Here is a 72089-nt window from a genome sequence, read left to right on the forward strand (position 1 = left end):
AATAAAACTAGAGTTATTATTTGATTTGAGTGAAAGTGACAGTGCTCCCTGTATGCCACCCACCGCCCGACATTTGCAAAAAAAAAACAAGATGGCGGATCGACGCGATCTCGAATGCAAATGGCGCTCAAACGTGCCGCCGCACATTTAAATGTCACCGGTCGGCATTGTGCCTAAATAGCCGGTCCCTTTAATAAGTATACATACATGAATAATATTAGAGAAACGAAGTTTGTATGTTTTTTTTGATGCTGTAGTTGAATCTTGACTTTATTTACATCCTTTCGTTTTTCGTTTGCTTTTTCAACGTTTTAACAAAATTTAACAAACATCATTCTCCTAGAGTCAGACCAAGATAAGTTGGCAGCAATTTTGAAAGCCCAGACGGTGCAAGTGTCAAGTAAACGTCATAATCTCTCTGCTTTGCCTAAAGGTTGACTGGTAGAGAATGCCTCATGGCATTGAGTTCGACTTTTGTACTATAATAAGGTTTTCTTTTGTGCAATACGGATACCTTCGATACACTCGAAAAATATATCAATAATACGACCTAGATGCCTCGCCACTAAGACAAGTTGTGGTAGGTCATTGGACCATAACCTGCGTACGCTTCTAATCTGCAAAATAAAAGATGGCCGCCGCGGGGGGCGCTTTTAATTGTCGGCCAGTACATCAGAGATCAGAGGCACTGGCTGGTAAGGTCGGCAGGTGAAGAAGCCTTGGGTTCTGTGCTAAAATATTGGCAATTAAATTTACGTTTCTGATCTTAATTTTCGCTTACGAGTATGATTTGACGTTGCTGTTTGCAGTTCTTGGGTTGGAGAGCTTTCTGTTGAGATACAGTGGATGATGATGACCTCGCAAGGGGACCCAATTTTTAAATAATGTTTAGTTTTATTTTATTTAGTATTCGTTTCATAGTTAAATTTAAACTACTTATTACAATAATATATAGTTATTCGTCTGTATTTTGTTTATTTGATTTAGTGAATAGTTAATGTACTTTGTAGGTATATTTTGTTACACTAGGGCCACAGCAGGCACATTGCATGTGAATGGTCCATGTGTTAGATTTCCCCGACTATAGATAATTAGTTAATTACTGATTATAAATTAAGAACTATAGAAATTCAGACCTAAATATTCGCGCAACAGTGTAAGAATAGGTAGCTTAGTTGCTTGAGTGTAATCTCACCCGAGGTGGTGAGATTTTCCAATTATGTATAAAAATAGCAATTTCTTTAACAAAGTGGGTTCAAAGTGTTCAAACCCCGGCCGGCGAGTTTTTCGGAAGATATGTATGAAATATCATTTGTTATTTAACAGTCACTTTTCGGTGAAGGAAAACATCGTGAGGAAACCGGACTAATACCAATAAGGTCTTCTTACCCTGGGTTGAAAGGTCAGTTGCTTTTTTAAAAACTAGTGCCTACTCCAATTACCTACCCTAAGCTCTAATGAAGCAAAAAGCCGTGATAACGAGAGGATGATGATGAGTAATTTCTTGACATATCAATAAATAAAAATAAATATCAGAGGGCCTACCGCGAACCACGTTCGACGTGTTGCCTCCCTGTCACACTTACGTACGAATTTACAAGTGCGACAGAGAGGCAACACGTCGAACGTGGTTCGCGATAGGCCCTCTGTACTTTGCAGTCTGGGTGACACTAAACTTGAGCCTGCAAGCATTTAGGTGTGATAAATCACCCGCTTTATTTTACAGCCACATGCTGTTGCTGACGCTTCATTTCATGCACCATGTTATTACCCGTAGTAATAGTAGCGTGCTTTACGATTGTCGCGTGTGTGGTAGCTGCCTGGCTGCGCCCGAGGGCGTACTGGCGACAACATTTATTGTCTAACGGTGGATCTTATGTCGTCGCAACAAGGTTTATCATTGTCAGTGCACGATGGTACAACAGACCATACAGTTCACTGAATATTCCTAGACCTTATCACAAGGTCTTAAGGCTTACTAAAAGGCAATTTTGTGTCTTCGGCTGTACTGTACCACAGGTAACCGTGTACGACAAGATTTGCCGTGGGCTGATATTAAGTATGCAAAAGCAACGGGAGTCCTGGTACGACTGTTGCTTTGATGGTAAGCTTGATAACTTGTCTATAGACTGTCTAAGCTCCGAAATATAGCTACCTACACTATAAAGATGTGCCATATGAGTTCAAAGTTGTTTACAACTTATCCTGTTTGAGTCACTCGCTACGCTCAAGATTCTAACTCGTGTAAGACTCCCTACGCTCGTGAGTAGTAAACACTAATTTTACTCCAATGATGCAACGACTTTTTATTTCGGTTTTCACGGCAAATTAGTTTCTAATTGTTATCTGGATCCTATCCAGACAAAGACAAGGAGTACAAGTGACTAAGCAGGCGACGTGATCAAAATTATCTGATCACTTAATCTATTGTCGACATTTGGTCACCTTTGGTATGCTTAAATCAAGTGATCATTATGCATTTTACAGCCCGCGTGGGCAACGTGCCTATCGTTAACGCTCCGTAGTGAACGAAACGCAACTGTCACTGTCGCACTAATACGGAAGAGTGATAGAGAGAGATGACTACGCTACGCTACGGAGCGTTAACGATTGTAACGTTGGCTACGCGGCCAGTTGTATAAGGTTAATAATAATAATAACATATTCTTTATTGTGCACCACATAATGAAAAGGGAATACTGACAGAAAAAAACACACATTACAATAGGTAACAACAGACGGTCTTATCGCTCAAAAGCGATCTCTTCCAGATAACCTTTGGGTAGCAGGAAACCAATAACTTACAACAATGAACGGGTAGTGCTGATACGAGATTAGAACAATACTAATAGAAACAGCATCACATATTAAGCATGAATATATATGTAGAAGAATTATACTAAATAAAATATATATATGACATACATACATATGATACATACACTTAAATAAATAAAGGCAAATTAAGGCAGCGAGAGGTAATGATATTTTAAAAGGTTAATGAAGTCAGAGCGTGTTCAGAGCTATAACCGCCAAAATCGAAGTTCGTCAATTGCGGGCTTTTACCTCTGTCACTCTAATTACGTCTTAGTGAGAGTAAAAGAGAAAGATCCCCGCAATTTGCGAATTTTGGTTTTCGAGGTAGGCCCCCAGATCATTTTAACCCTGAGAGTCAGCGGGGGAAGAGGCCTCGTCCGTTGAGAATCTTTTGCTACTGACTGTACTCAGTTGTATAGTAGGTACCTAAGTACCTAAGCGATATTTATTCTCGATTCCATATAAAGCTCAAATCTTAATTATAAGTCCTGGATTCCAATTTTATGGCTCCGCTCCACACTATTTATTAAAATCGCCACTTTATCGTAAGAAGCGTTGATTTAGAGATCAGTCTGGTGCCGTGGGAATGTCGCCGATGCAAATTCCGTGCGAGGATGAACGTCAGCCATCTTGGTTTTCGTTTTCTCAAATCTCTCTTGATTTAATACTTGCAAAACAACCTTAATATAAAGTAATACTTAAGGTTTGTATTCGTAGTACATTGATATAAGCTTTTATGAAATTGGTGAGTTTAGGTTGCGTTCAGTGATTTACGTTTTGGGATTGTATTAGTTAAAATTGTGATGCGTGAATTCGGTGAAGTGCGTAAAATTTTTGATTCATAAATCGAGACAATTGAAGACGAGTAATTTATACTTATTATGTTGTTAAATATTAGGCTGGCTTGGTGCAACTGCAATGGATCAAATTATGATGGCGATTAGAACACAGTAGACTCGGTAAAGATGTAGAAATGTTCGAGAATCGAACGTTTTTAGCGCTTTCTAGCATTATTATGACCTCTCTAAACGTCACCGATAAGTAATCGGCAATCGCATTTGTTATTTTAGATAAAAGCCATTAGAAAATATTGCATGACGTATAACCAAGGGTCACAATTTAGGTATGGTGTCTTATCCAACCTCGACATTGGCAGAATCATCAACACCTTGATGGAGCCATAACACGAAAAATTTATTGATTGATTGATATAATAACCTACAATAGGGGCAATAGCTAAGTACTTAATTTCGCGATATACATAGGTAATCTGTGCTTTCCAAGACGGATTCTGGAATTTGAACTTTGAAAATAAAACTTACGTTTTTACTGATTATGTTTCTTTATTTCGTGCTCTATAATCTTCACAGCTTCTCTATAGATCGTCCAAGCAATGTTATGAAGGGCGTTGCGGGCGTCATTCACCGGTAATCGATCACTGTATTTCAAGATGGATGCCAGTTCCTCATCCAAAAGACTGGAGAGGACATCCAGACAGCGCGTGCTACATACCGCATAGCTCAACTCTTTTAAGCATAGAGGCCTCTGTGACAATAAGTGGTCGTAGATGGAGGGATACTCCCAAAGAGCCATGATAACTGGCGCGCTAACTAAGGAATACGACCGATTAGTGAAGAAGTCCTTTATGTCGAAATACAATTGCCAAATCAGAGCGAGATGCCCGCCGAGTATGTACGCGTTTCGCTCCATCTCTTCGCCTCGGCGGGCGAGTTTCATGGCCGCCTGGCAGCCTTTTCCGAGGATGCTGCCGGACTGGAGCATGGTTCGGAGCACCCACTCGTCCTTCCCTTGCCCGAGGTAAGAGTTGCTGCCGAGCTTCTCCAAGTTGTATTCGCTCTCCCAGTCGTAGGGTTTGAGCTCGTGGCCCACTGGTAAATCAAAAAACCGATATCAAAACCAGTTTTAGTACCTACATTGTACTAGTAGGTAACATTAATTACTGATTAAATATCGTCCGCGTACTTAAGAGGCAGTTATTAAGCTGAATATCCCTAACAATCCCAATATCAATCTTTTAAAGATATTAAGGTGAACAGTTTTTGAAAAATTATACCGCTTTTTAAGATCACAATACGTTTGCTAAAATTTTATGATCACTTGAGGATTTTTTCTAGTGACTTCATCGATTCGAATCCTGATTTATGACTTTCGCTCGATAGAAAAACATCACGAACATAGGTCTAAAACGCACAAAAAAAATTGCTACAATTTATGCGAAAAAGCTAAACTTATGAAAAAGGCTTCTAAAACGTTTTATTTTGAGGGAACTCATTGATTACGTTTTTTTGTTCAAACTTACATACAACATAAAAATTCTAAAACATGATATCCACGGTCCCGAGCACGCACATCCGTCTCGCTCACGCATACGTTTAGTGAGAGTGCGAGAAGAACCCAAAGCTAATGTTGTAATTTGTGGCCACTCATCAATTTGAAGATAATCAGCAAATAAGTAAAATAGTTTTCGGACAGCAACTGGTCTGACCGTGCTTGCAGCATTGAACGTTTGGCTGATTAGATTAATAAATACACTAAATATTGGCCTCGTGAGTTCTAGACCTCGCGAACCCCCATATGTGAAAAAATCCTATAAAATAAATGGCCAAAAAATCTATATAATTATACGAACCTGCTCTCTAAATTTCGCAAGATTCGGTTGAGAAATGCACCTCGTAGAATAGAATCTTCATCAAACTAAGCAACGTTTGTGTAGTGAGTCTTAACAAGATTCGTAAAATAATACCATTAGGCTTAGAAGGCATAGGATGATTGTCCGCCCCATGTTCACCCAGGAACTCCCCTTCGATCTGGTCCCGCAGGCCACTGGAGACAAGTTCGAACACGTCGTTGTTGCCCACGTCACCGTAATTTAGCAGGGTTCTGGCCAGTATGACGTCTCCTGAAACACGCTCGATCAATCAATTAATCTTTGAGTCTTATGGCTCAATCGATATGGTCGATGATTCCACCAACTTTAAGGTTTAGAAAGGCACGCGCTTTATGAAGACAAATGGCCGGTGAATATCCACGGTGCAGTTCACTCAGATGAGAATTGAATGATATGGGCCTACCTACAACCAGGACAAAACAGCAAAGTATTATTAAAAACTAACTGTACAAGTTATCGTTTATTATGGGTTTACCTAAGACGTTCACAAAAGGGGAGGTAACTAAATAATGTGAGGAGAAAATTGATGCTAATCGGACGGGGAATTTTAGGGGGGAGGATATCATATCAAAAATATGACCACATTCACATAGTGGTTTCGGACATGCATTTTTTAAGCGAACGGGGGTACAAACACAGACGTGAATCCGTAGGAGGCGAATCATTGTTGCAGTAATGATTTTCGGCATTGACTTCCACCGCCTTCAGTGAGACATGAACTCACGGCCACTGAAGTATCAATCCAGAGGCCGTGAGTTCAAGTCTCGCCGAAGTCAGTAATTTTTTCACAAATTTATTCTAAGCTTAATAGCTTTGTTCGCAGATGTTTCTGCTTTTTTAAAATTAATTGACTTCCACCACCATATCACCACGGTTTATGTGGAATATTTGGTTGGAATCTGCAAAAATGCTAAGCGGTCTCTAGTAGGGTAGTGAAACATGTTCCCACGTTATGGTGCTTAATCATTAAAGTAGATAACGGCCGAATTTGAACCTTACGTTGGAGAATCGGACAAGAAACTCCATTCAATTCAAAGTGAGTATTTTAGCCGTAAGTACTGTGCTTGGGCCAAATGGTCACGAAAGCGTCTTAAACGATGTGATAAATTAGTAGATGAGTCCCGAATTTCTGTGTAACGCCACGAGCATTACCTAATAAGAGAAGAATTTTGTTCCCGTTGAGTAGCTGCTGGTAATTATCTCCGAGTTTCTTCTTCTCCTGCAAGTTGACAATGGATTGGTGGATCCTGTGGCTGGTGCATTGCATCTCGAGGATCTTAGCCAGGGCACGTTGGGAGTGCAGTATTCCTGGGTAACAGTACTAAATAGTAAGCAACAAATATGATTCTAAATAACCGTTTTGATCACATTAAATAAAAATATTAACCGCGAAAAAATGAAATAAAAACTCTTGTAGGGTAAAACAGTACCATGTACATCTAACATTTACTGTTGACATGCTGTACCCCTACTGTAAATTTATTCGACAGCGAAACGTGACGTACGCGTTTGCGTTAAATGTCATTTTGTATGGGATATTGAGTTTCTAAAACGTCCCGCTTGGCGCGCTGTTTCTAAATCCCATACAAAATGAGACTTAACGCAAACGCGTACGTCACGTTTCTCTATCGAAAAAATTTACACTAGGGGTACTGTTGATGTATTTCCATGTACTTGACAATATTCTTATCTTACCTGAATCATATTGATTCTTGGTGAAACTTTTAGTGTCGAATCCGGCCATCTTGGAGACGAGGAGGATTATTAGTCCACGTTGTAACTTCCTCTTGGAGCTGGTCAATTGTTTTTTGACGGACTTTAGAAGAGGATTTGTTTCGACCTGAAGATAGAATGATGATGTGAATGATGCTTTTAGGTACATACCTATATTAAGTATTTTTATAATTTTATGTGCCTGAAGACATTAAAAATAGCACAGCATCGTCGTGTGATACTTAACTGATGGATGTAGAGGCACGTTAACTGATGTATGTAGAGGCACTGTAAATATTTATGAAGATCTTGATGCTTTGATAATATTTATTTATACTCTTTTACATATGTGGTGCAATTGATTGGAGTACGGGTACCTGGGGTCATTCTACTCTCATTCCCCTGGCTATACCTATTCGCAAATACCCAGGATATTTCGCTTAGTTGTTTTGGTTGGAGATGAAACTTGGCACGAGTTACAGTCACGAAAAATGAGATGCTGATTAAGCGGAGTTTCCTGGGAATTTGCTATTAGGTATGGCCAGGGGAATGAGATTTATTGGTCTTTGAAGTTATAATTTCTGTCTGTAAAATAGAAGACGTAAGTACAGTCTCTAGTAGGTACTTTTGGCCACGCAGTACATCGAAGTATCTAGTATCAGTTTGAAATATTACCTAATGCTGACAAGGTAAAAAGTTATCGACTAAAAGAGCCCGGCCAACACGCTGGGACGAACAACTGTTATCCCAGGTTCTTCATCAAGCTGAAGGCAAGTGAATCAATTTAACATTTTATCGAAGCCATGATTCTCAGCTGTGAGGAACATAAAGAGACGTTAAGGATTGTTTACAGTTGTTGGTTACCAGTTTTTGCAAATGATTGGCGGTACCAGCTAGGTCGTCTTGGAGCCAGCGAGGGTCGAAGGAGGTGGGACCGCCTACGGTCTTCTCAGCCCGGGACACGACATGGCACCATTCTTGAGTCGTAGCTCCATCCTTAGCGTATCTACACCAATAATAAAGAAAAATAAATTGTTATTCAAAGAAATTAGAGCGAATGTAAGTTTTACATACAAAACTTCTAAGGGCTGTGTTTCCTTTGTAACTATTTGCAACAAAAACTAGTACCAGACAAGACATAGATACTATATATGTTACGTAAATGTTCATGCCAAGTTTCATGTAATTTAAGCATGTCGTTTTAAAATGATTGTAACTTCGATTATATGGGAGCGGCTTTTTGGCGGTGGGTTTGTAAAATGTACATGTACATAACTCACTTAAGTAGCTTACTTTTGAGAACCCGTGTAGCGAGACCAAATACCATCCTTTTTCAAATTGCACAACTTTCTGGTAAACATTTAGTTATTTGAATAATTCGGTAGAACTACACTAAGACAAATATTAAATTAAATTTAGGTAAGCCTCCATTGATTTCATAAATCAATGTAAGAGATACTAAATTGTGGTGGTTGATGGATACCACGGCAGAATAATTTTCAAGTACTTACCTACATACATTTCGAGTGTATTGTTTTCATTATTAGAATGAGATAAAAAAAACTTATACATATTTACAGCTCTACGGTGGTCTTCACATTGGTTGCAGTGCGAATTGCACAGGCACGCCGCTCCGGTTTGCGAGCGGGACATCGCCATACACGTGCATAGCGCTGTCTCGCTCACACGCCGGAGCAGCGTGCGGCTTTTCATCAGTGTAATAACCGCGCACTGATGTACAATACCTCGCATTACTCGCAGTTATACATTTGCAAATTTATAATTCACATTGTTCAGTAACGACAGTAACAAGGCGTGTTTCAGAAAAAATACCAATAGTTAGGTAAGGTACACGTTTTTTTTCGACACTAAAATTAATGATTAGACAAAAGGAAGGTCATGTAGATCTGAAAGATACATAAGACTATTCCGTTCTATTTAACTTCTATTTTTATAGGTACTTAGGTCTTGAAATAAACATTTCTAAAACAAAAATCATGTCAAATTACAGAAAATCAAACATCACTTTAGATAATGAATTACTACAATATGTGGAACAATATATATATCTTGTCAAAAAAGTGCAGAGCCCCTAGTGTAAATTTATTCGATAGCGAAACGTGACGTACGCGTTTGCGTTAAGTGTCATTTTGTATGGGATTTTGAGTTTCCAAAACGTCTCGCTTGGTGCGCTGTTTCTAATCCCCATATAAAATGAGACTAAACGCAAACGCGTACGTCACGTTTCACTATCGAATAAGTTTACACTAGGGGTACAGGTCGTTTTTCAAGACATGCGTCGCTTAATGACATAATCCGTCGATCTCTTGCCACCATGAATGTGCCTGCTCTTCTTGAGCCGACTGGCATTATCAGGGATGTTGGCAAGAGGCCTGATGGGGTGTTCTTAGTTCCTTGGAGCTTGGGACGAATGTTAGTTTCGGATGCTGCCTGCGCAGACACACCGTCCCACCTCCAACGGACTAATGTAAAAGCGGGCGCAGCGGCGGAAAGCGCCGAAATTTTGAAATATAATAAATATAAGAGCCTCGGTAGAGAATACCATTTTGTACCATTTGAGTTGAAACTCTAGGTCCATGGGGTCCCAGCGCGCCCAAGTTATTTGGAAAAATCGCGAAACGTCTGGTTGACGTAACTGGTGACCGAAGAGCTGGCGGCTTCCTCGCACAACGTATCAGTATTGCGATACAACGAGGAAATGACGCCAGGATCCTTACTTTTACCTTAGACCTCATTATGTTACTAAGTTAATTAGTATTTTGAACTCCCACGTTATCCTTATTAAGTATCATTTGTATTCGCTTTGTTCACATATCTTCTTCCTCGCGTTGTCCCGGCATTTTGCCACGGCTCATGGGAGCCTGGGGTCCGCTTGACAACTAATCCCAAGATTTGGCGTAGGCACTAATTTTTACGAAAGCGACTGCCATCTGCCCTTCCAACCCAGAGGGTAAACTAGGCCTTGTTGGGATTAGTCCGGTTTCCTCACGATGTTTTCCTTCACCGAAAAGCGACTGGTAAATATCAAATGATATTTCGTACATAAGTTCCGAAAAACTCATTGGTACGAGCCGGGGTTTGAACCCGCGACCTCCGGATTGCAAGTCGCACGCTCTTACCGCTAGGCCACCAGCGCTTCCACACATCGCTTTGTTCACATATGTGGTTGCAATAGTGCGTAATCTTAGTTTAGTATTATATCACTACCTGTGAGTTCCTATAATTGGCTTCCTGTATCTACTATATTTTTCTATGTTAATGTCACAGCTGTTGGATCTCCAAATAAATAATAATAAATAATAATAATACATTGCTTCAAGGGCCTATTTTAGATATAAGCTAGTTATAGTAATCATCTGTATATATCTATTATGTATATTATTATTGTATATAAAGAGCTATTAGATTTTAGGAAAGCAAATTGGATTCAACAGAAATAACAATGAACTAGAAGTAGAGAGGAGAGTATCAAGATTACTTGAAATAAGTACTGGAGTTTTAAGGAAGTGTTTAAAAGTAAAATGCCAATAAATCTGAAAAGGAAACTTATGAACACATGTAGGTATAATTTATGCAAGTCAAACTTGGAAATTCACCAAAAAATTCCAGAATCTAATAATTACATGTCAAAGAGGTTGGAACGTAGCATGTTAAACTTGAAAAAAAAAACAAAAGATACACACAAGGATAAGAACAGCGATTAAAATTATAGATGTTCTCAACCAAGCTCAAAAGTTGAAATGGCGATGGGTCGGACATGTGGCACGACTTAAAGACCGCAGATAGACGAAAATCGTCACACTGTGGAAAGGCCGTCAAGGCAAGCGACGCACTGGAAGACCAAACTCACGCTAGGACGAGGACATCATAAAAATTGCTGGACCAAACTGGCATCAAACCGCACAAGACCGATCAAAATGGCAAAGTTTGGAAGAGGCCTTCACCTGAGAGGGGATCCTGTTACATACAAATTATTTACTTAGAAAATATTTATAAGTATAAGCAAGTAACAATTCCAAAACTAGTATATAAGCCAAAAACTAAAATTGATTTGCTAACCATCATAAAGTAAGAAATCCCTATTTGCCTATTTGTACTAATTTAGCGGGAAACAAAAGGCTTTTTATTTAATTTATTATAAATAAATAAATATTTTATCCCGTTCTGTCAGTCCCCCCACCACTCATGCCTAATCCCTACTAAATACTACATAGATTCATGATATGCTATGATTGCTATGGGACTATTCCCATAGCAATTTACTATAAGTCTGTAGATGTGGTGAGAATTATAAATGCGGGCGAAGTCGCGGGCAGAAGCAAGTACGCAATAAATACATTGTACACGCGTACATTGTAGGTATTTAATCAGGCGCACAGCGGGAGGCACTCGCAGCCCGGTGGGCCTAATGCCGCGCGGATGATACTCATGCACTAAAAATAACCTTACCTCAGGTACAGTGCACACGTTGCACAGTACCTAACCTAAGTATGGTCTGGCATACCAATGTAGTCAGAAACAGTAAGTACATACATTGACGTATAACTTATCGTAAAGGATGGGCCTTGGCCTTGGGGCTGGGGCATGTGCACCGGATGTAATCCTCTAGAATACCTCGACGTGTCTTGCTTGGTGCAGTTGCGTATGCTAAAAGGAACGTTGGAAGACCGATGCTGCGCTTTAAAGACTGTGTTAAGCGAGACATGTCAGCATTTGAAATCGACCACCATGCCTGGGAAACTTTAGCTGAAGACCGTGATGGATGGCGCAAGCGTGTTGTGGAGGGGAGAAAGCTATGCGACCAAGCCTGGTTTACTAAGTTAGATAGCAGAAGGTGTCGCAGAAAGCAAATCGGGACTGGAACCTCAGGTGGCATGAGCTTTCTCTGCCAAAAATGTGGGAGGTCGTGTCGCTCACGCATCGGCCTCCACAGTCACCAAACCCGTTGTCTAAACAGCAATGCTTAAATCGTCTGCAATAGACGCAAAGGCCTGTGATGAGGATGGGCCTTACGGGCAATAAGAATGGGGCCAATTATGCAGTCTAACGCCACAACGCGATTGGTTGGTGAGTTCGCATCACGCGCGCGATTGGTCGCACATCTAGTTGCGTTACACTGCACGATTGGCTCGAATTCAATGAGTGACATTACTGTCGAGCATCTACGGGAGATTGCGCTACACCACAACACCAGACCTCCGGAGAGGTGGGCTCGGGACTTGCCCCGAGCCCTCCTACACCAGTAGCAAAGCAACCACAACACACATACACACCTCGAATGACGCCTCACCAGCACGCCGCACACGCCAACTTCACCGCGGCCCCGAAACCTGGCCCCGCTCAAACGGTATCACCAGGCTAGGGGTCGTGGGGTTGGGTAACGATCAGTAGCGAAGAGCTGGCCATCACTAGCAACACACACGTCCACAAAATGACCCGCTACAGCCGTCGCAGCCTAACGGCGGACACGGCCACTCATACCTCCCGTTAGGGTATCGAAAGACATCCAGTCAAGTCACCACTAAACTAGCACCATTCTAAGTGCCCGTAAGACCCGTCCTTAGATATATGTCCAATGAGTACATATCAATAAATGTTATATAGGATAATTTCTAATACCTCGAGTTCCATACTAGCATATCCATGGCATGGCTTTATACATATACTTGTATGAGTTGTATGGCATTGATAAGTTATAAAAAAACCGGGCAAGTGCGAGTCGGACTCGCGCACGAAGGGTTCCGTACCATTATTTATAAAAACGGCAAAAATTTATGTTTGTTGTATGGGAGCCCCCCTTAAATATTCATTTTATTCTGTTTTTAGTATTTATTGTTATAGCGGCAACAGAAATACATCATCTGTGAAAATTTCAACTGTCTAGCTATCACGGTTCATGAGATACAGCCTGGTGACAGTGGTGACAGACGGACGTACAGATGGACAGTGAAGTCTCAGTAATAGGGTCCCGTTTGACCCTTTGGGTACGGAACCCTACAAAAAGGTTCAATAAAATAATTTTCAATTTATTAGAAGGAAATGGAACTGCGGATGAAGAGCATAAAATTATGGGTCCCGACTCTTAGTAAAAGATTTCGACGAATTGAGAACAGCCTCTTTCTTTTGTTTTTTAAGCTGGAGCTATTTATAATAAATTACATGCATACTCGTAGATATAACTCATAACATTGTATGTGAAAAGTTTCATGACAATCCAACGCGTACTTTTAAAATATTTTTTAAGAAAAAAAACTACTTTAATGAGGGAGACCGGTGAAAGAACGATTGTTGTTGATTTTGGATTTCATACAATGAAATTAAAAAGACAGCGTCCTACGCCTAATTATGTAGAAAAGGAGGTAACATGGTTCTTTTTGTCACTGGCCACCTTGATACATTTCAGATTTGCCCTATGGTTGACTGCTAAGATACCCGCAATAGGGTATTCGACTGTATTTAAGATAAATTATTTCACACCATGCATGAAATAAGTACCAGATAATTATTAAAAAAACTAAATAGGATAGAAATATAAAAATGTGCCTTGAAAACCTCACTGCTTGACAAACATACAAAGAGAACAAATTGCCAAACTTGAGCTATGCATCGTTGTAGAGTTCCGTTCTGTTCATCATCAGCAGTTCCACTTAATCAAATGTCACTTCTCTAAATGTAAATACTTGATTTGTTGATGAAAATACTAAGATAACTATATGCCTTTAACATTTGAGGAGTTCCCTAGATTCCTCATGGACTCCATCGTCAGAACTCGAACTTGACAAAAAATTGTCTTGAAAATCTAATTTGCTTAACAAACACAGCGAAGAGGACAAATCGCCAAACGTGTACTATGCGACGTTGAAGAGTTCCATTCTGATCATCATCAGCAGTTCCACTTCATCAAATGTCACTTTTTTAAATGTAAATGCTTGATTTCTTAAAGAAAATACAAAAATCACTATATGTATGCCTTTCACATTTGAAAAGTTCCCTCGATTCCTCATGGATGATGGGATCAGAACTGAGTTTTGTCAAAAACGGGACCAATCTGTATATATATAAATTTAAACAAAAAAATAATTTTCAAAATCGGTTCAGAAATGATGGAGGTATAGAGTAACAAACATTAAAAAAAAAAAAAAAACATACAACCGAATTGATAACCTCCTCCTTTTGAAATCTTGAAGTCGGATAATGAGAACGAAACTACGTTTGCATGGGAAGGTGTAACTCTGACGAGCTTGCTACGGACTCTTCAATTTCCTTACTTATAAAAGCGAATCAGTACAAACCATACTTAACTCGACTATCTTTAACTAAGTCCTTTAGGCGATCAAGAACATTAATTTCCATCGAATAAAGGATTCTTAATTATATAATACACATCAATGTGTGCTTTTACGTGAGCGAGTTATCAACACCGCCAACCCAAGCGAAAAAAAACCTTAAATCTTTGAAACTAGTACCAAGTTAAAGCCCTTTTCCCTTAAAAAGCAAAACTGGTAATTATACAGCGTGTTATTAAACTCTTGCTTTAATGATAGCTTGCAACGACTCGAATTTGAATTCTTAAAAACGGTTATATCCGGTGCAATTTTAGTTTAACTGCGTAAAAACACTTTTATTTCGGTTTATACAAAGTAGAGTAAGTAATTTGAAAGAATCAATTATGGCGATTGAAAATCTCCGTTTGTTTTACAGAAGAAGTCTTATTTATTTCATGTGATAGTCAGTAAACAAGCTGACGAGCCGCCTGATGGGAAGCGGTCATCGCACGCAATGGACATAAGCAACATCGCGAGGAACTTATGCGTTGCCTAGTCTTGAGAACACTGGCCCGCTTCCTGAAGAACCACATGTCGGTTCGCAAAGGAAATACCGCAGGAGGCAACTCATTCCACATTTTGGGAAGAAACGAGCGAGATGGCTGCTTATCTTGGTGTGTTATGTATCGAAGTGGGAGTGAGCTTTGCTCCTTTGGCGGAAAGTGCGACGATGGAAGCGACTACTTTACTCAACTCGGAGAGTACCTATCAATTGCAGCTCCTTTCGCAGTCTCCCTAGACAACTCAGCATCAGTTCATTCCACAGCTGGAGCCTTTACCTAAAGAAAATGTGTGTTAAACTGCAAAGAGTTGATTTAGGTACCTAATACTTAAGGTTCACCTGCTGGTGAATAAGGTTTGCTATAATGTTGAACCTGTCAGGAGAGAGAATGCAGTTGCACATTTCCAATGTCTGTTTTTTTCGAGTTCTTTGCCATTTTCACATTTTGAAAAATCACATTATTTAAATGTTTACCTTCGCCTTGTTGCGAGTGAACTCACTTTTCTATCTTTTACGCTTATTGCGAAATAATGAAAAAATTACGCCTAATTGGTACGATACGCCTCAATAGGATGTGCACGCTGCTGATTATTTCTATGCTTAACCTAAGTTTTTATTGATGTTGTTTATCAACGTTTGATATCTTGGCTTGGTCCAGAAGGTGTGGACACTTGCCACAACAGAGGCAGAGTCACCAACAACCGAATTATGGAGGGAGGTAAGGAGGAAACTCTCCTATGGGAGAACAGTTGCAAAAGTTTACAGTTGTCAGCTATAAATTACAATTCCAAATCTCTCCAGAGTGGCGCTAAAGTAGCCATGAACTTAGTCGTTATTAATGAAGTGAAGTGCGCTGTTAGTGATTTGATTTTTTTATCAAATTTCCAAGTAGTAAGTAGTATGGTATGGGTACCTAAGTTATGTTCTGCTTAGTAGATCACTAAAAGCAAACAGGACCTTGTCAAAATTACTATTCCATGTTGGTAGGCCCCTATTCTCTATTATTTATTTCGTTTAAAAAAGATAATTTGAAAATTGGAACGTTCGATTTACGACGCGCAGGCCAGTAGGCGCGCGCCACGCCCTGTTATTATCCGTGGTCGGCGTGTTCGGTTTTAAACGGTTCGAATTTCGAACACATAGAAATTAAAAAGCTATTACATGGGGTGGGGGAGGGAGAGATTCGGGAGCTTGTTTATGTTAGTTACATTTTCGACGGATAGGTGAATGATTTATCACAAATAAGGTAATATAAGATCGTACAAGATAGTTGATAGGTAATATGGAACGGTCCCACCATACTGGGATCTTCGGAAGATCCCAGGTTTTTCGAGCGATGGGCAAGGTCGAGTGGCTACTTTAGAGAGGTCAAAACTAAGAGTAAATAAGTTTTTGGCAAAAATTTAATTTTTGGTACAAGCTTTTATCGCTGACTGTACTTTTCTTTCCACAAGTAACTAATACTCATCGAGACAATTTTAAAAAACCCAAACGCAAATAGGTTACGTTGTTTTATCACAGAGTTCCTATGGCCACCTCCTGTCTCCATCATCAGATCATCTCGATGGTACCATAATATTGCATTGTCACCCGACTTACATATGTATGCAAATTTTCAGCTTCATCGGAAACCGGGAACTGGGTCAAATTTAACTTGCAAGATTTGATTACAAACAGACAACGGACAGGTGAAAGTAAATAAACGCTTGTAATACTTAATAAAAGCTTGTAAAAAAACAGAACATTCTATTGTTGCTACTTCAATAAAAAAAGATCGTATCGATTCTGTGATAAGTCGTGATAAGGAAAAATCTATGTTTGAAATAGTTATTTGTACAACAAGAGAGCAAAGTTTGATATTTCTTCGAGTGCTTGTTTTGAGTCCCGTGCAAGCGAAAGATTCTATAATCTAATTTAGAATCTTGAGCGTAGTAAGGGACTCATAAGCGCACGAGATGTAAACAACTTTGATCTCGTGTAGTACACACACAAAATTTTTCACGTCAGTCAGCCATCAAAAAATACAACCTGAAAAAATGTAATCCGTCTTCATCACTATTTCACTCATGTTTTCGGAAGGTATTCTAACAATTAACTTTAATTACCGCAGTAAATCAAAACGAAAGAAATTTCAATAAAATAATACAAAAATAATGAATTAACTAACATCAATTGACAGTTTATTCGACAATTTTTTTTTTGTAAAAAAAAACTTTGTAAAATACGGTCCGAATTGCGGATACTACTTTTGTCAACTATAGTAGAGACCGTTAAAAGTAGTTAAGTAGAATTATTTACTGCGTAACAATTGCGTAAATTTGTATAAGTTCATTGTTTTGATTGTATAATAAAATACGTAAAATATGGTGTTTATTAAATTTTAAACTTTTATTTCATTTATTAATTTATTACGAGTGAAGACGCGTAGGGTGTTTTGGAACGATGTGGTCTGACTTATTTCGGGGGTCTATTATAAACCGTCAATATACCGTTGAATTACGTATGCACTTCTCTTCTCTTTCTTTTTGCTATGACGTGAAAGGGACAAAGACAATAGAATCCAAATACTTCGAACTTGTATTAGGCCCCGCACGTTGAAATGACATTCGAATATAAAGGTCACTTGAATGTTATTTTGTCTCACTCAGTGACCAAAATGCGATTTTGCTCACTGTTTTTAAGCAGCAAATGACCCTTGTTCGAGCTGCTGAGGTGAAAATATTTTTTTACGTGTTTTTGTGTATGGCCATTCACCTGTTTACCCATATCAGTGTTTTTGTTACACCCCTGTGTATGTTATTTAGAGAGAAATCAAAAATATCTACTTGCCCATATACAGTGTGTCGCCGATCTTGGGGCTTTCAATGTAAGGCTAGATTCTACTCATCAAACTAAGCAACTTTTGTTTTACAATTTCTTAAAAAAATGCTATTTGTTAATTTAATTATTTTCATACAAAGTAAATGTGATTTTCAATGTACGTAATCCTATGTTAACTTGACATCGTAACTAATACATGTTTATCTTTAAGAGACGTCAAATGTCAAATGAATGTCACGTCAAGTTCATTAGAATCTAACAATTAAATGATAATCTAATTTACTTCCAAGTATCGCTATGGTTGTTATGAAGGCAATTTTTAGGAAAAGTAAAGTAAAAGCAACATTTTTTGTGAGTGACTTAATTTATTGTAAGAAGTAAGTACAATAAAAATCTAACACTTAAAACGAACAGCTCCTATTTATCAGTTAAACACTAAGACTCACTCTCGGTTTCTTCTTGAAATCTCAACATGCCTGCCCTCTCGTCGCACGCAACTTGCATATCGTCTTAAGATTGTTCTGTGAACAGATCGTAAACTAGCCAAACGAATCTTACGAAAACTGGCAATGATCTTTTTTCTCATAACTTCCATCGTCTCAGACGGTGTCGCATACACATCATTTTTTATGGGCCCCATAAATAAAAATCCAATGGCGTTAAGTCTGGTGATCTTGGTGGCCATCGATGAGGACTAAATCTTCCAAACCAGTGATTTCCAAAGATTTCATTTGCGACCGAAGAATGTGCCGGTGCCCCATCCTGCTGATACCAAATTTCGGCACGGCCAACAGGCAACCCATTTAGAAAAGTTACAACGTGCTCATTTAAAAGCATCAGGTATTTATCAGAGTTCAGTGTGCCATCAATGAATACTGGGCCAATAATGGTCTCATCAATAATACCCGCCCATACGTTCAAGGACCATCGATATTGATGACCAGCTTCCTTAGCCCAATGAGGATTCTCCGCTGACCAATAATGGACATTTCTGCGATTCCACATACCATTACCGCAAAATGTGCTTTCGTCGGTCCAGATAATACTTTTTAGGAAGTCCGCATTTTGACCATGTTGTCGTAAAAACCAATCACAATTAGCTTTACGTATTGGGAAATCCCTCGGAAGCAATGCGTGTACTCTCTCTGGTTTGAAAGGGTGCTGTTTGTCCTTCTTTAAAATTTTATGAATTACCGAGTGCTTTCTGCTATTTATGAGTGCTTAGTGCTTCTGTACTTGAGAGAGGATGGTCAGTAAAATAATTTAAAACTCTGTCGTGGAATCCGCCTATTCCACCTATCCCTACTGCGATATCCCCACCAGTGTGGACATATGGAATATTTTTCCATTTAGTTCTACTGGTAGGGATACATGGAATCGAGTTGTCCATCTGTCCCTCCCAGTTTTTAATGGTAGAGCAAGATGGAATTTATTCCATTTATCCCAATCACTTTCCCCCTAGTAGGGATACATGGAATTTCTTCCACTTAGCCCAATCACTTTCCCCCTAGTAGGGATACATGGAATTTCTTCCACTTAGCCCTACCTAATTGCTGTTTGGTAGGGCAATATGGAATTTTCTCCACTCAGCCCGACTTTACTTGCTGTTTGGCAGGGATACAAAAAAAACGGCACCCTGTTACTAAGACTTCGCTGTCCGTCTGTCCGTCCGTCTGACATGTGACTGTATCTCAAGAACCGTGATAGCTAGAAAGTTGAAATTTAGATTCCCAACCCATCTCAACAGGTTTTTCATGATTAGTGCAAATAAGTAAGGGCCAAAAGAGTTAATATATGTATGTTTAGATATTTCAGATATCAGTTTTACTCTACATATTAGACTTAACTGACGATGACGCGAAATAAACACTCTAATTTATATAAGTAGGTAATAAAAAGGTTTCAAGTAAGTGCTGATAAAGAAATATGGCCAGTAATACAAGTACGTCATTTAAAAGTAGATAAACAATAATATAATTCACATACTGACAGATGTCATATCGTTTAATGGAAATTTGTATTTATAGAAACACGCATTTTATGTACAATGCCTAGGGAAATAATAATATTACAAAGGGGTCGGGGCGAAGTATTACTTAGCGATGGTTATCAATATCACCGTAAAAAAATCTACAAAAATGCCGAATACTGGTGTGTAAAGACTAAAAGTACAAAATGTGTCGGATCGGTAACAATTAAAGTAAGTTTTTATGAACTCCGTTTCATCTTATTTCGTTATGGTTTTTAATTGTTTGTTTGCTTGACTCAATAAGTTACTTGTACGCTTCCTATAAGTAATGTAAACCTTTTTATTCTAGGAGCGGACTATTTTAAAAGAAGTGGCTCATTCGTCATGGTGTTTGAAAGACGTAGCGAAAAATGAAATTGACATACGCCTAAGTAATTGTAAAAAAGAAATTGCTGCAAGCCCTGAGATTCCGGTTCCGACAATATTTGAAAACATCGTCGCCGGGATTGAAGACGACGGGTTAGACTTGGTAGGAAATATTCCGCAATTCCAAAATATTAAATCAGCAATGTACAACCACAGAAACAAAGTTGCAGGAACAAGGAAAATGTTTTTCAACAACTTGCAAGAATTAGAAGTACCTCCTGCATATCACAAATTCCTCATTGCTGATTATCATCACAATGGCGTACGAATAATTATATTTGGGGGTGAGTGGGCAAAAGATTTGTTGACGGAGCGTAAAGTTTTTTTTCTAGACGGAACATTCAAAATCTGCCCTAAACCGTTTACCCAACTGGTAACAATGCATTGCGATCTTGGAAGTTCAATGGAGTCAACATTAATAATTCCGACGATATATGCATTATTACCAGACAAGAAAACAGAAACATATAAAATCATGTTTAAACTTCTTAAATCTGCAATCCCAGCTTGGAATCCTGCGCAAATAATGGCAGATTTTGAACCAGCTATTACCAAGGCCATGGAGGACGTATTACCAGGCATTAAAAAGGACGGATGTTATTATCATTTTACAAAAGCTATATGGAAAATGGGCAAGGAGCTAAAATTAACTAAAAATAAAGAAATGAGACGTATAATATCACTATCAGCTGCGTTGCCATTGCTGCCCTTTCACAAAATCAAGGGAGGGTGGTCTTATATTGAATCGCAAATGAGAAGAGAACTGAAAATGGAAGATTTCCAACATTATTTTAAAACATTTTGGCTCAAAAATGATAACTTCATCGCACAGTGGTGTGTATTCAGATATAGACACAGAACCAATAACTACGCAGAAGCGTGGCATTTTAAAATAAACGATAAAAATAACAGAAAAATTAGTTTGTATGCCCTTTTAAAAAAACTGTACAAAAATTCTGTTGTTAATAGAAACACCTATTTGGCAATTACCGTACAAAAAAAGGCACCTAAAAAGAGAGGAATGAAATACATACTTCGAGATCAGTTCATTGAGAATGCTCAAAACCAATTAGTGGCAGGAAATATAACAGTGGGCCATTTCTTAGATATGTTAAGGTAACTGAGGTAACATGTTAACTGTGTATAAATAAAACTATTCTTTTGGTTTTGTTTCTATTATTTCGTTATATGTATATAAATGCCTGTTAATATAGTTGGAAATAATTCCGCGAGTCCCCGCCAGGTAGGCAGTCAGTATAGATTGTTGGAAATAATTCCGCGAGTCCCCACCAGGTGGGCAGTCAGTATAGATTGTTGGAAATAATTCCGCGAGTCCCCACCAGGTAGGCAGTCAGTATAGATGGTTGGAAATAATTCCGCGAGTCCCCACCAGGTGGGCAGTCAGTATAGATTGTTGGAAATAATTCCGCGAGTCCCCACCAGGGGGGAAGCCAGTATAGATGGTTGGAAATAATTCCGCGAGTCCCCACCAGGTAGGCAGTCAGTATAGATGGTTGGAAATAATTCCGCGAGTCCCCACCAGGGGGGAAGCCAGTATAGATAGTTGGAAATAATTCCGTGAGTCCCTACCGCAGTGGATTTCAGTAGGGATAAATGGAATAATATCCCTACCAGTAGAACTAAATGGAAAAATATTCCATATGTCCACACTGGTGGGGATATCGCAGTAGGGATAGGTGGAATAGGGGGTGGATCGTAATGGCAAAGGGTTGTTGCCCACTGCTTCCAGCGTATTTCCGGTAATCGGTAGGCCATCTCTTATTCGTTGAACAGCATTCACTATTACACGAGAGTTATGTGGATGCCTACGATTGGGAAACCGTTCTCGATAAAGTCTGAGAGCTCCGGCTCCATTTCCTCGTGTTTTCCCCGTACAACAACACCATATCAGTTAATTCTGCCGCAGTAAACGGTTGATTCGGCATTTTGTATTTATTGAATAAAATAATTTGACAGAAATACGTCAACGGTATTTTTTATTGCCAATGTCAACTTTCTGTTTTTAACAGGTTTTTAAGCAAGTTGTAAGGCTACAAGAAGGCGGAACACAAAGATAATCCTCTTTATTCCATGTTAGAAAGAAAAGTTTGTAAGCGGAATTGAAAATTATCAATGAAAGGCCCCCGTACCAAGGTATTAATGTAATCTCACCCTCGTACAACGAAATGACGATATTATCGCAAAATCCAATACTTTGACTTAACCATTAAACTTTGAGGACTAATAAAGTATCTAATTTTCATTTATTTTTAAATGCCCCAAAACAAAATTAGATCAATTTGACGAGTAGAATCTAGCCTTACATTTAAAGCCCCAAGATCGGCGACACACTAAAGCCTTAACTCTTTAATAGTTTTATTTGACACATGTTTCGCCAAACTCGCGCGTTTGTCACACATCTGTCAATGTTATAATTTGGTTAGGTATAATTATTTTTAGGTTTTTTTCAAGCCATGTCTAAATTTTGCTGGAAAGCTTTAAAAAACAATAAATACCACAAAAATAACTTGATGTTCAAGAGAAATTTCCATGCGTTGCTAAACGATGAAATCGTCAAGGATTCCACCTGTGCTTGGATGTGCCGTAGGTAAGCAAGTCTTCTTCTTCTTTTAAAATATGGCTTCCATAAAATCTATGATGATTTTTCTAATGTCAAGTTTCATTGTAAGTTTAAGTGTGCTTAGGGCTGCCATCTCGAATTTCGCCAAACCCGGACAAAGATTCAAAAAAACTCGGACATTTGGTGTACATCGCATTTTTTCCCCGGACGAGTCCGAAAATAATATTTTAAAAAAACAAGACCTTTAATTTTACATGTAGTTTTAATGTGCTTCCTTACATGAAGAGTGTCCGGGTTTTCCCCGGAATCAGGTAAGCAAGCCACCGTAATCTAGTGCAATGATTGCTCACCCTGGAGACCAAATATTTTTATACAATGTTTGCCTTACCTCTTCCCCCCTGGTCCATTAGCTGTATATTACATTAGCTGTACTGCATACTCTTGGTAGTGGTGTTTTAAAAAAGCAACTCGTCAGTTGCCATTGTCCGGTTTTTTTGGGGCGGCGCGTCATTTACTTCCTTTCTACTATTCCTACGTTCAGCTTAAAGGAAAATGGACCTTTCGTTCCGATGATCCACCTTTAATTTAAACCACCGTCCGCGCGGCTAACTGGACAATTCATAAACCTTATTACAAATACATAAGGTCTACCGATGATCAGCTAAGAAAGTTTCAGTTAGTACGTATCACAGTATCTCCTTAATATTGGTACTTGAATCCAGGCGCGGGTATTCCAAGCATGAGCCGTTAGACTGGCGCGAGGCGATAGCTCAAGCAGAGCAGACTGTCGGCTTCCCTACCTCCTTCCTAAACCTGCGGTGGCTCTTTAACGACGAGATCGCCAGCACCGCCATACATTTAAGGAAACTTGTGAGTATCAACATCTAACTATCCTGCTACCCTCGTACCCAGGTAGAGTTAATTCAATTATGAGCCTTTGGATTGGCGCGAGGCTATAGCTCAAGCTGAGCGGACTATGGGCTTCCTTACCTCTTTCCACTATCTGGGGTAGGACTTCAACGACGAAATCGCCAGCACCGCCGTACATCTGACGAAACTGGTGAGCACTGAGCAGTGACTACTTCTAACTGTCCTGCTAATCTCGTATCCAGGTAGAGTTACTTCAAGCATGAGCATTATCATTCTTATCTTGGCTAGGCGCCATGGTACTTGTATAAAGTGGACGTCAATAGAACTTGCAAATTATGTAAACAAATATGACAGATTTTGTTAGCATTTGACGTACCTATAACCTAAAAGTTTTACGATAGTTGTTTTCATCGAAATATTAATAATTAACATATATTTTAACTAGTAATTGATATAAATAAAAGATTTAAGTATATAGACTGTTGATAAAATTATAGTTGTCGACAAAAAGTGCGAGATTACGAAGAAATTAAGGTAAATTGGTTTATTTACATAATTTGCAATTTCTATTGAACTCCACTTTCTTTACAGCTGGGTATGGGTACTCCAAGTATGTGTCTTTGGACTGGCGCGAGGCGATAGACCAAGCTAAACGGACTGTGGGCTGCCCTACTTCCTTCCTCAACCTGCGGTGGATCTTCAAAGACGAGATCGCCAGCACCGCCAACGCCATACATTTGAGGAACTGGTGAGCTCCAGCAACCTCTAAATACGACGCACAGACTTTCTAACCTGGGATCGAATACCCTTTCCCAAAAATAATGATGACCCGTATTATTCGGGTTAGACAAGTGGGAATAAGAAGTTACAGCAGCTTACTCAAACTTATTAGGTATTTAGGTTTGAGTTTTTCATGCACTAACCGCTTATACTTTGGTTATACTGCCGTATACCTCAGGAAACTGATGAGAACATATTTAGTTAAGCCTACTATAGTGTGAATATTGTTCCCAACAACTAGTATCTAGATAAACAACATATAGCGGTATGCTTTTAAAGTACAAATATCTACAGGTCTTCTCTCGACAAATTCTTTCTCAGGTCGGCACTAACCACCCACTCCTGAAATCAGCTAAGAATCTTCTGATTGGTTCCAAAAGCAACTTGCAGTCGGTAGGGCTGATTATTCTTCTGGTGTCCAAAGCGGCTGGACTCAACACTCGGGACTACACTGAAGACCAATACGACTCAGGTGTGAATAACAGAGATTTTTAAAGTAAATAAGCAGTCCTCACATTCGATGTGGATCCACATTGCCATTTCGCTATATGTAAGCAGAACACCTCTTATATGCATGCGTTGTCTCGCTTACACACTTTTAATTTTAACGTAAGCTACTCAGCTGGAGCCGGCGTATCAGTGAACCGCATCAGTGTTATAACCACATGAGATAAATAACTTTACGTCAAATTTTTGTATCAGTATGTACCTATAGCCTGTACGCTTTTCTGAGATCAAGTAGGTACGCCATAGTAAGACTAGGTATAGCGAAATTAATCTTAGAAAATCGGACAGGCTATAACCAAAGTGTAAAACATCGATGCAGTAGGCAAAACATTTGAAAATAAAATAGGTGATAAGGTCCTTTAAAAGATCTTCGCAATGTTGATACAAGGAACTAAATTAATGGATTAGGAGAAACTGCTCATATTCACTGATTTTATTTATTTAAACTTTATTGATTCTCTACCAGTCAACCATATATTTTATATTTCTCTTTTTGCTTTATCTTTCTTCATTCTTAGGGATCTTGCACTCGCAACGTGCCTTAGCCGAGATTGTAGAGATGAAGCGTACCGGCCACATGATACACAAGACCATGGCCAACCTGCAGGAAAAGGAGAAATTCGGAGACAAGTTCCAGGATCTGCTCTGCGGGAACAAGATCGTACTTTTGTCAGGTATTGGTTACTCTCACTTATAAATCTTGCACTCGCAACGTGCCTTAGCCGAGATCGTAGACGAAACGCACTGGCCACATGTTACAGATCATGGCCAACCTGCAGGAAAAGGAGAAATCCGAGGACAAGTTCTAGGATTTGCTCCCCGGGAACAAGATCGTTTTGTTGTCAGGTTCAGTATCCGTTACCCAGGAAACTTGAAGTCTTATTAAGTTTTAGCAAAAATATTGGATATAAAGGCCTACATAGTTCATTAGACCTTGGGTTCGTTGCCAATCTACAGAAACATAAGCATAAGTAGACTCAGCAAATAAGAATACCTACTTCGTAATCATATCAGCTGAAAAATGTTATCTCTGTGTCATAAGCCTCCCCTAATTCTAAAAACTTCCACAACGAGCGGTCTTACTCTGAGCGCTCTTGTAATCTTGACCAGATCATTCGTCTACTTTGTTGGAAGCCTGCTCTGGCGTCTTTCGGTTCGCATTCGCCTCACAAGAATCTTTGTTGCCCGCTGGTAGGAAGGTTATTAGAGTAGGTAGTCCATTTTGATCGGTCGGAATGGTCAGGGATTTTTGGTTAGTCAGGAAGTTGGAAGAGACCTTTCCCCAGCAATTATACATCATGCGCTTCTGCCAATGCCAATGTACAATAAGATAAAGAGAACTGTTCTCTCCAGGCGACTACTTGCTAGCTAAGTGTCTCCAACATCTCGGCGGCTTGCGGAACAACGAGGTGACGGAGCTCATCTCCACCGGCCTGAGGGACCTCGTCGAGGGAGACTTTCTGGGTGAACGAGGCCCGGACAATACTCCCATGCCCACTAAACCCAAAGGTACAATATGTTCAACATACTCCACTTACTCATGTTACTTACTGGTCAAATATCTCGGCGGCTTGTGGAACAACGAGGTGACGGAGCTCACCTCCACCAGTTTTCGGGATCTTGTGGAGGGTGACTTCGTAGGCCCAGACAGTACTCCTATGCCCACAAAACCCAAAGATACCTAATCCCCTGAAATATTCAACACGCAATAATCAATATTAATATTGTTTATACATATGTATTGTATTGAGTATCTATTTATAATAGGGTCGGTTTGGTTGCACGTGTCATGTGTAAAATTATGTATCTAAAGACAAGATTGTCAGATTTCCATGCAATGTGCAACATTTTTGTAATTTTTTACGTTGTGCAACCCGATTTAATGTTATGTTATAACAAAAGTTTCAAAAACTAGAAATGACCAATAAGTATGCTACTTACTTACTTAGAGTCCATCTTAACTAACTTGGCACTGCAAGCGACAAAGTTGAAAGGACGACATCATAAAACGTTATTTTTTATGTTTATTCGCCTCGCTGCCATACTTTATCGTATACAAGTCGGCGCTCAGGCTTAGACGGACTATACGTATCCGTTGTCGTCCCTCCAATGATTATTTTTTTGTTCGACCAGCTGAAAACATAGTTGAACCCTACGACTGGGAAAACGAGTACAACTTGGAGAAGCTCGGCAGCAACTCTTACCTCGGGCAAGGGAAGGAGGAGTGGGTGCTCCGAACCATGCTCCAGTCCGGTAGCATCCTCGGCAAAGGCTGCCAAGGCGCCATGAAACTCGCCCGCCGAGGCGAAGAGATGGAGCGAAACGCGTACATACTTGGCGGGCATCTCGCTCTGATGTGGCAACTGTATTTAGATATAAAAGATTTCTTTATTCACCCACATTCGTATTCTCTGGTTGGCGCTCCTATTATCATGGCTCTATGGGAGTATCCTTCAATCTACGGACATGTTTGGATATCTAAAGTGGAAAGAAAACCTATAGAGATGAAGCAATTGCATTATGCAGTACGCAGCACGCGTTCTATGGATTATCTGACTGGACTTTTGGACGAGGAGCTGGCGGCCATTTTGAAATATAGCGACCGGTTTCCGGTGGAGGATGCGCGCGAGGCTCTGCAGAACATGGCGCGGACGATCCACGGAGAAACGCTGCAGTACATGGATAATTGAATAAAGGTATGATTTCCTGATTTTATTTTTATTGTAAGTTAGATACTTACCCTTTCCCAGACTGCACCACAAGGTTTTCCAAAAAAGCCATATATTCCAGTCAATCCACCTTTTTCTTAAGACTGATCACATTTCCCGAAAGTGCAATCTAATTTGAACCTTAAATCAGAATGCTAAACTTGAAATTCTTTTGGCGCGTATGTGGTCGATAAATCGTACTATGCCTGGAAAAGGGCTGACTTAATGTTTTCATGATTATTCGGTGCCAGTTGTGATATAGTGTAGGCACTTTACTCAGGTTTGATCAGGATCTATTTTGCTAAAGTCAAAGTTAACGAAGCGGTGGTAGCCGAGTGGATATGACGTCCGACTTTCAATCCAGAGGTCGCGGGTTCAAATCCTGGCTCGTACCAATGAGTTTTTCGGAACTTATGTACGAAATGTCATTTTATATTTACCACTAGCTTTTCGGTGAAGGAAAACATCGTGAGGAAACCTGCATACGTCTGCGAAGAAATTCAAAGGTGTATGTGAAGTCCCCAATCCGCATCGGGTCAGCGTGGGGACTATAGCCCGAGCCCTCTCGCGTATGAGAGGAGGCCTGTGCCCAGCAGTGGGACGTATATAGGCTGAATTATTATTATTACAAAGTTAACGGTCAGCAGTGAAAAGTAGCTAAGCGGGTGTCTAAAATACTACAGTGCTGGTGCATACATGCTTATATTCTTTACGGCAAAGTTTGCAAAAGAATTGACAAAATTAAATATCCACTATGTACCCACTTTAGGGCTAGAATACCTAAAACAAAAAGTAATAATATGAACTAAAATTATTATGAACATCACAGATAAAGAAGAAAGATGATCGAACGACGTGTGAAAAAGAGCGGGAACTTCCCAAATAATAATTTGTGTCCCTACGATTCCCCGCGTGGTGCACATACTATTTTTCTGCTCGATGTAGGCGGAAGGCGGCAACTTCATTTAGCGCAGCGGGAGCAAAGTTGACGCTTTTCGCCCGGAGGGCAGAAAAAATTATTATAACTCACATGTTTTATATTTTTCGAACTCTATTGCGTAGGTAATAACGGCGACTAGTTTAGTACCTATAAACAAATCATGCTTCTATTTTGCCAACAAACCACTTTGTGGTTTGGGTGAAGTATACTTGTTGTAAATATTTATAAGGTATGAAACGTGAATAAACGTTTTTTTTTTATTTTTTAGCTAACGCTTTCCCGGTTGCATCAAATATCAAACATTTATTTAGCGAATAGGCCACAGGGGCACTTTTACATGTCCATTTTTACAAACAATGAATAAAATAAAAAAAAATAATTACAAATATCGACTCGATGAAATAATAAATACTTTATTAGAGATGTATACTGTCTCTAAATGTCAAATTACACAAAAAAAAACTAACTTAAAATAAATAAAATCATAAAATACTAAATTTTTTTAGAGATGTATAAGTCTCTAAGTGTCAGAGATAAAATATAAAAAAAAGATATTAAATTATCCTTAGAGATGTAGAGGGTCGCCAAGGCTTGACTTCTTATATAAATAATTAAAACACAAAAAATTAAAACAGACAAGAACCGAATGAAGTGTCTCACGTTAATGCCACTCAAAAGTAAAGTTACATACTTTAACATAACCTGTACCCCGAGTAACCTTAAACAGACCGGTCTCCACAAACATCACCCGTTCACGAGTATGACGTGTATCACTTGCATCACAAAAAATATTAAATTATTATTGGCTAACTAATCCTAAGAATAGGTTTAAGAGAAGCGACAACCATTCGACTTCATAACCCAGAGGGATTAGGTACTTCTGCTTTCAAAGATGTTTTCTTTCACCGACCTAGGAGCATTAGCAAATATCGCATAAGATTTTCCGTAATCAGATTCCAAGAAAATGGTAACATAGGTATGTATAAATACCTATATGCAAATATTGTGCGAAATATTTCTAGTATTTATATCAACATGGAAATCTCATTAACATGTGATGAGGGGGGTTCGGGCGGGTGGCAAAAATCATGATCAGTGAAATAATGTCGAATTACCTCGTGTCCGCCAGGTGTCGGCGGATCACGTCCCATGTCGAATTATAATAAATGAGGGTAACTATCGGTTCTCGAGTCATATTTAGGTACGTATTCATTTTATTAAATACTTTGGTGAAAATAGCACTTTTCTGGAAGTACATAATAGGTATGACAAAAACGTAAAAGAAAATCAGTTTTTTATGAGTGTGGTTGTAAATCATAAAAAATACGTAAATTTCAAAAATAGTGCATATTTTTAATACAGGTACCCAATTCCGTTTCCAAGTTGACGACCGATCTAGCCTAGTGGATAGTGACCCTGCCTGCTGCTGCTGAGTGAAGCTGATGGCCCTGTTATGAGCACACAGATTTTTGTACCCGAGTCATGGATGTTTTCTATGTTATTTAAGTAGATATTTGTATATTATATGTGTATATCGTTGTCTAAGTACACCCACAACACAACACAGGACAGGCCTTCTTGAGCTTATCGGGGAACTTAGTCAATTTGTATAAAAATGTCCCTATAATTTGTATTTATTTATTATTATTTTAGTTTTAGGGTTGCTTCAATTCGCATCGGCCACCAACTCTTAAAATTTTCAAATTTTCGTTTTTGGTCATAATGAAAAAAACCATGTTTCTATGGGCTTTCTCGCACACTAAATTGGGATGTGGGTGAAAAGTCGTGGTAGGTACTTAAAGTTGTAGGCGGGCGGAAACGCATCGGAAATTAACTCCGATGCCCCGGCGACGCGTAATGCGACGAAATTGTTTATTTACACATTCATATAATATTTGATTATGACTCTTATGAGTGCATCGTGTTTGCTGTCTGCTGCGCAGTGCGCAATATGAAGAGGGTACTTACATTAATTGCATGTAAAAATACGCAAGTAAGTATAACGGGTTAGCACTGATTGACTAACACGTTATTTTCTCGTGGATTAGCAAAGTAATATTTCTTGCTTTAATTAGCATGGATTTCCGTAAAGTAACGCCTGATTCTATTAATTATATGTAGGCTGTAGAGGGGTCAAAATTCTTTTCATTTTCTTATTTCTGACCGCTCTGTCAGGATTGTATTTGTGTTTTCTAATAAAAAAAGAGTGCTATTGTATGTCTTTCTAGCTGTAGATTATATTTAACAAGAGAAAAATTTAAAACTAAATTTCATTTCATACAAAATAGCTTCGCTCAGTCACATTTTTGGGGATAAAAAACGAGACAACGAAAAGAATTTCGTCCCAAGTAGGTACCCAAGTATGTAGAGGAAATTGAAAGGAAATTAAAATGTAGCGTGCCGCGCCGCACGCTATATTTTTAACTTGCGGCGGAAGATATTGGTGGCACGCGGGTTTAACTTTTATTTCAGTTACACCAAAGAGAATTTGAAATAGAGGTGGATTGTCAAAGAAAATGCTGTAGCTGTAGCCACAGTAAGTTTACAGCCGTCTTTCGACATTTGATTAAAACTTTTACTCGTAGAACGCCATTTGACTTTGATCCTTATTCTTTCTCTGATATGTGTTAAATATCAAAAAGTACCGAGCATCGGCTAAAAGTTGTATAATACCTTTCGCCTTTGTATTTAACACATATCAGTGAAATAATAATGATCAAAGTCAAATGGCGTTCTAAAAATTTTCTTTGACTATCCACCTCTATTTCAAATTCTGTTTGATTACCCTGAAAACATACTTTGTTTAAAATTTTGCTCGATAAACCCTCAGCTATATCACTAGCTATTTCATCCTAAAATTTTACTAGTACCTATGGTATAGGTATACGGTAATGATCTACAACAGAAAATAAATGATAATTACTTATACATGTTTTTGTATATATATATTAGCGACTCGCCCGGCTTCGCACGGGTTACACAAAACCTTAATAAATAATACACCTTAACCTTCCGCAAGAATCACTTTATTGATAGGTGAAAAGCGCATGAAACTACAGTTTTTGAGTTTATCGTATCGTAACATAAATAACAAACAGACAGACGCGGCGGGGAACTTTGTTTAAAAGGTGTAGTGATGGTCTAGTTTTCGTGTGATTTTCTCATGGCATTTGATTTGAACTAAAAATTTGCCTTACTTATTTACTGCTGTGGCGCAGCGACCCGAAGTGGATCTTGGCCTCCGACACCAAAGATCGCCATGCTTCTCTGTCCAGTCGAAGCCGCCGAGTTCGCTAAGGTCTTTCGTCCCTCCAGCGGTACCTAGGACTTTGAAAACTTTGCATTAGTCCCTCTTAAGCTGCAGAGTAGTCAAAATTTAATTTGTGACCCATTTCGTACCTTGTCACAGTGACAGCCAACATGAAAGTCGCTAGAGACCTCATACTATTGTCATTTGTGACAAGGTACGAAATGGGTCACAAATGAAATTATTTGACTGTACCATCGCCCACACTGTCACTTGACAATTCGTACGTTTACTGCAAAGGAAAAAGGTCCACCGATGGACCTTTTTATTTATTTAATCGTATGGCATATTTTCTTAAACAGAATACAGACAGCTATAAATGTAGATTAAGGACAGTCAGTCATTTGATGGCCTCGTCGCTAAGGGTGATCAGGTCTTCAGGAAGTCCATTGGCATAGCGCGTTATAGGACACTCCTCGATAATGTGCTGGATTGATTGGTCAGCCTCTCCACAATTGCAGGCCGGGGATTCCACCCATCCACACCGGTGTTTGTAATGAGCATAGCGGCCGTGGCCAGTGCGAAGTCTGTTCAAGTTACACCAGTGCCGTCTTGGGAGGTCAGACCCTTTAATAATGGTACCTGGAATGATCCCAGAGCCCAACTTTCCCGCCATCAATGAGTTCCACGACTGTGTCCACTCACGCTTCAGGTTGAAGCAACTGTCGAGAAGACCTTTGGAGATACTGTAGGAAGCATTCCTAGATCTTAAACGACAGTTGGCTGGTTCCAGAAACTCCGCGTGGATTGGAAGGGCTGGGTTTTTCTGGATCTTTGCTACTTCTCGCAACAGGGCTTCTTTTCTTCATAAGTCTGGCGGAGTGATCCGAGAGAGTACTGGCAGCCAGTGGGTGGGGGTAGACAGCAGCGTGCCGGAGCTGAGTCACATGGTCCTATAAAGATGTAGTCATAATTTTAGTACGATTTCGTACCTTGCCACAGTGACAATAGTATGAGGTTCCCAGCGACTTTCATAATTACTGTCACTGTGATAAGGTACAAAATGGTACTGAAATTAAATTCCTTGACTGTACATTGTACAGTCAACCAATTTGAATCCTAGGCCACTATAGAACCTTGTCTCTTTAACTACTCTATACATGACATGTTATCACTCAATAAGCACTGTCGTAGAAGTCATTATGACATGGTTCTATAGTGGCCTAGGAATCAAATTGGTTGACCGTACATGGGCGTAGCTAGAAGGGATCTATACGTTCTGCTATGGCGTAAGTTGCTCCAAAAGACCTTTTAGCGAGACATGAAACTTTGTATGGGGATTGGCAGTCTTTATTATTTATGTTTTTATTTTATAGGACTATACAAATTGAAACAAATTGCGTATATATAGAAACATGTATTTATAACAATAGTAAATCTCCTTCAAATAACAAACAACTACCTACATCATACAACCATAAATGCATTCCAAACATAATATAGTAATTTACAATCGAGCCTGTAGTAATATTAAATACCTGGGTCATTCTCAAACATTGACATATATCATATATGAATGTGCTAGTTGAGTGGTGTCACTCACGAATTCGAGCCAATCGTGCAGTCTAACGCAGCTAGTTGCGACCAATCGCGCGCGTGATGCGAACTCATCAACCAATCGCGTTGTGGCGTTAGACTGAACGATTGGCTCTAATTCGTGTGAGTGACAGCCTGACACCGCTATACTGACCCCATTCATATTGCCCGTAAGGCCCGTTCGTATATATGTGAATGTTCTCAAATTATATGACTGCGGTCAGACTTTTCATACATTTAGTATAGTTTGACGGAGTTTAAATACGCAGGCACAAATCTGAAGAATGACTCATCAATACAATATTCGTGTTTTTAGGGTAGATTCGTCATGTCCGTCTGTCTGTCCGATTATGTCACAGCCACTTTTTTATTAGGTAGGTTTAGGGTTTAGGCAGTAAATCGTTCCTAATTAGAAATTATGTTATTTATTATTATTACATCTCCAGATTTCATGTGTTTTTACCCATAGAGACTATACATCTCTATTGTATTGTAGTAATTATTTATTTTAAGATTATTATAATGTAATGTTTACCCAGGTATTGGCTGTTGTATTTATAAATGTTATGTATTTTTCATGTCACTATATGATGTTACTATAAATGTTGTATTGACTTGTAAAAGAGCCCTTGAGGCCTACTTGCAGAATAAATTTTTGAATTTTGAATTATGCCTTCTATTGGTCACTGTGGTATTTTATTTTTATAACGATTTGATTGGTTATTGGTTTACTGCATTCTTAAGGCGAACGAACTATACTTGACACCTTCGTCCTATTAACTGAAATTGAACTTTATTGCAAGAACACAAGGTTCACCAATAAGAGGGTTGCTGTTAGAACATCCCGAACAAAATTTAACATTAAAATAACACTAAAATGCTAATAATTATACTAGAAATTTGTACTTCAACATAACTCCCTACACGAAATTAGAGTCTTGATATGGTACTTTTGAGATGAAATAGACCCTTTATGTTTTAGTACCCAAAACTACAAAATAGTAGGTATTTATTGACCGAGCATTAGCAGAGGTCTCCATTTCAGCTTGGGTAAAAATGCTTTTGTATGTCCGGATGATCTCCTCCACAGGTCGCATTGTCAGTGATAATTACAGTCGCCATTATCGGAGCAGCCAAGGCGCTCACAAATATCTGAACACGCCTCTGTTGTCAAAGCGCTAGAGTGCGTGTTCAGATATTTTTGAGCACCTTAGCCGCTCCAATATATCTGATGGCGACTGTACATAGATTTTTTGTAGTTTAGGTTTTTCCAAAACAAATGACTTAAGCGCCATTAGGGTCTATGGAGCTTAAAACTATTGTAAGTTTTTGACCTTATTTTTTATAAAGCTATCGCGAGGTCTACTGCTTACAGAGCCACTACTATAATTTAAAAAATCAAACATTACTAACACCAACGAAACACAAACGGAATAACATTTAATTAGCAACATTTGAACGAGTAGTATGAGTAGACTGTGGACCCTATGATACTACACTTAAGGCTGCTTATCCACTGAGGCGGAGACGACCGGTGATGAGAGGAATCAACCATTAGCAGAGAAGAGATGTGTAAAACAACCGATGCTTTCGGTTGATTCCTCTCACCTTATCTCGACCTCAATGGAATGACAGCCTAACGCATAAATCTTTAACGTTCTATATTAGTTTCGAGGTTTTGTACAATGTAAACAAAACAATTAACAGGCATAGCACATATTAAATCAATAAAACATAATTTTGTACCATTTTGTGCATACTACATAACTCATTATAGAAATGTATACCGTATACTAAGCACACAAGATTCCCACATACATAATTATTTCATAGTTATAGATTTTTTATTAACCTTTTAATTGTAAGCACTGACTCATTATCACCAAACATGTCAGCAAAATACTCAGCTTTCCTAGCATTTTCTATATGAAGTAATCTAGTCCTTTCCAATGCGTCTGTCTTTAACACTTCCTCCTTCAAATATAGGAAGTCTACATCCGCTACATTGTCTTTGGAATTATCTATGATTTTATATAAATCTGGCTTTTCATTTAAACCGAATAACACAGGTGCACTTGCTAAAGAGAATGACTCCTTATTTTCGGATGTGAACTTTTGTAACTCGCTAGCGGATTGCCAGGCTAAACATAAGTGGCAACCAAATTGATAAGCTTTCTCTTGCTCGGTTAAGTCCTGGCCTCCTAGCAGCAGTGCTCCTTGACAACCTCTACCAAATAAAGATCCACCATTATACATAGTCCGTAAAGTCCACTCTTTAATTGGTGATCCTGAAACATCTTTCGTAGCTAGAGGTAATGTGTCGGCACAGATTTCAAACTCATCTGCTCCTACTTGGTTTGGTTTTCCTGGCAACGGCATGTTCTGTTTATCCCGTTCACCGTAGAACTCTCCTTCACTGATATCTCTTAGCGCAGTTGATATAAGATACGATAAATCCTGGTTTTTTAATCGCGCTAGCATACCGTTAGCTGTCACAAGTAAATAGTCACCAATTAATAGTGCTATTTTGTTGGCAAACATGGATGTTTCGGTATTTTTGCCTCGCTTGTCAAATTCTATGTTTAGTAAGCCTCGATGGACGTAATGTCCAGTACGGATCATTTCTGTGAGCTCTGCAAGTGTCCGCTGTTGCTCTGACGAGGTATGGAGCATGGAGTTTGATTGTGGAGGCCTGATAGCTTTGGAGAGTAGTAGGATGACCAGACCCCATGGTTGGAGATTATTGTGCTCGTTGTAGAGGACTGTTTTAGCTGTTTGTATGATTGGGTGATTGCTGCCAACCTGAGGAATAAGAACAATTGTTTTATATTTGTTAGTGTCTCCAACTCTTCATATTTAGGGTTATTATCCAAAATGTATTTTGAATAACAATATAATTACTTCAGACATTAACAGCTTTATTCACTTGTATATTTCTATTTTTTTTTACATTATTTTAAATTAGTGACAGAGCTCAAATTATAGGAAGTGCTTATATAGTACATCAAATTCAACCTTTTTTGTATGCCCAATTTATACACCATGAGGAACTTATTTTAGGCTAGGGCCCACAGTGGCAACATTGCCATCAAAAATTTTGCACTAACAATAAAAATATGTTTTTTTTTTTATTGGTATTACCTCTGAAACTAGGTGAATTCCAGAAAAGTTTATAGGATATTTTAGTCTTTAAATATGATCAGCATCATGGTCGCATTTTTATCACTTGTCATGTTATGCATCACTGTTGCACTTACATACTAGTTAGAATGTGATAGGCATAATGACAGATGATAAAAAACTGACCATCTTAGCCCTACAGGAATACACTCGTGAGCACCATGTATGTAAGATAATTAATGAAATACTAATTAGGATGTTATTGACTAAATACAGTTTGATTTTATCCGAATGTACTTACCTATGAAAGCAATAAATGATTACTGATCATGCCTAACATTGAATATTGAGCGTACTCATTAGTTGCTTAGTTCTATTCTTATTTGTCTATATACTTGTTTATTCACTTTTTATAAATCATTCCCTAGACTGTACAATAATAATAAACTGTAGAAAAAACATAAACATTGTAAAGTCTTATTACAATGCAATAAGGTTCAAAATATATTTTTATACTTGTAGTTACAAACTGTTAAATAACGATAATGATTAACTGTATTAGTTCCAGTTGACACTAATTAGATCCAGAGCGCGAATAACGAGGCTGAATAAACGAGTATATAAGGAAAAAATACCTTGCACGCCGCAAGGTGCGATCACATGGTACAGTTGCATAATACTTGGTAATAAACAACCTTCATAATAAACAAAACACCATGTTTACTTTAAATTTAGCTGAAACCTTGTGTGAAAATTTCCTCGTTTAGGTATATCCCATTTATAGCACTTTAAATGAAAGAAAATAGCGTAAATAGTAACGTAATTCTACTTACTACTTTGCGCAAATGCATAGCCATATTAGCGAATTCGTCGCTCAATAACCATCTCAGGTTCATGAAAGAGGTCGGATATCCAACTATTTTTTCTGCTTCTCTTATAACTTTGGTCCATTGTGCGAACGGAGGTCGAATCAAAAAGTCTTCCTGAGTTACGTTGGTCATGGTGGATTCTAGGCGAATTTGATGTGATATTAACGCTGTTCGGCGCAAGTGGCGGATTAATGCGTAAGACATTTTTGTTATATGGGGGTTTGTGGCACTTTCACATTTAAATTATTAGGTATTTTTCAAAAATTATTACGACACTGTGCGATAAGTGCGATCCGCCGTTGTGGTTAATGGTTATGTCACATTTATTTTGACATTTCCTTGCTACGTTCGGAAACTTACTTCGGATTGTGTTGGGTTCGTTCAGAATTTATAAACTTGTTTTTATTCGGTTCGATTAAAATGGTTTAATGGTTTGTTTAAAGCGGAAAATATAAATTGCTAAATAATTTTTTATAGTAGGTCAAACAACTTTGTCAGTAGAAAAAGGCGCGATATTTTGTTTTTCTATTGAAATTTCTAATGGTTTTTTTTTTATGGGACGATAATCCTTTGAAATGAGACAGTCCTGGGCCAAACTGTAGATATCATTAATAGATATATCTTCCGTTTTATTTAATAATAAAGGACTACGCCATACATTTTCTATTTAAGAAACATAATGAGCGTTTCACTATGTGCAGTATCTACTTACTTCATAGTTTAAATAAAACCGGCCAATTGCATGTCGGGCCACGCTCAGTGTAGGGTTCCGTAGTTACTCTTTCGTCACAATAAGCTAAACTGGAGCTTAAAGTATAGTAAATTGTTGACCAAGGGATGAAACGGTACCTTTCACCCGAGTTAAACAAATAGGACATGTTGTCCTATGTTGGACAAATAAATAATTTTGTATTTGGACAAATAAATAATTTTGTATTTGTATTTGTATTTGTATTTGCAAATTTGCATATAATCAGTACCTAATTAAAGTAAGTCTTTTACTATGAAGGGAAAACTTTTTACGATAACTCAAAAACAGCTAAACTGATCATGTCCGCTATAGTTTTCATTTAATGTCTTTCTTAAGCTCTACTTCCACGATTTTTTTCATATTTTTTGGACCTATGGTTCAAAAGTTAGAGGGGGGGGGGGGACACATTTTTTTTTCTGTCGGAGCGATTATCTCCGAATATATTCACTTTATCAAAAAATGTTTCTTGAAAACCCCTATTAGTTTTGAAAGACCTTTCCAACGATACCCCACACTCTAGGGATGAAGCAAATGAACAATTTCACCCCCACTTTACGTGTAGGGGAGGTACCCTAAAAAAAATTTTTTTTTCGATTTTATTATACGACTTTGTCGGCTTTATTGATTTATATATCCATGCCAAATTTCAGCTTTCTAGCACCAACGACCACGGAGCAAAGCCTCGGACAGACAGACAGACAGACAGACAGACGGACATGGCGAAACTATAAGGGTTCCTAGTTGACTACGGAACCCTAAAAACAGACTATACCGATTTTACTTTTATATAAAAAAAACAGCCTTTATTACGTACTAGCCCGCGTATGTGGTAAATCGTTGACCTGCTACCTCTCCTTGACTTTTGATGATGTTTTTGGTGTGTTGTCAGGAATGTAGAAACATGTTTTTAATTTCGTTGCATCACGGGCGCACGCATGTTTCTTCTCTATATTATTGTACCTTTATGCCTAAGATACATATGCAGGATATGATGGAAATAAGGGTATGTCTCAGTAGCTCAATTGGTGGAGCGGCGGGCTGGTATACCGGAATCGCGAGCTCGAGTTCACCCGTTACACTTTTCCTTTAAGCATTTCTAAGCGTTCAAACATCCTAATATCCAATATTCATACATACAAACTTTTCCCTTAATAGACGAGGGATGACATCTAACCCATCCACAACATAAGGTTTGACCACTGGTTTGACTATTTCCAGATTTCCTCTGTCATAGAGAACTATTAAATTGCTAGCCTAAAGTGGACTCTAACAGCACAAGACAGATATAACTGGCTCACTGGAGGAGGCTTTTACCTGAGAAGGGGTTCTTGCTTCGTACGAATATGCGTAGTGTTATTTTAATTTAATTTTACATTTAATTTTTGTCAAAATAACGACATTTCTAACTATTTTTAACTACATACATAATTATGTATACCTATTTACCTATTTGTTTCAAATTTAAATTTATGCTGGCTTTGCAATAACTATTACTTGCAAGAATTAAAAGGCTTTTTTATTTTATTTTAGTTTTTAGATGACTAAATAGGTAAGCTTAAAGTCCTCACTCCATACATACGAATATAGCCAAAAACTCATTTATAACAAACTATACATGATACGTTTTACTATACCTACGTACCACACAACTTAATAATTATTAAGGAAACTGATGCATAGAGCACTCTCTGAGCTTACTTATTTCTCTATGCCTCTGTAAAGATTCAGTTGTACATAACTGAAATCAATGAGCGGCGCCCGCGCACGCAAGCTATATAACATCGGCCATTTAACTCGGACGCGATTTATTTCGACTGTGGCCGCCTAAGCCCGGATAAGGCGATGCACTTACCTCGGATCGCCTGAATTGAATTGTCTTCCTCTATCGCTCTTGCATATTCGAGCGATAGAGAGGTAGATAAACGACCAAAGTAGTTCGCGATAGGCCCTCAGAGGCAAGTAAATACCTAATCAAAGTTTGTTCGCGATAAATTCAAAAACTACTGAACAGATTTTCATGCGGTTTTCAGCTATCAATAGGAAGGTTAGGTATCTTGAGGAACGTTTAGGTGTAAAATTTATCAAGGTTTTATGTAACCCGTGCGAAGTTAGCTAGTTATTAATTATTTTCTATATTATGGCAAAGCAAATGGCTACAAAAAAGTCTACTTTACTATAAAAAAAGCGGGTAATTTAAAAAATGTAATAGGCGCAAAGAGTTGTCCTTCCATAGAAAATTTAAATATTGTCCCTTTTTCTACTGACAAAGTGGGTTTGCCAGAATATACTATAGTGGTGATATTAGAATATCACTACATCATGTTGCCCCTTAACAGCCCACAGAGCTCAATCAGACGAACGGAGATCAAAATGCAAATGCACATTTAGTCGTTTCGCGGCGAGGCACCGACCCACCATAAACTGCCAACAAATTATACACCGCGTTTATTTTTTAATTGCTACGGACCAGCCACCGTCTTGCCGGGGGCAGCATGGTTCTATTTTTGAATTATGGCGCGCACACACGTGATTGGCTTGTAACTGTTCATTATGCAGGTGGGCAACAATGGCTTCAGTTTTGGATCGATTAATGTGCTTGCAATGCTAAACATTGTAAATGCGCACACGTAGGTGCGCTCGGATCTGGCAAATACGCCGTTAGCGTGTCTTTCGTGAATCGCTCGCGCTATGCACACGTAATACCTTTACCTTTTTTCTTTCGTTTTGCCAGGCCTTTTACACGTGCAGCCTGTGGACAAATTATACTAAAAAGGCCCTCAATGCCCTGCGCTGCGCGTCCTGTACAACAATGGGTTCAGGATGCTGTTGGGATTGCCTCGTTTATTCAGCGCGTATGTTCGCGCAGACGCGCACTGACTGCTTCGGTGCAAAAATACGCAATATAACTGCGTCCTGCGTCGCGTGCGTGACAGTTCCAACGTGGTTCCAACAGTCTCTTGCGCTTAGTGTTAGATTCGCCTGCTTGCGCCTTCTGGAAACACTGGGAGGATGTAGGTACATATGGGATCTTATTCTTATAGGTTTAACTAATAATATAGGATTAAGAGAATGTACACTAACACTATGAACATGGTCCGAAATAAATTGATTGAATTGTAATACACGCGAGAAATTAGTACGTCCTACCTATCTACCTATACCTATGTTAAGTAGCACTTGATATATGCAAGATGTGCAAAAGAGATGATGAGATGAGAGCTAAAATCGAAGTTCGTCCACGTACGAGTGGCGGCAGTGGCCACGCGTCGATGGAACTCGATACCCATCGGCTTATGTATTTATTTTGAAACGGTTGAACGCCACGTAGAATATCAATCTAAAATATAGATATGTTAGGTTAGGTATACCTATGTTTTCCTTTCTTTAGACGACTTGTGATATGGGACGTACTTATGAGAGTATGGTAAAGTATAGTATAGTATTTACATTTTGGTTCTGTGTCAATAAAAAAAAATAACTGGCAAATTTTCGTAATCAATCGTTAGAATACTAAGAAGTCGGGTCACAAATATGAAAATAAGTAAACCATGAGTTTTTCTGCAGTCCACATTGAAATAAAATTCATAATTGTTTATTGCCTAGTGCCGCTTCAAAAACTTACAGGGTCTACCTACCTATAGACCGAGACTTTTTTTTATACCACGGCCCGCCTTTTGTTAAGCAGTCACCGTAGCCTATGGACGTTTGCAACCCCAGAGGTGTTACATGTACGTTGGCGACCCTTTAAAAACCTGTAACCTCCTTTTTTGAAGAACCCCATACAGTAACCCCTTACTGACTTACGAACATTACCTAAATAATTGAAATCAACCTATCAGTCGCGTTGCCCGGCCATCTTGGAACCATAGAGAATACGGGTATTTTATCTGCGCGCCATCGCTGCAATTACTTCCTAATTGCGGAGCTCAGCGTGAGGCCACGCCTCGTCGGACAACAGCCAGAAATTGAAAGTACTTTATATTCTAATTTTGAATTGCTTGCTTTTTTATATAAAATATAAAGAAGCAAGCAATTCAAAGAGAATTTTATCATATTAAGTGTAACAAAAATTATGGGGATCTGTTTAAGTGCATATTTGGTATCGGTTTCCGATTAGGAAAAAGTAGAATTTTTTTTGACACGTATAAAAAAAACTATAGGGCAGGTCGTCCAAGTCGGCCAACCCTCAATACAAAGGATAAACATCGTTCATGTCAAAAAATGTTTTCTTCTACTTCCTGATCAGAACACGATAAGTACCAAATATGGGCATATTATTAAACGGAACTCCACTATTTTTTTACCCTTGGTATTAAATTTTTTGTTTTATTGTTATTAGTGAGAAATTCATTCTTGCTAGCCAAAAAATGACCTGGAGATTTTAAATTCAGAATTGCTATTGTGGACAAGATATCGCGTCCGTGTAAATTTCTACCGGTTTTCTGCAGGATTATGTCAGTGTCACTTGATGTGTTCCAGACGTTTATTGCTTTTCTAGGAATTCTAGGTAAGTAAACATATTATGGTGGGATTACTTACGTTATTCTGTAGTAGTAGATAGTATTTCAATAGTTATAGAATCCCTTAATTATATGAGCTATTTTAGTTCGTTAAACGACTAATGTAGAGTATGTAGTTTCATAATATATATGGGTAATGACGACAATCTTCTAACAGGTGGCTTTTCCGGTAGTTCCGGTAGGTTACAAGCCTTGGTGAGACCTAGAAAAAAAAACCGGAGTTGCCAAAAATTAAGCTTTACTGCATTTCTTTCCATTGCATCTGCAATAGTAAACTTTGGATGATAAAAGCTAGTTTGTACTCTTATGTATGCTTTGTGCTCTAATCCAACTGTTACGGAAATGGAGATCGTTAAAATTGTTTACATCGCTTAATTTGAAAATTCGAACGCATCACAACAAAGCAGTTAAAATTTAACGCTTAGTTAAGACTCGTCTATGGCCACCGTCCACTTATAAATATGCATAGAGTAATTTTTGAAAAGCGAACTCTTAATAAGTGAGGTGCGGTCCTCGGGCGGACGCTAAATTGCTTCTTCGGTTATTATTCTCCCCATCGCCAATCCTATCCATTTAAAACCAATTATGTTTTATTATAGTCAGAGGAGGAAAGGAAATTACCAACACGCCGTCCGAAAAGGACGGGCGCATGCCTCATCCACAGACAAGAAAGCGTAAGCGTAACTTTTTTTTTAAAGTGTGCGCACAGGCACGGGCGCGCTGTCTTGGAGCCGGGTCGTGAATGGAGGTCTAATGGACGCTTGGAAATATAAAATTAAATCGGATATAATGAGTTACATAGGCTATCACGATTCGACGGGTCGTGGAAGGCTTTTGTTCTTGAGGCCGTTGACCCGACCGGTTCCTTCGCGTGATTATGCGTCTGTAATTAAAATCTAACTTTTTGTGCTTTGTTTCACGAGGCTTTTTAATGTTTGACAGGAGATGAAAGCTATACGGCTCGCTGGGGCTATTAAGTTGATATGGGCACATACTTTGCCCGTGTTGTACTGAGTGTTAACTGTTAAGTTTAATAAAAGACAAAGGTGGGTTTTTATACTTAATAACGGGAATCCGGCAAATTTCTTTGATTGTGTTTTTTTCAAACCACAAAATAGGTAATTCCCAAGCGACTTGCCCTTACTGCGAGTTTTTCGACCATCTCCATGTACTGGATGATGGAGCTCATGGGTAGCATTTTGAATTCCTTAGGTTTCATAGCCTGCTCCAAAGTTTTTCATTCTTTGTCTGGTGAGGGCGTGACCATAAACACATTAGGTGTTTTACTGTCTCTTCCTCTTCGTCATCGACAATCGGTATTGTCAGTGTCCCATCTTGGCCAAAACTTCTTTGAGCCCGTAATGGCCAGTACACTTTCTGTTATCATTTGGAGTTGTCTTTTGCTAAGTTTCCATAGCTTTTTGCTCCAGCCGGAGTCTACTACTTGCATAAAAAGCTTTAAGTGCTTTTAACCAGTCAGACTGTCCCATTCTTTGTATACATATCATAAATACCGACGTGCGAAATACTCGAAACAATGTTATTGTCGCCTAGAATGGGTCTAAAGATGTATTTTCCGTTTCTGGTAAGTGGTAATTATAAATTATGGACCGGGAAAACTGAATCGCCAAACTTATGCTACAGTCGAACTGCTTCGGGACCCTTGTTATATATTTTGAACTAAATCCTCAGTAAAACTCCCTTTTGCATAATTTTTTGACAACGACTAGATTTATGCAAAAAATAAGTTTATGTCAAAGGTTAATTTATTAGTAGTATTAGTAGACTCTTTATTGTACAAAAACACAAAAGTAACTTAAAATTAGGAATGCCTAATCACTTTTACGGATCTCTTCCAGTAAACCTTAAGAGGTTCTCTTCCAGTTAACCTTTTAGTTAAGAGAGGAGAGAGTGAGAAGAGAGTGACTAATTCAGCAATATGTACAACAACCACAGCACCTGTACGTACGTCCGTTTGTTATGATATCCGCTAACAGCCCCCGTTCAGGGCAACCTAATATTGTGGCGCGACGGACGGGTAACTACGGAACCTAATGCTGAGCATGCCCCGCCGAGCTCGTAGCCTGTTTTTATTAAAATTTGGGTAAAAAAGTTACAAAACTCAATCTCGCTCTACCCTCATCGAGTGCTCGGGCCGACGCTGACAAAAAGGTTCTAGAAGGATAATTTAATGTAGAAGCACAGAGACTAGTAAATATTCAAGACGAACAACCTCCATAGAGCACCCCGTTCCGCAGTTTATTTTACCTTTATATGTGTATAAAAATCTTCCAACCATTCATGGGCCCATTTCTCAAACGGTATTAGACTAATATTATTAGTCCAAGAACTGCCAAATCGTATGGGTTACCATGGCAACACACTAATAATAAAATAAATAAATAAATGAATATTATAGGACATTATTACACAAATTGACTAAGTCCCACAGTAAGCTCAATAAGGCTTGTGTTGAGGGTACTTAGACAACGATATATATAATATACATATAAATATTTATAAATACTTGAATACATAGAAAACACCCATGACTCAGGAACAAATATCCATGCTCATCACATGAATAAATACCCTTACCAGGATTTGAACCCGGGACCATCAGCTTCGTAGGCAGGGTCACTACCCACGAGGTCAAACCGGTCGTCATATTAGACTAATAATATTAGACTAATACCGTTTGGGAAATGGGCCTCAGGTAACTTAAAAATCCTTATGTGAGCACTTTGTTGGCAGAATGGTAATTTCTTAGTGTTTCTATTTTGTAAGTTTCATCTGATATCGTATGTATTTGTATGTAAATTATTTGTATTAATATGAGTTTTATATACCGATATATATGTATTAGTTATATTACTTGTATAGGTACATAATCAAACTCTTTAATACATAAATGAATTCTTATTGAATGGCGCCATCTAGTTCTTTTCTAAGGGCTCAAGTCAGTGTTCTTTATTTATTGGACTCTGGTATCTCGCAAATTTCGCAATGAATAATCTGTACTTGTACATGTTGTCCTTCCGGATCAGTCCCACCGACTGGGAAAAGACCGCAACCACTGGAGGAAGACCCTGGGTGAGGGAGTGGCTACACACGATGAAACATGGGTTAACCTTATTCACACTAGGCGTGAATTGACACACCAGCGCGCTGATCTCCCACGTTCATCACCGAGCAGGACATTCTCCTGCCCGCTATACGGTCGCGGCTGCTATTCTCGCATTGGACTTACTAGTAATTTGCGTAAGGGTCGCAATCTTATGGACGCTGTTAAATTCCGTAATATTATTTATGGGTCTCTATTGTTTCCCATAAAGTTTTAAGTCATAATGTATTGTTTGTCCGCATTTTCGTTAGTCATAATTTGGTTTTTCTCAGAAACGCGTAACTTTTCAGGATTGCCATAAAACAAACCTAACCTAACCTAACCTATCTATAGGATAATCTAAGGAAATTCCTGAAAAGTTAACGGTTTCAGAGTTATGACTAATGATAATATGACTATCATTACATTATGACTTTCAATAATTATGTCAAACAAAGGGATCCGATTATTTATATTAAATATTATAGGACATAAATATTATAGGACATTATTACACACATTGACTAAGTCCCACAGTAAGCTCAATAAGGCTTGTGTTGAGGTTACTTAGACAACGATATATATAATATATAAATATTTATAAATACTTAAATACATAGAAAACACCCATGACTCAGGAATAAATATCCATGCTCATCACACGAATAAATGCCCTTACCAGGATTTGAACCCGGGACCATCAGCTTCGTAGGCAGGGTCACTACCCACTAGGCCAAACCAGTCGTCAGGCCAAATGTTAAAGGCCAATGACGCTGATGATAGGTTTGTACTTACAACAATACTTCGATCTTCACGCTAATTGTACCCAATGACGCCTACATAACCTTAACAACATATCATGACAAATAATTATACCATAACAAAAGTAATTGTGAAAAGAACAGCTAACATTTTGACAACGATCATCGACATGGAACTGTCATATCTTCTAAAAACCGAAACAAATGGCGCGGCATTTAATTGTTGTTAATTTAAATCGGTAATTATCGCCCCGAGCAGAACTGTGATGGCGCGGGTGATCACATTATAATTATTAGCCGTCATTTTTGTGGTGGGCTTACATGCTTACGTAAACATAAATATGTAATAGGTACTTTGTGCCCCTTATGGCTTCTATTTTTTTGACATCTTTCGCCACATGATTAAAAGTTTTAGAACGCCATTTCACTTTGGTCCTTATTCTTTGACTATTTTTTTTTTTATGGAGGATAGGCAGGCGTTTGACCATGATCACACCTGATGGTAAGTGATGATGCGGTCTACGGTGGAGCATGTGTTAAATATCAAAAAGTGGCGCCATCTCATGGATCAAAGGCCAAAGGCATGGCGGAATTTCGAGCGATGGCGCTACAACATTTGCCCTATGCCCGGTAAGATGGCGTCACTTTTTGATATTTAACAAATTTAACATATATCAGTGAAAGAATAAGGACCAAAGTCAAATGGGGTTCTAAAAGTTTTAATCATGATGGCAGTAAATTTACTGTCTGTGACAATCTACCTCTTAGCTCAAGAAAATTAATAAAATCAGGAGAAATAATTCGTGTAGTTTTGAAAATTGGCATAGTTATACCTTGGGGTCTCCAAATAAACATAATATATTAAAAGTCCTCGAGGGTGGGGGTTGTGCTGTAAAGATATTCGAAATATGAGCAAAAATCTGAAATAATGAAACCTTTAAAGATTTTACACGTGTCTTAATCATTCTTCGAATCGGGCCGTTAGACCGAGTACGTATTTGCCAAATATTTAGATACAGTACCGGCCAATAATATGTATATGACTATTGTGTTTTTTTTTTATGAGCAAACAATACAGGTTAGATTGTAGATTGCATATTTTACGATGAATACTGCTATGAAATACTGAGAATTAGAATAGAAGACACAGCATATTACTAAAAAAGCTCTAATAAAAAAATGAAGTTAAGTATATATTAAAAAAAAACCTCTATGAAAAAGTGTTAGTCAAAAATTTCATTTTTGGTACAAGCTTTTAGAGCTGACTGTACTTTTCTTTCCACAGGCAACTAATCGAGACACTTCTAAAAACCCCAAACACAATTAGGTTGCATTGTTTCATCACGGAGCTCCTTTGGTTACCTCCTGTCTCCATCATCAGATCAGCTAGATGGTACCATAATATTGCATTGTCACCTGACTTACATATGTATGCAAATTTTCATCTTCATCGGAAACCGGGATGTGGGTCAAATTTAACTTGCAAGATTTGATTAGAGACAACGGGAGCTTACGGGACAGATGAACCTAAATAAAAGCTTGTAAAAACCATTACATGAGACTATTTTTTCTCATTGCTCGTACAAAGGACTACTACTAGACTACCTAAAGTAGTGAGGTGAAACCACTTACAAATTACAAATATTAAAAATCTACCTTAAAAACATGGAGTTGATTTATTATTGGCCGGTACCTACTGTACTTAATCATCATGTTTATCTGGCTAGACTATACCATGACTCTACCTAGTTACTACCTAATTAATGATTAAAATACACTTGGAAAATTCCGTAGGGGCTTTTAACTGCCTTATGGCTTTTTATATGCATGTAAACGCACCATGAAGCACACTCAATTTTTATGTAAATCGTCTCTGGCCGTTTTACTTTTAATGGACGGCTAGAGGGCGCGTGCGTCGAGTCGATTCCTAGACTTATTTTAATGAAGTTGTGCTATTGTCCGTATTGTAATAACAGGCGTGTTATTTATGGCTATTTTATTTTGACAGTCGAATTTGTCTTCGAGAAGATTAAATTTTGTTTCCAAGGTTAGTTTCAATTTTTGAAATTAAATTGTTGTTAGTTGTTGCGAAATGTTTCGGAGAGTCTAGTATCAGTTCAGTTCAGTTTTTTAGGGTTCCGTAGCTAAATGGCAAAAAACGGAACCCTTATAGATTCGTCATGTCTGTCTGTCTGTCCGATTATGCCACAGCCACTCTTTTCCGAAACTATAAGAACTATACTGTTCAAACTTGGTAAGTAGATGTATTCTATGAACCGCATTAGGATTTTCACACAAAAATAGAAAAAAAAACAATAAATTTAGGGGGTTCCCCATACTTAGAACTGAAACTCAAAAATGTTTTTTTCATCAAACCCATACGTGTGGGGTATCTATGGATAGGTTTTCAAAAATGATATTGAGGTTTCTAATATTCTAAACTGAATAGTTTGCGCGAGAGACACGTCCAAAGTGGTAAAAAAATCGGCCAAGAGCATGTCGAGCCATGCTCAGTGTAGGGTTCCGTAGTTACTCTTGCACCACAATAAGCTAAACTGGAGCTTAAAGTATAGTAAATTGTTAACCAAGGGATGAAACGGTACCTTTCACGCGAGTTAAACAAATAGGCAAATTTGCATAATCAGTACCTAATTAAAGTAAGTCTTTTTACTATGAAGGGGAAACTTTTTGCGATAACTCAAAAACAGCTAAACTGATCATGTCCACTATAGTTCTCATTTAATGTATTTCTTAAGCTCTACTTCCACGATTTTTTTCATATTTTTTGGACCTATGGTTCAAAAGTTAGAGGGGGGGACACATTTTTTTTTCTTACGGAGCGATTATCTCCGAATATATTCACTTTATCAAAAAATGTTTGTTGAGGACCCCTATTAGTTTTGAAAGACCTTTCCAACGATATCCCACACTGTAGGGTTGAAGCAAAAAAAAAATTCACCCCCAATTTACGTGTAGGGGAGGTACCCTAAAAAAATTAAATTTTTAGATTTTATTGTACGACTTTGTCGGCTTTATTGATTTATATATCCATGCCAAATTTCAGCTTTCTAGTACTAACGACCACGGAGCAAAGCCTCGGACAGACAGACAGACAGATGGACATGGCGAAACTATAAGGGTTCCTAGTTGACTACGAAACCCTAAAAACGACAATAAAATAAAAATACCCGACAAAAGAATAATAAATAAATGCAAAATATTGTAGTCAAACTGATAGATGGCACTGTATGGAGCTATATAGGCGCCTTCTACTCCAGCTTTCGAAGTTTCGACGTCGCGTCTTTGCACTACGTTTTAGTATTTTTCTATCTGTCTGTGAAATCTTTTGTCAAAACGCCCTGTTTCACAAACAGCATTTTAACTATGACTATTCTAACTATTTTTCGAGGAAAGTACTTTATTTCTTTATTTGTATATGAAAAGAAAGTGAAAAACACCTTTTCATATTCTTATTCAAAAAACTTAAAAGTTAAACTTAAAGTTAATTTATGTTTTATCCTTTTCTTAGAAAACAGTCGCAATGATAGCTTAAGTGCGATTAATAAGAAGTATTTTAGTGCGTTCATGAATAACGCCATTAAAACTTTTAAAAATAGTAATTTTAGTTTTTTTTGGAACATCAGTTTTTCAGTTAGAATTAAATAGGCACTTGTAAATAGTCTTGCCTTGAACGAGAAATCTCGGGCCACATAGTGTGGGTAGGAACTCAAACTTTTGAGTCTAAATTGAAGAACTAGATTTGTTTTTACGGCACTCAGAGCTTAAAAATCTTCTAAGTCTTTTAAGCCCCGAGTCGAGTCCCTTATTGAGTCTTTTTTAAGCGCAACTCAAAAGAACTCGAGTCTCCAAATAAAGACTCAGTCAACAATTTTATAGGTTTTACCTAAACAACAGTAAAGAAAATAGGCGTTATTGTATGATTTATGTTATGTATATGCATGAATTTTACATAAAGACAAGCCATTTGTAAGTTATTTGTAAAAAAAAATATAAGTTCTCCGAAAAGGACTCAAGTCTTTACAAAAGACTCGAGTCTCTAATACGTTGAAAAGAACTCGAGTCTGCAAAACTGAGTCGAGTCTTAAAGCGGAGGACTTAAAGGACTCTAGTCTGCAACACTAGGCGCAAGTAGCCTATAACAGAATCACATTTAAATACCAAACATAAACAGCATAGTGCAGGACTTCGAAAGCGATTCGAAAAGTTCATTTCAATACACGTTTTATGGTGAGTTAAGCTTTTCTTGCACTGAAGATAGGAATTAGCTTACAATGCATGCACGGCAGGCTTTGATGTGCCGACGGGATATCAGGACACATGCAAACTTACTTTTTGTAAAATGCTTCGTAAACATGGTAGTTTATAGGCGAGTTGGGGGGACTTTTTTGTAGTAGTTTAAGCAAAAGTTAGAATTGAAATAATACCTACAAATATATTGTAATCTGAAATAGATATCATGTACCTACTAAAGAATAGTGTCCAAATTATCTATTTCAGTTTACAATGTAGGTATATATATATATAGTAAAGTGAATACTTAAAAAACAAATCATAAAATATTTCATAAAATAATTTGATCTGGTCCTTAGTTAAATATATTGTAATTAATATTATACATGCGAAAATAACTTTGTCCGTCTGTAACCTCTTCACGCTTAAACTGCTGAACCTGTTTAGATGGATTTTCGGGAGTGAAATTGTTCTATATTAGGTATTTATGTATAAAAAGCATCGCATCAGCAGACGGAGTCGCGGGGAGAAGCTAGTATGCAATAAATACGTACCTACGTGTCATAAGATTTGTTAAGTTAAAATACCTTGTCCATTAATTTATCGTTTTTACTTATTATATAGAAAACATCCATAACTTGAGGAAAAAAATATCCGTGGTACACACAAAAATAAATAATCAACGAGGGCGGGAGGGAGTTAGGGTCGGCAACGCGCATGTAATTCCTCTGGAATTGCAGGCGTACATAGGCTACGGATACTGCTTACCATCAGGCGGGCCGTATGCTTGTTTGCCACCGACGTAGTATAAAAAAAATGCTCTTATCGGGATTTGAACCCGCTTTAAACATAATTTTCTCAAAAAAAACATAATGTAAATACAACTCGGCAAGCACGAATTAATATCCAAGGTCAAAATCTCTGTAAATGTATTTCTATACCCAGGTTTCATTCTTTATAATTATGTTAATATATGTAGAAGCCTATGTTTGCTTTTACGGTGCATCAGGAAAAAAAAACGGACAAGTGCGACTCGGACTCGCCCACCGAGGGTTCCATTCTTTTTAGTATTTGTTGTTATAACGGCAACAGAAATACATCATCTGTGAAAATTTCAACTGTCTAAGCTATCACGGTCCATGAGATACAGCCTGGTGACAGACGGACGGACGGACAGTGGAGTCTTAGTTATAGGGCCCATTTTACCCATTGGGTACGGAACCCTAAAAAAGCAGCAAAAAAGAAAAGAAGAGCAGAGGTATATACGTATACTCGATAGTTTACTTTGTAACTAGTAAGACAACTAGTAAGTACCACTCTTGAAACTAAGTATAATACATTATGGGCTACCCCAGTTTCAATCTACTCAAAAGAAAAAAAAAAACTAGCTTTTCCTTTTCCTAACTAACTTAGAAACGAACCCAACAACATGGCGTGTTACGCGCTTCCACTAAGTTCCGCTATTCAACACTAGGTGGCGCCATGAGTAACGTTTTCAAGTCACTTCATCATTTTCGTATAATAAACAACGGAATAATTTCTGGACAAAGTCCTATTTATAATAAATTTAGCAATATTTTAAAAGTAATACTTTTTTCACGTTGTTTATATAAATAAACTTAAATTATCATAATAAATAAGGTGATAAAATTGGTACTCGAAGAAAGTAAGTATTAAATCGGATTATGTATCAATTTATAGTTTAAATACTAAGTTATAGGTAATAAAGGAAGAACGTAACGTTGACAAACTCTAGAGCAGGTGCGCCGCCATTTTTATGGGGACCGTTCCCAATAACGCCCGTTTTATGCTTAAGGTGAACGTGAAACTACTGAACTAGGTATTTACCGTTTACTGAGGTCACAAATCGGTATTTTAGTTGCCTATTTAATGTAAACTATTAAATCTAGTACTGCTCTTAAAATTGGTACTTAAAATAACACATTACTATAATAAAAAATCGACTGATGGGTCATTCTCCGGATTTGTGTCTGCGTTTACACTCCGTCAAACCATACTCAATAAAAAAAAAAGAAAAAAAGAAAAAAAGAGAAAAGTTTGACGGAGTTGAGTCTGACCGCAGTCATATAATTTGACCATCGGCTCGATTCAAAGAAAGAGATACGATAACGATAAGTTTTGGTTTAGATAAGTTCTCATTAAGATATCGTTTGTATTTCGTATAATTGACAGAAGCAGCTCGATTCGGACAACCAATGTCACTTTGACGTTAGAAATATCGTAGATAGATCTTATTGTGATCACAGCGGAATCGAAATAAACGTCAATTTTGACATGTCATTTAGTAGTCGATCTTTTAAAAAGTTTCAAAGATCTTAAACGTGTCTTAATCATTCTTAGAATCGGGCCGATATACAACTAAAATGTTTTCTGCCTTTCGGCTTTATCAGAAACGATTTGACGTAATCAGGTAAAAAACTGTAATTTTTAGGGTCCCGTACCCAAAGAGTAAAACGGGACCCTATTACTAAGACTCCGCTGTCCGGCCGTCTGTCTGCCCGTCTGTTACCAGGCTGTATCTCACCGAACCGTGATAGTTAGACAGTTGAAATTTTCACGGATGATGTATTTCTGTTGCCGCTATAACAACAAAATATAGGTACTAAAAGTACGGAGCCCTCGGTGGGCGAGTCCGACTTGCGCTTGTCCGTTTTTTTTTCGATTGGCGAATACAGGTGACCGTAAGCCACCCGTAAAGATAAGCTACATAGTAAACTGGTAGATCGCCCGGGACTATTTTATCGTCTGTAGCAGCCTTAATTATTCCTACGATTTCGTATTTAATGGTGTCGTGTAGATCAGGATAAGAAATCTCGTATCTTGGAAGACATAATAGCTCAGGTGTTACTATGTGGGTAGATGTTATGTAGGTACTAGGAAGTAGAATAAATAGTTATATAATATCGTCAGAATAAAGGTCACAGATGTCAATCACAATGAAAAAATCAACGATGATTAACTCTGGTCAACGTGGGACCCGAACCCACATCTTTGATTGTCGGTCCAATGCGTTACCAATTGCACCAGCTGACCATCCGTCATTCACTGCGAATTTAACCATTGCAACTGTGACAACGTCACTAGCGACATCTGCACTTTAAGGTTTAGGTATATTTATAGATTGTAATGTGGTACGTTCCACAATAAAAAAGAAAATATAAATATTTACATTTAGAATAAAGGTCAATTGCATCGACCAACAAATTTCGTCACCGTAAGTAGGTATGGGAAGTTACATAGGTATACTGATGTAAAGTGAGCTGCGATTTTTTTTTATTAGCCTGTTTGAGTGTCCCACTCCTGGACAAAGGCCCCTTGATTTCCACGACTTCCGATTTGGTGTTTCCTCCGGCCAGTGGTTCAGGAAGCTGTCCAGGTCCCGCCATCTCCGCCTGGGCCTGCCCCGTCCACGTCCCTCTACCGGCATCCACTTGGTGGCTATGCTAGCCCACCTCTCCGGATGCATGCGGTAGACGTGACCGGCCCAGTCCCATTTTAGCCTAGCGCTATTCTCGCCTACGTCAGTAAAGCGGGTTTTAGAGAGCAGCGTGGTGTTTCTTATGCGATCAGTTAGTTGAACATGATCGAGGCGGTCTTATCGCTAAAAAGCGATCTCTTCCAGACAACCTTTAGGTAGCAGAAATCAATAAATTTACACAATGTTAGTAGGTATTTCATGTGTGTGTGAATTATTTCTTCTAACTCCATATTCGTAATTTTTTTAACTCTATAGATATACAACCGCTAGGAGGCATTAAGTCAGTATCGATCTCCTTAATTTCAGATATAAATAAATAAATAAAATGATTTATATGACTTCGTCGGCCTAGATGTCGTTACAACCTTAAACCCCGTTAGGAGTTGAGCTTCTAAAAACATTCTATAATCGAATTCATTGGTTTAAGCTGATGGTCGATGTCTGTCACTATCTACAGCATGTACATACATGTAGATGCAGCAGTACCTATGGGTTAGGCATCTAATTCCTTAGCCCTAGCGACAGTCGCCTGGAGGCAGTAAGTCAGCATCGAGCTTCTTCATTTCGGAATTCCCGCTCACAATCATTGTAGCAATTTTCCGGGGCATCCGTCGCGAGACGCCGCGCGGAGCTAGGAGATAGTTAGAGAGACACACTTAAAATTTGCATCTTGTATTTAACTACTGAAATGAACTAAAAACTTTGGTACTAAAAGTATAACATGTCAAGGTGCACGTATGTACAATGAACTTCCGAAGAATATTAAAGACGCGCCAAGCTTTTCAATATTTAAAAATAAATTAAAATCCCATATACTCTCTGAAATTCCGGTTATCTAAATGCGGCCCTGGCAAACACGACGTCTTATCGCGAGCTTATAGTCACCGGCCGGTCGCCCAGTGCCATTGCGAATAACATTTTAATATTTTGTATAGTTCTACCTACCATAATCTATGAAAAAAAAAAAATATATACTATCTAAGTACATAAAAAAAATAGGAAAACATGTTAATGTGATTTTTATTGTCTGTTAGTTGATGGGGTTAATATACTTAACTAACTATCACTCAATAGGTACTTTTAATTTAAGTTCTTAGTTAACTTTGTTTTATTTTATTGCTTCTCCTGCTGCAACTATATACCTACACTATGTACGCTCACGAATCGTCATAACTATTTATTGTGTCTAATATTGTAAACTACCTACTCATTAAGTGAAATGTAAATTTCTTTTGAGTAAATAAATGTCTTTAACCAGAAATAAGATGAAAAGTGATTTTTTAGTAAGATATGTTAAACTGACAGCTCACGACTTAGTCCGCATAGTAGTCGTAAAAAAATTCAACATAAAATCCTTTTTAGCGGAGCTCTACAAGAATTTGTTATAATTTTATGGTCCGTCAATGAACGACGTTATCTGTCAGTATCTATGTATGTAAATTCACTAAAACCATTCACTTAAACCCGTTAATACTTAGGTCATACTGAGCAACTGTTATTATGGGCCCAACCCCGAAATCACGAAATAAAATTTGGCTATGTCGTACATTTTGGCTGGTCTCACGTTGAAATTTTCTATGGGAGAGTCAATTCTTTTTCGCGATAACGGGCTTGGATCCATAATAAAAGTTGCTCAGTATGACCTAAATATTAACGAGTTTGAGTAAATGGTTTAAGTTAAACCATTACTACTGTTTTATACATTAGTTTTTTTCGGTTGTGTTTAAAGATGATTTCTAACTGCACGTAGGTTGGTTCTTCTTCTTCTTCAGGTACCATATCCTCTACGGATGTCGGCTACCACAATCCGGAACTCTTCTCTATTTGCAGTCTTTCTGCCCAGCGTGGCAGCGTCCATTCCCGTGCAACTCCATCCGGGTTATCCATCCATGTAGTTTTTCTTTTCCCTCTGCCTCTTTTCCCTTCGATTTTTCCCTCTATAGGTAGGTTAGGTGTAGGTTGGTTATAGACTTTTTATTGTCAAGAAATTCTTTTTCAGAAAATGGGCATACTTTTGCCTGTAAACCACAGGATTGGGTTGGTGTGGAAGGTGGGTTTTTGGTAATTATGGAGTAGCATGGGATCGCCAGTAGATGCCTTAGAGAAGAACCCCATACAGTAGTCCTTCAAGAAAACCTCGCTGTACATAAAACGCGACTAAAATAGGTATAGGGTAGTGAAACTATTCAGGTATTGCTGACAATTTGAGTGGGCAAGAATACTTATAGTAGTAATATACCAAAACTGTTTATAAATTAAAGTCTAGCTCTCGGGCTAGAGTGGTGGCGGGCGCCGATAGGGTGGCGCGGGGCGCGAGGCGCTTTAGCGTGCGAAAATTACATTCCGTGAGCGCCTCGCATATCTATCACTGGAAATTCACGCCAACAGAAATGCCACTGTTGGGCATTTTGGGCACGAGCAGGCTTCCTAACTCTATGGTCATTCGGCAATGATCGTCGACGGCTAACATCGAAATACGACGCCTGTTTCCGTCTTTCGCTTTTCGATAATTCATTGACGCAAACAATTTTCGAATGCCGATGTCCATGTGCCTTAAAAAACTACAGTTGATGCTGGAAGAGCGTAGGGTAGAAATGCCACTGTTGGGTATTTCGGGCATTAAATGTGGCAGTTTTTCTGACTCTAATATGGTCATTGCGCAATGATCATGAGATCATGACGAAGACTGCTAACATCGAAATACGACGCCTGTTTCGGTCTTTCGCTTTCGACAATTCAGGGGCGCAAACAATAAAGATCGAGCTGCTTCGCACGGCACGAAGCGGCTCGTTCTGTGTGGACCCGCCTATTGGTAAATACTAATGTCACAAATTAGCGCCTCCCTGGGATGAAATGCCACGTTTTGATATTTTGGGAAAGAAACAAGGCAGGTTCTCGATCTCTGTTGTCGCTGCTGTTTGTCAATGATCAAGATTGCAGTGTTTACTGATAATTTGTGTTGGGCAGGAATGCCACTATTGAACACTTTAGGCATGTGCGGTTGTTGGTCAATTCTTGCATGTTCCATTTGAACCACGATCAAATGATTTCTATTTTTATTTAAATGGTCATTGGTTAATGATAAAGTCGTTACTGGAAATTGACGCCGGAAAGAAAAAACACTGTGTTTTGTGTAATGGTTACAAGAGGGAATTTTCTTAGTTCTGAATTCACAATATGGTCGTTGCAACTTAATCCTAAGAATAAGCCCAAGCTTCCTGTTACAACTGAGGCCAGATCTTTCAAACGAGAACAGAAAACCAGGTCTTTATTTATTGGGGTAATTCCGGTTTCCTCATTATGAAGATAAACATCTTCACATAAAGCAAATGATTTAATCAAATGAAATTTAAGACATGTTCCAAAAAACGCATCGGTACAAGCCCAGTTACAACTCATAACTTCCTGTATATTTAGAAGTCCCTAGCCAAAAGCTATACGTTCATGTGTAGCTTAACGTAGCAACGCCAGTCCCGCCCGAACCATTGTACAGTAAACTAGTATTATTCAATATACAGAGTCAGATATAAAAGTGATTATTATTCTAATACAAAATAGGTCGACCCAGCCATTATATATATAAGCCCGATATACTTCTAAACCGCTAAAGTATTTAAGGACGTTTAAGCACGAAGTATTTCGTACATTGACTCGTCTGTTCCTATCTCTATGCGTCCATGATGCGACAGGGACAGCAATATAATTATGCCCGTACCAGAAAGATCGGAAATGGCAGGCCAATGTACGAAATTATTCGTGCTTAGCGTTCTTACTTGCCAACCCGCGCTCTAACATATCTAAAAACCGGCTTCCACAAATACCAGCAGACGTACACCTTAAACAACATCTCTGCATTATTAACCACGCGCTCCCATCAAACATTCAACTGGTTTAAAATGTAGGCGAATGTTTACACCACGTCGATGTCTTAGCCTACGAGTCTTTTATTCGGGGAAATTTGTGCGGGAACGGCCCGGGAGAGGCAGATTTAGAGACGGCATTGGATTTGAGATAAATTATTTCTGTACATGCTGGAAATAGGGAAAAATCTCGAGTGTGCTGAAATACGGTGGTTAAGGTCTTTTTAGGTTCTCCCGTTATTTTTTAACGATGTCTAAATAAGGCAAGTGTAGCGTATAAAGAGTCCTAAACTTAATAAGATTTTGGCATAAATTTCATTTTTGGTACAAGGTTTTATCGCTAACTGTACGTTTTTTTCCACGGGCAACTAATACTAATCGAGACAATTCTAAAAACCCCCAAACACAATTAGGTTGCGTTGTTTTATCACAGAGTTCCTATGGCTACCTCCTGTCTCCATCATCAGATCAGCTTGATGGTATCATAATATTGCATTGTCACCCGACTTACATATGTATGCAAATTTTCAGCTTCATCGGAAACCGGGAAGTGGGTCGAATTTAACTTGCAACATTTGTCCCATACATACCTCTACTAACAGGGCAAGTTAAATAACAGCTTGTAAAAATGGATCAACGTTGATGGAATTAATGTAATCATCAGGATATGTTATGATTGGAGCATACGGAATCATAAATCTGTCCCTTCTTCATGTCCCAAATGTCATGGCTGCAGGGTACCTGTACTTCCATATTGTCGGAGCAGCACCAATAATTACAACTGTCAGTTTGTAACCGACTTCATATTTTAAGGCCATTAAGGCACTTGTTGTGAATTTCTTACAAAAATACATTGGCATTCGTATATCTATGAAAAAAAATGCATTACTTAGATAATGACAGAGCGCAAAGCCTTCCATTGGAGTTTGAACCTTGAAATTTGAAACAAATTTTCTTCTGACATGGGAAAGCTCCAAGAAGAAAGGATTTTTTTTAAATCTACCCATAAGGGCTCAACGAGGGTGCGGAGTGTTGGTTGCAGACGTCCCTAGGCTACGGAGACTGCTTACCATCAAGAGGGCTGTATGTTTATTTGCCACCGACGTAGTATATAAAAAATACGAGGGTGAAAACGGTTGACAATTTTTAACGAGTTCTGTGCGCGCGAAGTCACTTGCAATGGCTACTATGTGTATCAATCTTCACTTCGATGTAAACAGTCTTCACCGATGTTTCCAAATTACCGCTATTTTTTCCAACATTTCTTACTTAGACTAGACCGGATACAAACTTTTTAAAAGCAAGTACGTTTTAACAACAACCAAATGCCGTAAGAGCATCTAATCTTACAGGACTTAACTGCATTTTGCTGGACGAACAAGAATATAAGGGGGTGGTTTTGGAATAAAGGAGTAAGGGTATATAACAGTAATAGGCTTTTACATCCTTCTAGGAGTAAAACAGTATAGTGGTGTGTGTACAAAACGCAGCAAGACTCAAATAACTTACAGGTCTTTACTCCGTTTTACTAGGATCGCTGTGGGAGTCAGGGGGTTGGATGGAGGACGGCAAATGAGGTGCAGTAATGCGTTTCTGATTGCGATGCAGTTATTGCAGTGCAGCGTGGTTTAAATAGGTGATGAAACGAACGCTGATTAACTGACCGTATTTATGGTTTTTGGTGACGATCGGTGAGTAAAACGCGGTGGAGAGGGAAGTTGGTTTGAACGTGAATTTGCAATAGAGGGGATTCTCGAAAAAAACTTTGTAGCCACAGTAAATTTACTGGCATTTATCGATCGACACATGGCTAAAACTTTTAGAACGCCATTTGACTCTGATCTTTATTTTTTCATTGATATTTGTTAAATATCAAAATGGCGCTCGCTCGAAACGATGCTGCCATACATTTGGTCTATGATCTAGTAGACTGGCTACAAGGTTTTCTTTGACAAACCACCTCTATCCCAAATTATCTTTCCTTACATACACGTGAGTTTCTTCGTTATGTCGTAGGCACCTTTAGGATGCAGTTACTGCTGCCCCGGGCACGTTAGAATTAATGAACTAAGTGACTTAATAGTCTGGGATCTGTCGTAACATTCTATTAAGTGAGACTAGGATCATACATTCATTATTTAGTCTGTCATATAAATTATTATTGGACTATCGCTTCTCGCATACATGGATGTAGTAGGTACTTAAGTAGCATAATCCGGTCCGATGGGGGCAAAAATGCACGTGTTAAAGTGATTAATTAAATATCGACTCAAACGTTATTGATATATTTGATATCATAGCAATTTCTTAATCATAATAGCAAGTGTGATCCCTTCTCGATCTAAACGTTATCCCTTCAATACCGCCATTTTACTCCTACGACCAGTGCTTTTTAAAATTAATCAATTAGGTATTTGAATGCATTTAGACCAATCTACACACAGAATTCAATACGCTACACCAAGATCCCATAACTCACAGGACGTCGATATCTTCTAATAATCCAATCAGAGTCCCACCCGAACTAATGTTATTGTCAAACACCATTATACCCAGCGGCCAACTTAATGTCCAGTCACGTACATACGACAGTGACACCAATATGTAACCCCCATGCGCTAGAACGAGATGAGACTAATCAACAATGTGCACTTCAATTATGAAGAGTCGTTATTCATTTATTTGCAAGCGAATTTATGCTTTATGACACAGTTTGAACCGCGTCGTTTTTCAAATTTGGAAAATCTTTGATTGTGTTTTATTTTAACTTACAATTTACAACTCTAAATAAAAGTGTATAAGGTCGAGTTTTCAATTTAACGGTTTTTCATTAGTGGTAGAGTAGTGATGTGATGACATCGATCTTGTTTCTTTTATCGACTTTGCCGGTCGGAATTGAAATGAGGTAATAAAGAAATTGCGATTCCTTTTATGTATCTTTTTAACATTTCTGATGGGCAGTAATGTATTCGATTAATTGAATAATCTCTTTAAGCTGCCGCTCGGTTGTGGTACTTATTTCAATGTATTTTCTACACGTGGCATTGTGATTTTATAGTATTTTAATTACAAGATTTATTTTGTTTTTATCTGTAAAACTGGTTACATGTTAAGCTCGTTTGATTTTCCTTTCATATAATATTTGAATTGCCCGTAAAACTTGAGTAGATAATTTAATAGGGACTGTATTCGACTATATAAGTCTACATTTTCGTGTTTTCACCAGTTAAAAACCTTGTTTTCTTAAAACCTTGGTGTAAACTAGTTTTAACTAGTGAAACCCCGTTTTTAACAAGGCATTATAGAAATAAAAACATGACACAGTTACAGAGTGAATTAAATACAACAAACGCGAACTTATTCCTGTATGGGATTTCTTCCTGTTAACCTTTGAATGACAAACAAAAACAAAAGTGTACAATCACTAAAATTCATGAAATGCAAGTGTTACGGAAAACTAGTTTTTATTATTATTTTTCTTTATTCATTTATGGTTTTAGATTATGTCATTTATAATATAAAAGTAAAATACAAAAACACGTACCAAAACAATACAAAACATATAAACATACATCTTATAAAAAACATAACCTAGGGTGCCGCCGGCAGCGGGGCGGGGCCGAAGCTGGCGGTGGTCAGGGCCGCAGAGAGACTATCCGCGCCGTGTCCAAGATCACCGCCTTCTGCATCTGACCCTTGATCCAACCACCTAGCAAGTCTCTCAAGGTGTTGGTCGAGACTCTTCGCTATGAGACCGTTCGCTGAAACGACTATCGGGACAATGGTCGTCGATTCAACATTCCACATGGCGGTTATTACTATAGCCGATACGGTGTCCCACTGTGGGGCAGTCGTTCACATAGTCCCGCCAAATGGGAACTAGTTTTTATTAGGAAAGATGCGGTTTCACTTAAAACGGGCTTTTACGGTAGCATATACACTTATGAGCGTAAAAACGGGTAAGCTACGTATTAGTATGATTTGATATTACTTTTTTTTATCAAATTTTATACCGAAAAGTAGCTACTGTATGTAATTGCATGATTTCTATTGTAATCTAAATTGTATTTTTTCTTATTTAGTGCATATTAATTATAAGATGTAATGTTTTGAAAAGATGTGTCCCGCCGAGTTTCTTGCCGGTCCATATTGGAATACCCTCCTTCAATTGAGGGGGATTTACCTAATGTTCTCGGGTCTGAGGTGTAAGGTTAGAGCCGGTGTAGCTTCATTTGACGTTCATAAGCGTATTGTAATATGCCTACTTGAATAATAAACTATCTTTATCTTATCTTTATAGAGAGTAATTTCATTGCTCGTGCCTTTCATTCTTATTGTGCCCTCATTATGAATGGGAAGTATTTCTCCTCATTTGTACTTGCACTTGTTTTTTTTAAACTAGATAAAATGGCTGTACCTTGTCACTCACTCTGTTTACCGCACAGAGGCATAGTCAATAAATACTGAGCCGAAAGTGCAGCGGCGTTTAGAACAAATGCGTACAACTCACGCGGCCGCAGCCGCAATAACGGCACCTGACCAATGGTGGACCTTATATCTTGACAATAAGGTTTACATCTGTTAACAGTTTGAACGATAGTACGCGGACATGCGTCATTGTTTCTGAGAAGCAAAACGGCTTATGTGCAGGAAAAACGGTGCGGTATTTACGCTTCCATATTATTATAAGTTTATATGCAACTAGGATTAGTGTTTCGATTTCAGGGTTAATCTAATCACATAGTAAAGTTGTTCATCATACTGATCAACAACACTACTGACAACTCATAAGTTGTCAGTATACAAGTCATAAAAAAATTGCTAAAAGTTGAAAGAATAGGTACTCTGTATGTCGCTTGATAGATTTTTGACCCCCCGGCGCAAATACATATATTATTATTACGTTAATTTATTCAGACAACAAAATTTACAAATTATATATTATAGTATGCTAAAAACTATGTTATGTTATATGTGTGACGCCCATGTCTGTCTGTCTGTCTGTCTGTCTGTGGTATCGTAGCTCTCAAGCGGATGGACCGATTATGATGATTTAGATTTTATATTTTAGATTTATTTATTTTCATAACGATAAATTACAGTATAAATTATTCTTATGTTAATCTATATGAATTTACATTATGATCGTCAATGATTTGGCATGCAAACATAATTATAAAACGTCAATAATAATAATATGGAGTGTGGAATTAAGAGGAGTGACATCTCTTATGGTAGAACTGTTGCAAAAGTGTCCAGCTGTCAGCTATAAATAATAGTTCCAAATCTCTCCAGAGTAGCTAAGAACCTAGGCGTTATTGACGGAGTGAAGTGCGCTGTCTATGATTTGATTTTTTTGTTCAAGTATTCTAGGTATTGTAGCGCCATCTATTTAAGGTTTTTTGATGACACTTTTTGGTACATGGAGATTTATTTCCTTACCTCCACCTTCCGTAAATAATAAAAAAAAAAAACAAAACAAATTCGAAATTACCGTCAAATTAAAAACTACAAAACAAAGGAAACAGGAAACTAAATGCAGTTTTATAACGTGAAAGCGCGTTTCCTCGCAGTGGTTAGCAATATTTGATAAATATCGATCCAGCAGTTTGAAGAGTAACAGCTTTTTTCTAAAATGATGTTAGGCATTTTTGGCATATTTTTTTTGGTGTAACTCGTAGAGGTTTTTAATGTTTTTATTTTATTTAATAGTTATGTTTATACACGAAAAAAATTGTCTAGGGGCTCGAATAGATATTTCAGTATATCTATACATATAAATGCGTGTGTCCTGATTGACTGACTGATTGATTTCTAAACGCAGAGCCGAAACTAAAAAGCTATAAAGTTGAAATTTGCACACTAGGTTGCATTTATAAAGTGTACATTAGATAAGAAGCAATTTTGAAAAATTCAACCCCTCAGGGGGTTAAAAAGGGGTTGAATGTTTGTATGGCGTTTAAGTTTTATTTTAAGCTAGGAATTTGAAACTTTATCAAAAGGTGTAAGGTTGTCTTTATTAAAATAAAATAAAAGTAATTTCAGCGTGTTTGGATTCGTCCTCTAAGGGAGTTAAAAGGGGATGAAAATTTGTATGGGGATCAAGCCTTATTTTAAGTAAGAAACTTCGTAATGACATTTTTATAAAATAAAAGAAAAATAATATCACGTTTTTGAAAATTCATCCTAATAGGGTTAAAAAGGGGTTGAAAGTTTGTAACGGAAACGATTTGAGTAGGGACTTGATATTTGTAGGAACATAAAATATTAAAAAGTACGAATAATAATTTTAGTGCTTTTAAAAATTCAGCCCCTAATAGGATTGAAAGTGTGTTCGGGAAATAAATCCACGCAGACGAAGAAGTGGGCAACAGCTAGTAAGCATAATTTTATACCTACAATTAGGTGCCCGTAATAAATACACTAGGTACCTTATCTTACGAGTATCGTACCTAGTTGCACGTATGTATTATAAGTTTTCATTTCATTCATGTTCCAATTATTACGTTTCAATATTGCAGTAAGAATATGCTGTTTACTATAATATCTTATATCTATAGTTTACCCCTAAATATCGCAGTGTTTAGATGCCAAAATCTTCCGGCCGCTGGTATGTTTGGTACAGATGACCTACTGCGGCTGGGACTTACGACTCAAATATTTAGGTCGTGAAATATTTGAACGATGTTTCTGTGCCACTGCTTATTCTGCCTAGTCGCGGTTACTAATAAACTAAGTAAATAGCTGGAACAGCTTGCGTGGGAGAAATTTAATGACGCGGAAGACAACGAATGAGACTAACCGTTATAAAGCATTGCGACCGCAGTGAAAACAATAAAAATAATTTCAGCGAAAACGGAGATTTCGAGAAAAATCGTTAAAACGCCGCCGGACAGTCCGGCTTGGCTATCAAAGCAGTTATTTGGTCCATTTAACTTGAAATAGTTGCAGCCGATGTACCAGGCGGGCAGGAGAGGAGGGGAGGTTTTAAAATACGATTTATTACGGCATCAGCGGTTTAAAGGCCGGCTCACGCTGCGCGGTGCCGCGCGCTGGTAGGCGCATGTCGCGAACGCTCGCGCGCAGCAGGAGTTCACTTTGATACCGACCGTCCCATTCGAATATACTCATAGTGATATAGGAGGCATTTATTTTTCGTGATTTACGCAGAAAACATGCCGATCCTAGGTAAGATTAGACGCGCAATCTATTTTGATCTACGACGCTCCGTAAAACTTTTATGTTTATTGCAAATTACTGATTTAAGTATCGCACCGCGAGGATATTTCAATTTACGAGAGCTATGACTATTCTTGTTCTCGTAAAGCTTAGGTCTTATGTTGCGTGCACCTTGCTGCAGTAGCTTGTTTATTATTTTAGAGGCCGTAGCCGCTGTAATGTATGATGATTAGGTCAGGATTCCTATTATGTCCTATTTTACTTGGGCCAGCTGAGATGTAGATGAGGGCTACTCCACTACATGACAAATGACAAGCATGTGAAGTGGAACGTTTCCTCTCATAGCAAAATAAAACAATGCATATGTATAAATGTACCTTCAGATTGTTGAAAGGAGAGTGGAGGGTGACTTCACCATACAAACGTATCCAGCTTTTCCATAGAGGAAAATGAGAACTACGTTTGTATGGAATAGCCGTCCTCTTCAGATTTTTTTATTTTTATTAAAAACTGATCGGCAATTGGCTCTAGTCACACCCATTCGGCCACGGCGTTTAAGGACAGATTCAACGTTCCACCATGGTCTCCCTGACGATCTTGGTGTCACCTTCACTGGCCCTCGCGTCAGAGAGGTATCTCTCCGTAACTGTGCTGTCATCTGCGTCGGGCTTGAGCAGATCGTTGATGTGCAGCAGAAAGAGGGTTGCGGAGAGGACTGAGCCCTGAGGTACCCCGGCATTAGTAGCCAAAAGATCAGACGAGCATCCGTCTAGGACAACTCGAATAGATCGGTCCCTCAGGAAGTCAGTGATCCAGGAGCGCAGGCCAGACGAGATCCCATACGCGGAGAGCTTACTTATTAGGCTGTCGTGCCAGACTCTGTCAAAGGCCTTGGAAATATCAAGGGACACGGCGATGCCTCACCCTGTCTCTCGATGGCCTAGCCCCATAGGTGGGTGGCATAAATCAGAATGAGAAATCAGAGATGATGCAGATGCTGCTTCAGAACGTAGTGTTGATTTATATTCTGTATGTGTGAGTTTAAAGATTTAAGATGACCAAGTGGCGGTACTTGGAAATGTCTGGAAATATTTAGCAGAAAAAAATGGATACATTTTTGAAATGGACATAACATGTAAAGGCATTGGGGTGGCTTCGAAACGGGATAATTTTGAAATTGGCAAATATCTACTAAGTTTAGTATCTATGTAGTTTCTATGTATTTGTGTCGTCATTACAGATTGGATTTTGTATGTAGTAAGTGAGAAGTGCGACTGTGTGCACGTTTCCCCCCCGCAAAAAATGGCAGAATGATTTTGTTCGGTAAGATATCGCATAGGCTCCTCCCTTCCGACGTGGCGGAAGCCGGTGTTGATCGAAGGGGGTCACAGCGGAATCGAAATAAACGTCAATTTTGACATGTCGTTTAGTTATCGATCTTTTCAAGATCTTAACCGTGTCTTAATCATTCTTCGAATCGGGCCGCTTGTCCTGAAGTACGCAGGCGACATTTCCCTCCGTGCCTAAATAAATCTACCCTAAGCGATAATCACTCGTATTGCAATCATCCTGTGTAGAAGTGGATAAAATCGTCCCATTAGTGGGCATTAGAACGCTCACTGTTTGGACTCCGATGCGATACCATCTACATCAGTCAGCGATGACAAACTGCTTCGAAAGCTTTCTCTCGGCTTCTGTGCCCCTGGTCACTGTTGATTTGACCCCAGCGGCGGTATCATGGTTCCATTTTTATCACTTGTCACTATGCCCGTCACTTTCGCGCTTACATACTTGTTAGAACGTGACAGGTATGGTGACAAATGATGAAGAGCCGACCATCTTAGCCCTACTGGTCACGATTTTGTCATTTGCGATTTGATTGTTGTGTAAATCGGTAGTGATCGTGATTATGGCAGGTAGAGTTAAGGATCGCAATCTCCATAGGCAGAACTTATGCAAAAGTGTCCGGTGGTCAGCTATAAATAATAGTTCTAAATCTCTCCCGAGTAGCGCTAGAGTAGCTAAGAACCTAGGCGTTATTGACGGAGTAAAGTGCATAGGCACTTCACTCCGTCAATAACGCCTAAGTTCTTAGCTTAGTGTAGTGTTCATATTGTTTAATAGTTGTATGTAGTCTATTAGTTAGTCGTAATTTGTATTTCTTTGCAGATCGGATACTCCACCGAACACTGTCTATGACCGTAATAAGATTCATATACTAGCCGTGTCTTATCGTTAACCTCGACATTGGCAGAATCATCAACACCTTGATGGAGCCATAACACGAAAAATTGATTGATTAAGGTTCTTAGCTACTCTAGCGCTACTCTGGAGAGATTTGGAACTATTATTTATAGCTGACCACTGGACACTTTTTGATTTGATTCTTTTTCCTAGTATTCTTGGTATTTAAGGTTTTTTGATGACACTTTTTGGTATATGGAGATTCCATTCCTTATCTCCACCTTCCGTAATCGTGATGGCCTGTAGCCGGACCACGAGTTTGACGTTTATGTTAGGGACTGCGTAAAATCGATCACAGTCCATGGGACCGATTTTGAATTTCGAACGTTCGATTTCGGGTTATATCTTAATAATATCTCCACTACTATTTAAATTCTACTAATAGAATTGAAAATGAGTGGTCAATACCACCAGATTCCCAATTTCTATCGCTCGTATTTTAAAAATAGCATTTCGCCGTTTTCCTCAGATTTTCAAATGAAGAAATCGAGCGCTCGAAATTCAAAAATCGGCCCCGATTTCGCTCGCAGTTATTCATTGGTGCGATAGAGAGAGAATGCAATCGAGTTCACGCAGATGCTAACGTAAATGTCAAACGTGAACTCGTGGTAGCCTGATGGCAAGAGATTAAAAACTTTTATTCCGAAGATTTTTTCCCTCTGGCTGTTGTCTCGTGGTTGCGGCACCGCGCTGTTACACGGTGGCCGGTTCCGCACCGTGGACGTGTGGCCAGGCCCTGTCTGGTTCTAGTTTTTGTTGCTAAAAATTGTTACTTATACAAAGAAAACAGAGCAATTAGAAATTTTGTTTGTAAAACTTCTACTTGCTCTAATTTCTTCGCAATTTGTAGGCAATTTGTAGATTCATGAAACTCTTCTTCTTCTTCCCCGCGTTGTCCCGGCATTTTGCCACGGCTCATGGGAGCCTGGGGTCCGCTTGACAACTAATCCCAAGATTTGGCGTAGGCACTAGTTATTGTGAAAGCGATTGACATCTGACCTTCCAACCCAGAGGCTAAACTAGGCCCTGTTGGGATTAGTCCGGTTTCCTCCCGATGTTTTCCTTCATCGAAAAGCGACTGGTAAATATCAAATGATATTTCGTACATAAGTTCCGAAAAACTTATTGGTACGAGCCGGGGATTGAACCCGCGACCTCTGGATTGCAAGTCGCACGTTCTTACCGTTAGGTCAGCCACCAGAGCTATATTCATTCATTCATGAAACTCATCATTTTTTTAAGGATCAAACGCCAGAATGCATTTTCGTTTGATATTTAGTGCCCCGTCACTTGGCTAAAGCATTCCTAATTCAAGTGAATTATAGCCAGTGTCCCCGCGAACAAATCAGACAATTACCAGCAAAACACAGCTAGCAGCCACCGTGGCATCCATCCAGTGCGTTTTCAAACGTTCTAAATCGCAAGCTAGCACGGTGTTCTGATTGTTTACTAGATTCTGGTGCGTCGAACGCTCAGGAGAACTAGGTAGGTAGGCTGCGTTACCACCAGAGATGTACGAGGATGTGTTTTTTAACCTTTTCAACACTTTTCCACACGTGTCAAGAAATGCCATGGACGCCAAAAAGTTAACTGGTGAAGAGCGAATATGAAGCTTAACTGACAGTAGGAAAGTCGCTTTGACAACGTCCGCCATAGCCTTTTTAATGGTCATTGGCGTCGCGGGCACGACAGAGCATGACCGTTTTAGTGGTCTTTGGCGTTGAAAAGGTTAAGAATCAATAGAACCACTTCATTTACCTGTACTCGCTCAGCGCAGCTCTAATCGGCAATTACCTATTTGTTCTCGATAAACACATTTCTAACTAAGCATCTTCGCACATTTCTGGTGGAAATGCAGCTTAAGAGGATACTGGATGACGACAGCTTGTTCATATAAACGTAGTCTCCCTTTTCGTCTCTGGATATTGACAGGTTAGAAAATATTTGTACACAATCTGATGTATATTAGCCCTTTTACAGGCCGCACCAACATACACGGTTTTCCCGAAAAATCCAAATATACTCCAACTCATTTTTCGAAGCTTGTATTCAGTTTCACTGTCCCGTTGTATGTCTGTAATCAAATCTTGCAAGTTAAATTTGAGTCACTTCCCGGATTCCAATGAAGCTGAAAATTATATGTAAGTCGGGTCACAATGTAATATTATGGTGCCATTGAGCTGATCTGATGATGGAGACAGGAGGCAGCCACAGGAGCTCTGTGATAAATTAACGCAACCTAATTGTGTTTTGGTATTTTAGAATTATCTCGATGACTATTAGTTGCCTGTGGAAAGAAAGGTACCGTCAGCGATAAAAACTTGTACCAAAAATGAAATTTTTGCCAAAAACTTATTAGAGATTTGAAGACAAATCACATTGCTCGAAAGACCAATCTAATTTATACCTTAAATCGGATTACTGAGGTTGATCTTCTATTGGCGCATATGTGGTCGATAGATCGTTGAAATTCTATTGGCGCGTATGTGGTCGATAGATCGTTGAAATTCTATTGGCGCGTATGTGGTCGATAGATCGTTGAAATTCTATTGGCGCGTATGTGGTCGATAGATCGTTGAAATTCTATTGGCGCGTATGTGGTCGATAGATCGTTGAAATTCTATTGGCGCGTATGTGATCGATAGCCCTTCGTTGGATTTTTTCGCATTTATAAAATTATTTTAAAGTTAGGAGTTTTGAAAATTTTGTTTAGTGCGTTTTCCGCTACTTACTCTTAAAACAGTCAAAAATTCGTCAATGACCCAAGTCCAGAATTTTGGATGGGTATTTGATGGTGTCTCCAGACTACCCGAGCGTTGGACTCCTTTCGAAGCAATGTGAACACAGCTGGATGTGGTCGCGGTGAAAAACGTCCGGCGGTCCGGCTAACGATCGTGTCCGGACGGATAAAAATGGCTGATGTCGCTTTAGCGTTGTGGAACTTACCGACTGACGTATCATTGAAAATCAAATTCGTATTTCGAGATTAGATTTCCACCACATGAACGAAATCAGTATTACTTTATTTGGTACTTAATAAATATACCTATTAGTATGACGATATGTAGTAATATTATTTTATACCTTTAAACGAGCAATTTTTGTATATATACTTATATATATTTATATATTTTGGGCATCTTGAAAACGGCTCTAACGATTTCGATGAAGTTTAATTTAATTTAATTTAATTTCGGGGGCGAAAAATCGATCTAGCTAGGTCTTATCCCTGGGAAGACGCGCATTTTTGAGTATTTAAGTATATGTTTTCCGAGTAAAGCTCGGTCTTCCAGATATTTATGTGCTTATATGACGATTGATGAAACTCAAAGAGGTTGCGTTTTTTTATTAAATTTCCATCTTGGGGGCATACACACAAACGTCACAAACACACAAACGTACACAAATTTAGGGCATGTGGGATTACAATTTTCGTGATTTGTCAAAATCTTAAAGCACCTTCAATATATACTAACTGCTAGTGGCTCCGTGAACTGTACCTTCGATATTTTCCCAATTAATAAAACATCCCAAAAACTAAATTGTAAAAAAATATCGAACCTGTGATGACGGTCCTTTTAAACGTGGAAAAATTACTGCCTTGGGTGAGACTTGAACTCACGGCCTCTGGATCGAGACTCCAGCGCTCTGCCATCTGAGCCACCAAGACCTCATCCATAGCCAGTGAATTTTCCCACCATATGGGTGTAACGTTCTTACGGTTGTTGTCGCTAGGGTCCCGTAGACCCATATGGTGGGAAAATTTGCTGGCGATGGGCCTAGTTGTCTACGCGATAGCGCGATAATGACAGTGTCCGTCTTGTTTAGGGAGAACGGCCGGACAGCCGTACTTAAGTAAGCGTTTTTGGCCAGTGGCGGGGCAAGACCAAAATTTTACGTGGCGAGGCCCTCTGGTGCCGCAAGAAATAAGAAACTTTTCACTGAGTTACGAAAAAGTATGGTATTTTCTTTACTCAACCAACAATTACGTGTACATTTTTTTCGAGACAAGTTTTAAGTGACTCTTCAGAACAGATTTCATCCAAATTTAACAAAAAAAAAATAGAAAACAATAAAAATAGGGTCATATACTTCAGTTTACTTTAATTCTGAATGGAGAGATCGTACATTTTTGAACACCTAACCTAAATTAAACTGAACTATTTGAAACCTCCGGCGACAGAGCTTCAGCAAGCTGTATCGCAATTTAGGGGGCTAATGTAAGACGGCCGCGGGCGACATGTTTATTGGTTAATTAAAGTTTTACGAAACAGGTACCGGGGGATTCGGTATACACAACGAGTTATCGGGGAATCGAGATTAGGCGGAAAGTACGAGGTGCAAATCAGGCCTTTTCAGTATTCATCTTAATGTCTATATTCTGTTGTTTATTCCGTAGACTAAAATGACATTTCATGTGG

General features: G+C 38.5%; 4 protein-coding genes and 1 non-coding gene across 10 annotated transcripts; 2 read left to right on the forward strand and 3 right to left on the reverse strand.

The window, feature by feature from the left end:
* Positions 1–2653: 2653 nt before the first annotated feature.
* LOC133528660 (all trans-polyprenyl-diphosphate synthase PDSS2-like) lies at positions 2654–10049 on the reverse strand. 2 transcript variants are annotated; one of them, XM_061866120.1, is made up of 7 exons: positions 8513–10049; positions 8084–8225; positions 7202–7346; positions 6659–6814; positions 5582–5737; positions 4140–4706; positions 2654–3497 (listed from the first exon to the last, which is right to left on the reverse strand). In XM_061866120.1, the coding sequence occupies exons 1-6, from the start codon at positions 8578–8580 to the stop codon at positions 4144–4146; spliced, it is 1230 nt and encodes a 409-aa protein (XP_061722104.1). In that variant the 5' UTR covers positions 8581–10049; the 3' UTR covers positions 2654–3497; positions 4140–4143. The 2 variants fall into 2 exon arrangements, with proteins under 2 accessions (XP_061722104.1, XP_061722106.1); XM_061866122.1 differs by having other exon boundaries at positions 8500–10049.
* Positions 10050–17380: 7331 nt separating this feature from the next.
* Positions 17381–41618, forward strand: LOC133528659 (all trans-polyprenyl-diphosphate synthase PDSS2-like). 5 transcript variants are annotated; one of them, XM_061866118.1, is made up of 7 exons: positions 17381–17779; positions 22743–22890; positions 23586–23733; positions 24835–24985; positions 25539–25694; positions 26374–26529; positions 27154–27728. In XM_061866118.1, the coding sequence occupies exons 2-7, from the start codon at positions 22757–22759 to the stop codon at positions 27708–27710; spliced, it is 1302 nt and encodes a 433-aa protein (XP_061722102.1). In that variant the 5' UTR covers positions 17381–17779; positions 22743–22756; the 3' UTR covers positions 27711–27728. The 5 variants fall into 5 exon arrangements, with proteins under 5 accessions (XP_061722102.1, XP_061722103.1, XP_061722101.1 ...); XM_061866117.1 differs by lacking the exon at positions 17381–17779 and adding an exon at positions 18170–18264 and having other exon boundaries at positions 22313–22890; XM_061866116.1 differs by lacking the exon at positions 17381–17779 and adding an exon at positions 40983–41618 and having other exon boundaries at positions 22018–22890; positions 27154–27716.
* Positions 19175–21448, forward strand: LOC133528658 (uncharacterized). The gene is made up of 2 exons (XM_061866114.1): positions 19175–20087; positions 20206–21448. Exons 1-2 carry the CDS (start codon positions 19935–19937, stop codon positions 21400–21402), a joined length of 1350 nt encoding a protein of 449 aa, XP_061722098.1. The 5' UTR covers positions 19175–19934; the 3' UTR covers positions 21403–21448.
* On the reverse strand, positions 34148–38145 carry LOC133528661 (all trans-polyprenyl-diphosphate synthase PDSS2-like). Its single transcript, XM_061866123.1, has 2 exons — positions 37465–38145; positions 34148–36313 (listed from the first exon to the last, which is right to left on the reverse strand). The coding sequence occupies exons 1-2, from the start codon at positions 37702–37704 to the stop codon at positions 35345–35347; spliced, it is 1209 nt and encodes a 402-aa protein (XP_061722107.1). The 5' UTR covers positions 37705–38145; the 3' UTR covers positions 34148–35344.
* Positions 41619–71265: 29647 nt separating the features above from the next.
* Trnae-cuc (transfer RNA glutamic acid (anticodon CUC)) lies at positions 71266–71338 on the reverse strand. Its single transcript has one exon. It is a non-coding gene; the product is annotated as a tRNA-Glu (tRNA).
* Between the last annotated feature and the right edge of the window lie 751 nt (positions 71339–72089).

This window comes from Cydia pomonella, chromosome 19, assembly GCF_033807575.1.
Source record: "Cydia pomonella isolate Wapato2018A chromosome 19, ilCydPomo1, whole genome shotgun sequence".
Lineage (NCBI taxonomy): Eukaryota > Metazoa > Arthropoda > Insecta > Lepidoptera > Tortricidae > Cydia > Cydia pomonella.

Coding starts and splice junctions, on each gene's coding strand:
- LOC133528660 (XM_061866120.1), bottom strand. CDS start 8,580: ATGTTTACCAGAAAGTTGTGCAATTTGAAAAAGGATGGTATTTGGTCT. Junction 6,815..7,201: donor CAAGAATCAATATGATTCAG/GTAAGATAAGAA, acceptor ACTGTTACCCAG/GAATACTGCACTCCCAACGT. Junction 5,738..6,658: donor CAAAATTCTTCTCTTATTAG/GTAATGCTCGTG, acceptor AGCGTGTTTCAG/GAGACGTCATACTGGCCAGA.
- LOC133528658 (XM_061866114.1), top strand. CDS start 19,935: ATGCCTAGGGAAATAATAATATTACAAAGGGGTCGGGGCGAAGTATTA. Junction 20,088..20,205: donor TCGGATCGGTAACAATTAAA/GTAAGTTTTTAT, acceptor TTTTTATTCTAG/GAGCGGACTATTTTAAAAGA.
- LOC133528661 (XM_061866123.1), bottom strand. CDS start 37,704: ATGTCTTACGCATTAATCCGCCACTTGCGCCGAACAGCGTTAATATCA. Junction 36,314..37,464: donor CTATGCATTTGCGCAAAGTA/GTAAGTAGAATT, acceptor CTTATTCCTCAG/GTTGGCAGCAATCACCCAAT.
- LOC133528659 (XM_061866118.1), top strand. CDS start 22,757: ATGTCTAAATTTTGCTGGAAAGCTTTAAAAAACAATAAATACCACAAA. Junction 24,986..25,538: donor TGAAGACCAATACGACTCAG/GTGTGAATAACA, acceptor CTTCATTCTTAG/GGATCTTGCACTCGCAACGT. Junction 26,530..27,153: donor CATGCCCACTAAACCCAAAG/GTACAATATGTT, acceptor TTGTTCGACCAG/CTGAAAACATAGTTGAACCC.